Source organism: Drosophila subpulchrella, chromosome X (genome assembly GCF_014743375.2).
Source record: "Drosophila subpulchrella strain 33 F10 #4 breed RU33 chromosome X, RU_Dsub_v1.1 Primary Assembly, whole genome shotgun sequence".
In the NCBI taxonomy this organism is placed as follows: Eukaryota; Metazoa; Arthropoda; class Insecta; order Diptera; family Drosophilidae; genus Drosophila; species Drosophila subpulchrella.
This window is the reverse complement of record NC_050613.1, coordinates 8307831-8367500: the sequence shown is the minus strand read 5'-3', so window position 1 is coordinate 8367500 and position 59670 is coordinate 8307831. Positions and strand designations below refer to the sequence as shown.

General features: G+C 37.4%; 2 protein-coding genes across 2 annotated transcripts; both read right to left on the bottom strand.

Annotated features, from left to right (window-relative positions):
- Nucleotides 1-17397: 17397 nt before the first annotated feature.
- Nucleotides 17398-18235, bottom strand: LOC119557312 (proteasome inhibitor PI31 subunit). Its single transcript, XM_037870024.1, has one exon. It carries the CDS (start codon nt 18143-18145, stop codon nt 17489-17491), a length of 657 nt encoding a protein of 218 aa, XP_037725952.1. The 5' UTR covers nt 18146-18235; the 3' UTR covers nt 17398-17488.
- Nucleotides 18236-26548: 8313 nt separating this feature from the next.
- On the bottom strand, nt 26549-57422 carry LOC119556636 (proteoglycan 4). The gene is made up of 7 exons (XM_037868964.1): nt 57316-57422; nt 56751-56926; nt 34798-34927; nt 32772-32886; nt 31697-31857; nt 31490-31629; nt 26549-30323 (listed from the first exon to the last, which is right to left on the bottom strand). Exons 2-7 carry the CDS (start codon nt 56829-56831, stop codon nt 28311-28313), a joined length of 2640 nt encoding a protein of 879 aa, XP_037724892.1. The 5' UTR covers nt 56832-56926; nt 57316-57422; the 3' UTR covers nt 26549-28310.
- Between the last annotated feature and the right edge of the window lie 2248 nt (nt 57423-59670).

Here is a 59670-nt window from a genome sequence, read left to right as displayed (position 1 = left end):
GCCATTAGTTCTGGGATCTGAATTCTGGGCTCTCGGCTCTGGGCTCTGGGTTCTGGGCTCTGGGTTCTGGGTTCAGTGTTCAGGAAAAGCGAGGAACCTGTCGCGTTGCATATCACAACTGATGGCGATGATCATGTGGTTCATGGTGATGATGATGGTGCGGTTGACAAGCGAGTTTGACTCAATCCGGAGCAGCCACTGCTGCGACAAGTGTACAGTGATTGCCATGAATATAACTCACTTGCTACAAATATATTTATAAGTTATAACTCAGCCTATTATACATACATTGTATTGTAAAGCTAAATTAAATATACTTATTACTTGCACTGATAAAAAGATGTAATATTCCATTAAAAACATTTTTCGCAACGTTTTTTATTCACTACGGTTTTTGGTAATCTCAAGTTTAGAAGTATTATATTTTACATTTACAGTTTACTTATATAATTAAAACTTTGAATTTAATATTAAAATATTTTTCTATGACGTTAAATATATGTTTATATAACTCATATCGTTTCTAATAATTTGTATTTTGTTTTGAATTTAGTTCAAATATTTTAAAATAAAATTTTAATCGGATATGCAGATTTTTTTAACTATTCCATTATTTTATGAGTACCTACTTTATTGTCACATAGTTCGAATTTTACAATGGCTATCAAAATGGAGTCTTATAATATTTTTTCCATAATATCTTTTTTAAAAAATCAAAATAAAATATTTGTGTCTTTTTTTTTAAATTATAAAATATTAATTTATAAAATATTATAAATCTAGCTTTTGATGATCTCAATGAGAAGAGTTGCAGAAGGTATATCTCTGCATGATGAGAATTTATTGGGCCAAATTAAGATGAGTTAAGCACAGCGTTTGGTGACCCTATGACATATGTTTGATTTTCGAATAACTTACTAGATTTATTATAAAAATTCACAGCAACTTAAGGGAGAAAAGGTCTAAAGCATAACAAGGCTGCCATGGCTCTTTATAATAAACCCAGTACAAAGGGTTTTTCTAGCAACTTATAAGTGCGTCGCGCACCGTACGAAACGGCTTCCCACTTAATGTGTGTGTGCCCGAGGAACTGGAGGCTTTCCGCTACGAGACCGCAACCATAAAAGACATAATAATAATCGTAATAAGCCGAGACCCAAGAAAGTAACCCCAAGGACTGGCGAGTGGGAAAAGCCCGGGGGTGGGGAAAACTGGCAAATATGGCAAACGGCAAATGACGACAATGCGGTAAACTTTGCTTAAGCATTTCCGAGGCTCCATTGCAGCCGTTTTAAGCCAATTTCAGCCAGTGGGTGGTGGGAAAAAGCAGGTGTTGCGGTGGTCAAAATGGCAGAAAACGGTTCGAGAGACATGAACTTCACACAAATGCATCAACCAAGCTCTGAACTGAAAGCAATCTGAAATCCGTAACTCGAAATGCCCAATCCAGAGATGGGTTTCCATTTTTGGGCATCTTTTGCGGCACGAACGAGCAGTGGAATGCCCGGAGTCCCAAAGGGGAGATTTGCAATTCACGTACATAAACAATGACAGCTCGGCCGCTGTAACTGCAGAAGTGGAATCAACAGCTTCGGGAGGAGGACGACTGCACTGCCCAAAATTGGGCAGCCATTGCTAAATTACAGATTGGTTTGGGTCGTGTTTGTGTTCTCCTTTTATCGTTAAATTGTAGGTTACTGAAAATATTTAAAACATTTGTAATATTATATTTTTTTTAATTTATATTCAAATTTCTTAAAGCTGCATTTCATTATAAAGAAAATTTTAGATATATTTTTTTTAGTAATTATTTATTTATATTTATATTTACGTTTTTTTTAATTGCTTTAAACTTAAGGATATCTTTTGATCTTTCACTCGATTTGTATCATTTAAAAATGTGCTAGTTATTTCAATGCTTAAGTGTTTTATTTTATTGTTTATGCATCAAGGATTTGTATACTCTTGCAGAGAATATAATATTTTCAGTCAGAAGTTTGCAACGCAAACGATCAGCATCACTAGACGAGTCGATCTAGCTTCCAAAAGTCTCATTTTTATTTCAAGTACCTAGTATATAAGTCGGATCGGACAACTATATCCTAGCTCCCATAGGAATGACAACCAAATTTTGTTTAAATGTAAAAAAATTATAACTTTGGTGTTTCTTGACATGTTAACTTCTACTCCTAGGAATATCATTCTTAGAATATTTCAAAATTTTGAATACAATACAAAAAAATCGGTTAATTAATCTTAAAATATCAAAAGGAACGTTATATTTCGATTTCGGTTAACATATACAGTAGTAAATTAAAACGGAACATTATCTTAATATTTCTAAAACCGAAAAGCTCTGTACATACAATGCTCCCAAGGGAACGACCTGAATAAATATGGCCATAACTTAAACAATTTTCTTTCCGTTTTTATGGTTTTATTTTTTGTCAGTGCACTGAGAGAATCGGAGTTAGTAGCGATCTGAATGAGAATGAGCAGAAATGGCGGGCCAGTGGAAAATCGGAAGGCGAAGCCAACATTGCAGGTTGCATTGCAAATGCAGATTATTTATGGAACGTGTGTGTGCACACTCGTGCGTTTGCATCAGCCTGGGCCTCATTTTGCAGTGGCGGAAAATTCACGAAACTTTGCCTCGCCCACGCTTTATGCACTGGGAAAAAATATGGAAAATAGTTAAACAAGGCCCGCATATTTGTTTGCTATAAATAAATATTAGGTGTAACAAATTAACTGGTTAAAAAAATAAATAAATGTAACATAATGTTTTTGAAAATTATAAACCATTTATCCTGCTAATTTTAGTAATACTTTTTAGTTCTTCAAACTCAAAAAGAGAGTGAAATAAATTAATAAATGCTGTTATACATTTTTTACGCATGCATTTAAACTTTAAAATTTGATGTAAATTTTTTTTATTTACGTCCCATTGATATTCAATTAATAATGGCTTAACTTTCAACCAATTACTGACATTATTGAAAAAGTCATGGCAACCTAGACAAAAACGGATCAACATTTCAAAAAAAATGCAAGGACCTTTTTTAACAAGTCATTCAGTCCAAACTTAAGCAAGTGTCATATGGGCTTAACCGATTTCAAAATAAGTAAGTCTCCAGATGCTGCTGGTCGAAAGGAATAAATAACCTAAATGGAATAATTTTTATAAATACCAAGAGGGGATCTAAATTTTTTTCCAGTGTGGCTGTTGCATTTGCAATGGGGATTGCAAGTGCACGGTCGACAGCGACAGCATCAGCGGCACTGCAACGACAACTCATAGCGGCACTTTGCGGCTTTATGAGCTGCCAGGGTCCACGATCCTCGGGGTATCCGGGTCCGGGTTCCAGGTCTCCGGTTCTCCGGATTTACGGGTCCGTGGTCCTTCATTATTTTCCGTTAAAAATGCCGGGCGTCAGTGGGCTACGGGTCACACTTTGAGGCCGTCGAGCAATGCCGTCGAGTAAGCAAACTTGCCAAAGAGACCGCAGACAGTGGGGTATGGAAAACCGTGGCAAATGTTTGCCGAGTTAACATCAAACACCCAACGAGATGGTATGGTATAAATTATGCAACTGTTGCTGTGAAAATGCAATCAATGAAAGGCAGCTTAAGGCCTATAAAGATAGCTCAAAAGATTCTAACTTTTCAAATAAATTACGTTAAATGGGTATGCATTATATTATAAAAAATATTTCTTTTAATACCTAATAAAAATAGATTGCAAAAAAGAGTGTGCTATTTTTGAAAATTTCATCTATAATCCATTTTATTTATTTCCTAGATAAACTGCGAAATTGGTATAAATATACATTTCAATGGGCGCCGGGACAATCTGCCGCAAATCGGGGGCGTAACCACGCCCCTTTTCCCCTCATAAGGTCTGAGAATTCACCGCTCCATTCGCAGGCATTAGAAGGACAATAAATTGCGGCTTTGCCGGCGACATGAAGATGCTTTCTCGAGTGGCAAAAACAATCAGCGAGGGGTGAAAGTAGAAAGTGGAATGGCGAAAGGCAGTACTCACTCGAGTACAATCTCACAATATATTGTTCATTTATTCGCATTTAGAATACATACATACTTACAATATTGAACGACTCAACGAGCGTGCCACGCCCCCTGGCCATGCCGCCGCCCCTTTTCCACTGATTGCTATAAATCTCAAATAGATTTTTGCATGGCGCTGATTGCATTGGCCTGCCCACCTCCTGTTTCAGGACCTCGTCCCTGGCCTCCTGACCAGTCATTCGTAATTTCCCGAAACCGAATGGAAAATGAAATCGCGGCTGGCTCCCTGATTCCCCATTTCCCACCACTTACCATCCAACAATCATCATCCAAAACAATGTGTACTTAATTTCCTTTCAAGGCTGCTACCACTGCACTGCGATAAAATGTAGGTATATTAATTAATCTATATTAATTATTGTTAATAGTATATTAAAATATAAATACAACGAAAACACAACATTTTTTGTTGATATTTGATGATATATTTTTATACTTTGATAGCGATGAATGATATAAGTTTTTTTCTTAATAGTTACTCTGCGATAATCCACTTTGCTAAGAAATAATTTGGGCTTAATGCATGTAATAAAAATCTATACGTAATGTCTTGCTAAAAAAATAAAAAAGCAGCCAATTGCGAATCAGGGCATTTCTATTTGTTTTGTCAATACATTATCAAATATATCGATATTTTGAAGAGATATATTAAATGTACTATGTTTATATCATTTTATTTTGACAAAGCTAATAAAACAAAATTTCAAATTAAATTTAACTATAAAGGAACTTATAGTTACGTAAAGATTTAAAAATATGTCTTTTGTTTTTTTAATAAAATAATTTAATATTTATTTTAAATTGTAGAAAAGGACTCTCAAAGTACATAAAGCAAAGTTCGTTTGCGTAATATTATCAAGACAAATGAAAAAGGTAAAAATGCTAGTCCCTCACTTTGTGGGTTCAACTTTGGCTAACTCGTTTAATTAATAGTGCAGCAATTTTTTTTAATGTATTCTTTATTACTTTTAGTTCATCTTGTTTCGTTCCATTTCATTTGAATATCTTAGTGCTCCAGCGGAAACTCGGCGCGTGTTGATTATGAATCATGCTTTTCAGGTGCTTTTCATATTGATTGGATCCCCAACTCCGTTTTCATTTTTCAGCTGTCCCCCTTTTGGCCATTATTTTTCCGTGCTATTTGAATGCAGTCAGGAGCAGCTGCCAGGAGCGACCTCCGCCAGGAAGGACCTCGACCAGCAGGAGCATCAAATATTTTCCAATTTGAATTCCGCCCCATAATCCCCCGCCTTATTTTCCCCCCAGAGCTCTGGAGTACATCAATTTTCCGGCGATGGACGGGGATGGCGGAATTTTTGAGAGCCACGCTCGCTTAATTAACATTTGCATGCAGCGGAGCCAATGGGGCATGCAACAAGTGGACCCAATGGGGGCCAACCTTCGACCCCGACCCCCGAGGCTGTTTAGCCCCACCCCTCTGAAAACCCTTTTACCATGTTTTATTCGTTTAAAGCATGTCCAATTTGTTCGGGACCCAACAGAAATGTGAAAGCCTTGGCGATTAAAAATGGTTTTTTTATGTATTTCATTTAAATGTTAAACGAGTGGATTACAAATGAATTGATACTGATGAATTGAGCCAGAGATATTATTTTTCTTAAACGCGCAGTCCTTTCATAAATATATTTATACCCTTGCAGAGGGTATTATGATTTTAGTCAGAAGTTTGCAACGCAGTGAACAACATTTTTTAATCAGTTTTGAATTTCGAATTAAATTTTATCAAAATCGGACGACTATATCATATAGCTGCCATAGGAACGATCGGAAAATTGGTGGGAAAATAATATGAAACAAATTATAGCTTCGGTGTGTTTCGACATATTATCTTATATTATTGGGAATATGATTTTGTGTATTTTTAAGAATTTCGGATTCAATTTAACAATTATAACTGCAAGGGTATACAAATTTCGGCTTGTCGAAGTTAACTTCCTTTCTTGTTTTTTATTCACAATTAGCTCTACAAATATAAACTGGCCCTTTAAAAATAAAATTATTTTTTTTTAGCTAAAAAGCTTTTTCATAATGCTATTTGCATACATTGAAATGATATTTAGTTATTAAATATCTGTTGGTTCTAATTCTAATTTCTGTTTAACTTTCATATGAGGGCATCTTACAGTTCTGTATTATTGCGATTAAAATGCTTCTTTATTTAATTAAAATTTTATATTTTTATTTAATTTTTATTTTATATATAAAAAATTGAATTCTGTCAAAAGTTAAATATTTTCTTTAGTTCTTTAATATAAACTGCTCCTTAAAATTGTTATATATGTTATATAAGCTAAAATAATTTTTTATAAAGCGATGTGCATACATTGAAGTGGTATAAAATGTCTATTGATTCTATCTATTATCTCTGTTTTGTTCCAGATGAGGGTATCTTACAGATCTGTATGTTTTGCCTCAATTTTGGTGTGTGCCTGGCATTCTAATTACATTCAACACAAGGGCCAGATTTGCAATTTTTACGCGGCAAGCACATTTGAACCCTCGCATAAACAGCCCCCTTTTCCCAAGCTCTTTTTTTCGTATCTAGCATTCATTTAATTTGTGAGGTTCATATTTTCACAGCGTTCCTTAGCTATGGTAAGCCTGAGTAGATTTCAACTCGAAAAAATGGAGTGTATCCATATCAGAGGTAAAATTCATGGGGTGAGCGTTCTAGAAAAGTGGGCGGGACACTCGCCCCCCCCCCCCCCCCCATTCTGCGACTCGCTTGTGTTTATGCAAATATTTGTATTCCATTTGCATTTAAATAATTGAAATTTTTATTTCTTCTGCTTCCTCGGTCTTTTCCCACCCACCACCTCTGTTCCAAATTTATTATGCGATTTTCTGGGCAAAATAGGAAAAACAAGAGAGAATGCTATAGTCGATGCCATCGAATATGAGATACCCGTTACTCAGCTAAGTGTTTTCACAATCATTTAGTATTTAATATGAAAAGGAAATTTCAACACACATTTTCTTTTATTTCCAGCCAAAAAAAATAGTTATAAGTACGTATATATACCATAATGCCATAGTAATTATTAGCCTGTAAATAATCAAACATTAAATATCTATCACATCATATAAATATTCCAATTTGATAAAAACATTAAACTATTATAAACTGAATAATCTTATTTTGCCTTTTTTCAGAAGGGCATTCAATTTGATCTAATTTTTCCTTTTTAAATAAGTTCAATATTATCCCAAATTCAGATAATATCAATCACAAAATATTATCATATTAAGATCAAAATTTTCTGTAAAACCGAACAAAGGAACTTGTTTTTATGCCATTTAATCCAAATATGTTCTTATATTAAGACCAAAATCAACTGGAAAATGAATCGAATTCAACTTATTTCACTTTTTTAGTTCCTACCAGCTTGTTCTTGAATTTAGAGCATTAAGCTTAAAATAGGAACACGGTTCTTTAAGAACGAATGTACTTAGTTCATGTACAATGTAATTGGTCTTTCTTTGAAAATTTTTTTAGATGTAGTTCGACATTGATAATCAAAACAAAATCTCGTTTACATTTTTATAAAATATTATAAAATGTGGGTGGTATGAGGGTTTTAGCGATATGGCTGTTTGTGGGTGTTAGAGTGGGCGTGGCACCCAGCTGCTCAAGAATATTTTCAAGAATAGTTTCCGAGATCTCAGCGTTAATACGGACGGACAGGCGGAGCTGGCTAGATCGACTCGGCTCGGCTAGTGATCCAGATCAAGAATATACATATATAATTTACAGGGTCGGAGACGCTGCCTTCCACCTGTTACATACTTTCCGCCGAATCTAGTATACCCATCTACTCTACGAGTAACGGGTATAAAAATAATATTGCGAACTTGATTAAACATTGCGCTGGGGCCATAATCCGCCGTTTGTTTGCCAAACTCTTGACACAGATGCGAGGCCATCGAAAGTGCTGGATAACTCCTGTTCCGCGCTCGTTTTTCCCATTTTTCACTCACAATTCAATTGCGTTTTCATAACTCAAAGGCAGAACTTTCCTTTTAACAAATGATTTTTGTGATCGATGGGTCAAGAATTTGGGCAAAGGGAAAATAATTGTATTTATTGAACTAGATTAAATGTAATAAATATGTAATGTAATGTAAAGTAAACGATTTTAATCGTAAGATATATCTTTTAATTTGTATCACAACCCAGTTGGAACTTTTTATGGAACTAATTATGCATTCTCATAAATAATCACTCTTTCTAAAACATAGTTATTAGATATTTACATAGTAGAATATAAAAAAAGGAGCTAAAAAACATTTGGCAATCATTTTCAAACAATTTCTTAGACAAACTATTCGCAACAAATTTAGAACGCAGTTCCCATTCGAAGATGACCAAGTTTATCAGAAACCCAGAAACTTGAAACAAAAAAGCATGAATGGAAAATAAAAGAAACGGTCTGAAACACATAAAAAGATCCAAAACTAAAAGAGGTCTGACACTCATAATGAATGCGCGAAATTCCAAAAGAAGATCTGAATCTATAGAAAAATCAGACATATTGAAATATTTTATAGTATTAATCTAAGAGTTTTTAAGTTTTTAACAAAATTCAAATAAAACATTTAAAAAGTGTTCTTTTCTTAACAAAAAGATTTACGTTTAGGGTCATAACAAGTACAATGGCCTTGGCGATGTGCATGATAGGCATGCCAAAAGCAAAGTGGAGGGCAATGGTTATGCAAATCGAACCGGGAAATTCCGCTGAAGGGGTGGTAATGTGATCCCTCCATCCAGCCATCCAGCCATCCGTCCATTTATCAATTTATCCATCATTACCAGGGCACGCACCTCCAGTGCAAAGCTTCTGTCTGTTCGTCCTTGTCTCCGCGGACCTCGTAATTGACAGCCAACGCAGCTTGATTAGTGTCAGCCGAAGGGCGGTAAATGCGGGCGGAAAATGTGGGTGGTTGGGTAAATCCAAAGGGGTGGCTGGGCGGAGGGATGGCTGTTCCAGTGGCCATGTCGCGCTGAAAGTTTTACGCTTTTCGCTGCCATTTTTGGAAAACCACATGCAAAATGCAACGCTTAATTAAGCGACCATTAAAATGCGTACCGAAAATTACACAGCTGCAAAAATGCAGCTCAAGCAGTCGGGGGGCACTCGAAAAAATAAGATGATATTATTTTTGTATATAACATATTATATATTGATAAGTACTGACTATTATTGATTTCATTAATATTGTTAAAGACTTAAGTTGATATATTTATCTTTTTGTATTTTTGATTACTAAAACTTCATTATTAAGAATTTTTAAAAGACGTTCTTAAAGAAAAAAAAAGTTTAGCTCTATTACCATTATATATAATATAATTAATCAATAATAAGTAATAATGTATTATATTCTTGTTCAGTCTGTCTGTCCGTCTTTCTGTCCGTTCGTCTGTCCGTCCGATTGTCCGTTTCTACGCAAGCTGGTCTCTTAGTTTTAGGGCTTTCGGGGTGAAACCTTCCCAAAAATTGTATTTATATTGCAGGTAGCTTATAAGTCGGATCGAGCCGGATCGGGCATCTATGTCCTAAAGGTCCCATGGGAATCAAAAATATTTTTAAGAAAATGTAAAAAAATTATAGCTTCGGTGTTTTTTTAATCTTGTGGAAATATCATTTTTTGAATATTTCAAAATTTCGAATAAAATCTAAAAAAAATAGGAAGGATTGATAATTAATGTTAAATTCATCAAAGACCGCTACATTTCGTTTTCGGTAAGCACATATGGCAGTAATTTGAAATGGAACATTATCTTAAAATTTCTGTAATTAGTTTTTAGCTTTCTAAAAACGACATGCAAACGACATGTACAGAAACTTCGGCATGTCGAGACAGGCTTCCTTTCTTGTTATTGTAAAAATTTAAGTTACAACATATAAAACACTCTTAAGGAATGTTACCTCTTATACTAATTCTTATTTACTTAATCAACCTAGGTTCTCATATTTTAGTTTCGGTAACTGTTGTTTTTATACCATATATCATAATAATATTTAATATATCTCTGTGTATCTGTTTGTTGGATAGATAGTGACAATGTTGTCTAACGCCACTTTGGGGGAGGCTGGTATATCCCACAAGTGCATTGCAGGCAGTGCACGCATATATTGATGAGATTCATGTTGCATTATTCATTTTTAGCCAGCTTATCAAGTGCGGTGCGTCGTCATTTTTGGAATATAACCGACTAAAAAGGGATGGTCTACATATGTATAAGTGAAGGCTCGACTTTCACACTGGTATCATCTGTCAAAATATAATCGAAAAACAAGTGTGGGTACCGTACCTCCACCCAACGTCTCATACTTTTTTCTATTCCAGACTCGAATCAGAAGTCGGTAAATGCTGTGTGGAATATTTTTTGAGAGCATGTTATTTGAGGAGCTTTTACCGAGATTACTTTCTGCTCACAAGAAGAATGATGGGCGAGTGACGTTGCATATTTTCAGAAGTAAATAGAGACTCAAAGGCGTTTCATTTTGATGTTTAAGGAAAAAGGTATGGGCTGTTGCTTTATAATTTTAAGCCCCGCTCTATTTGTGGGTGTGTCGTTAAAAGGGAAAGGCCCTTTGTATCAAGTACACCAAAGCAGCATTGAAATCCTGTTTACTAAGTCTACATTTTATTTATCAATATATTTGTATTTTAAAACTGAATTGATTTGAAAAAAATTAATTGGGGTTCGATATCGGGGCTCCCAATATTTGTATTGAATTCTGCAAAAAAATAATGATTCCAGTTTTTTCTTTAGATTTTTGATAGAAAGAGGCATCATAATTGTATCTTCCTTTCATAAAATTCTGCAGAAAAATATATTTTCCAATAGCCGCACATATACAACTAAGGGAAAAATGTTGCTTATTTTTATATCTTTTTTTCTAATTTGCAGCTTTTGGCAAGTGGTCGTCCTTTGTTGCTGTTACCGTCGCTTTTCGCAGTTACCAGTTACCAAAATGGCCAAAAACCGCTGCCGGCATTTCATAATGCCGCTGCTTTTGAAATGAGTGAAAGACACACAAAACAAATTCGAACTATCTCTTTAAATTTATATATATTAAAAGTAGTTGGGGGTGTAATAAAAATTTGTATTTATTTGAATAACAATAATTGTTCACAATATTTTTTATAAATTGTATAAATTAATCTTGTTGTACAAAGAACTTAACTATTTATAGTTTTTATTTACTCGAATATATTCAAATAAATAAAACAAAATATTTTTTAAATCTAATATTCATGAATATAAGTGTGAAAGTAATAAGAATTAATACTTTAAAAAATTCCATATATAACTATAATAGTATATAACTATAAATAAAATATTTTTTAAATCTAATATTCATTAACATAATTGTGAAAGTAATAAGAATTAATACTTAAAAAAATTCCATACATAACTTAAAAATCCTATATCTTCTGTTAAATAAAAGTACATATACTTTTGCATTTTTCCATTACACTTATATAGCATATTTTTTTCTGTGTAAAAGCGAGGGGAGTGAGAAAAGAAGGTGCTATTCTGCGCGGCGGCTTGTGGTCGCCACTTTAGAAATTAAGGAGCCGGGGCAACAAGAAGGTCCTTCGCCGCCATGTCGAGTTACACAATAAAGGCCAATTTCTGTGGCGGCGGTGCAGCTGGGCCGTTTTGTCTGAGCCAACGAGCAAAATTTGCTCGAGCTTTGCCATTAACAAACAGCCGGCGGGAGAAACCCAAAGCCGAAGCCAAATGCTTGGGACAACAGCCATCTCACCCCTAACTTTCTTCCCCGCATTCTGCAGCCGATAATACAATGTAAAATTTTAGCTTTTCTTCAGTTTCCTTTACGTGCTTTGCCATATTCCCTAATTTAGTAGAGTGAATTTGTATTGCTCTTTTCTTCTTTGGATTCATAATATCATATACAAAAATAAAACATTTTTTAAGTGTTATTAAATTGCTCTTTGCTATTCCAGAAGTTTTTACATTAATAATCTTAAGGGGATGCATAGGGACTTTGGTTCAAAAACAAACGCCTTTTCATGATTCTGCTTTAAAAATATCGAACAATATTTTAAACATGTTTGTTTAGTAAATTAAAAATAAAACAAGAGAAAACGCTAACGCTAAAACGACGGTCTCGACTATCAGATACCCGTTATTCGGCTAAAAAAAAAGCGCCACCTATCGCCGTAAGCTGGCAATTTTCAGCATAAATATATATCTCCATTAATCTCGCACTCTATTGGTTGTAACTTTTTAATGAATCGCCCGATTTAAATAATTTTTGGCATGTAGATGGGTATTGATAATAACAACAAAAACTCATTTAAATTTTTAGAAAATATGAAAAAAAAAATTAAGAAATAAAATGTATGCGCCAGATGGGTTTGATTGCGGACGTTAGAGGGGGCGTGGCACCCTGATGAAACAAATTTGCCCTGAGCAGAAAGCCCAAGAATCTACATGTGAAATCCCAACATTTATATCTTATAGTTTCCGAGATTTCAGCGTTCAAATGGACAGACGGACATGGCTAGATCGACTCGGCTAGTGATGCTGATTTATAATATATTTACTTTAAGTTCTGGCAAGGCTTTTGTAAAGACAAATAAAGATTTTTCGAAATATTTTTTTTTCAGTTTTACAATTATTTAAAATGAAAACAATTGCTAGAAAAAAATTATTAGATTAAAAATTTTTTACATCTTTCGTTTAAGCATGTGTTGAGATACTGAATATGTGTAAAGAATTTGACGGTTTCCAAGAATAGTTCTAATCGAGTTCAAGAATGTTTTATTCGTCCATTTGAATTTAAGTTTTGAAATGAAGCAAATTAAGCTTATAAATTTATTTAATATGCAACTCTTTAAGAATTGAATTCTACCTATAGCTAGGGTTCCTTTCAATGAATCTATTAAAATCTCTCGAAATATATATATAAGCAAAGGTACTTTTTAAGTCGATGATGGAAACCTGAAAATGCCTGCTTGTTTTTCTGGTCTGTTTTCCCTGGGTTTTTTTTCACTTTACGCCGAGGGCATTCAATTAAGCGGCTCGTTGGGCCCGTGCCCCGTGCCCCGTGCCCCATTACCCTTAACCCCCTCCACTATGGCCGGATAAAAGTCGCCCCGAGCGGTCAGCTATTAGTTTGGTACATTGTACAGCGACTGTAACAAATGCTGATGCCTGATGGCCGATTGCTGCCGTACCTAATTAAATGCAGCGCCCAAAACTTTGTAATTGCCCGCACGCAAGATGGCGCCATTGGGGCACTCAGGGGTTAAGGATCGAATGGGTTGGTTCTCTGGGTGGCTCTATAAAGTAGAAATCCGTGTCATCACCCCGGCATGCCATCCAGTATCCAGAAATGGCCAGATAATGGACACTGAATTGTGGTCAGCCATTTCTCGCCTGATTGGCGGTGATGGATGGATTGCATTTGTCGGACAACATATTGATTAAACGCACGGAAAGAATGGAAATTGATTGCCAGCCGCATGGTATTTAAATTGTACTTCATTGTTGACCATTATGAATTCAATTAAAAATTAAAAGACCATGTAAGTGCGTCTTTTTTTGATGTAACCATTTTTACCTTTAATATTAATGGAAAAGAAAGGACTGATAATTGTTTATAGGAACTATGCAGAACATTACTTTAGTTTCTATTTAAGGTTTGGTTTTCTCAATCTTAGTTGTAATATAACAGCCTTTCTGTGGGGTTTTCAGTCTGCTGCTAATGTCCATTGTGACATGTGGATTTTAGTATCGCTTTACTGTATCTCCTTTGTGGTTGACTTGGTTTATTATCATCCTTATGCCCCCATTGCCATGTTTTCGGTTTCCTCCTGTTATTCTCGACAGTCTCATCCCTCGCATTTGTTAATATCGCTGGCTTAACTAAGTCCCAATGACTTTTATATGATTTTCGGTGTACCCCCCGCCTCATTTTTGCCCATTTAGCCTTGTATGTGGTTGTGTGGAAGCTTTTCGATTGCCATTACGAAACTGAAATGGTCGTAAAAATACCGCAGCAACTTGTCCTTGTTCTTGTTCTTGCTCATGTCCTTCCACGTCTGTGTGGCCACCTCCTTTGATGTTCCTTTGGCAGCCATTCAGCCTCCTTCATGCCGCGCCAAGATGTTGAGCAGCGCGTTAAACCGCAATGCGTGCCGTTGTCTATGCCACACGCTATCTATATGTGTGTGTAGGTACACAGAGAGAAATACTTCAAGAGGAGTTATTCCTGATTCGGGAAATATTTTAAAACCTTTGACATATTAGGCACCCCTTATACCTTCATAATATCTATATTATATCAATAATATTTAATTTTTGGAATTATAAGGCTTATAAAATGAACCCTCAATGCTAACTTGATATTGAAAAATGTAATTTTAGTTTACCGGGTTAACTTTTCCCTCTCTTTGGATATATATATACCTTCATAATATTTATATTATATCAATAATATTTAATTTTGGGAATTATAAGGCTTATAAAATGTACCCTCAATGCTAAATTGATATTGAAAAATGTAATTTTAGTTTTCCGGGTAAACTTTTCCCTCTCTTCGGATATATATATACCTTCATAATATTTATATTATATCAATAATATTTAATTTTGGGAATTATAAGGCTTATAAAATGTACCCTCAATGCTAACTTGATATTGAAAAATTTAATTTCAGTTTTCCGGGTTAACTTTTCCCTCTCTTCGGATATATGTATATACCTTCATAATATCTATATTATATCAATAATATTTAATTTTGGGAATTATAAGGCTTATAAAATGTACCCTCAATGCTAACTTGATATTGAAAAATGTAATTTTAGTTTACCAGGTTGACTTTTCCCTCTCTTCGGATATTTTCTGAAATCGCAAACAGACTAAAAGATTTAGTTTGAGAGTTTGGTACAAAACTTATTCTAAATCTTATTTTTTTTTCTGTGTATAGGCACCCATATAAATCCACACACACATATCTTCTTCTGAGGGCTTGCAGACACGCCCTCTTACATCAGCGGATTAAATTGCTAGCCGGCATTTAATTTGATCTTTTGTTTGATTGTGTGCGTTTCGCTTTAATTGAATTTTATGATGATGCTGCAACACTCGCACACCCTCACAATGGGATGAGCCTTATAAACGAAATAAATAAGAGGGGTTAATCATTGAATACGTATTTAAGAAATAGTCAAGCAAAGCGAAATTATAGTAAGCATATTATTTAAAGTGATATTATATAAAGTTATACAACACATATGTAATAGTAATTAGCTAAAAAAAGGGAACAAGATATATTGCTTTCTATGCTTATTTATTTAATAAGCACTTTATTATTAAGAGGTCAACCCTATATCTGTATTACACTGTATAACAAGATCTAAGACAAAAGTTGAGCTAGGTTTATACAACTTATTGCCACTGACATTTAATACCATATTCATGTTCCGTTAAGCAGTGGTTTTAATTTAACTGAATCAAATCAGAGGTGGTTTGGCTTTGCTATTCGCGGTTCCGCTGGTTCCGGCCAACCAAAACCGACCAAAACCAACCAGAACCAACATAAACCAATCGAAACCAAACCAAACCAGCCATCAACATCCACATCAACGTCAACTTTGCCGCAACCACAGCTGCATCAACAACAAAAGTGTCAACATCCTATAATATATCCGCAGATGTGCAACAAAAAATTAAAACACAACACAAAAATAAAGTAGGAGAACCGAATGCGGAACAACTGCTGACTGCAACTGCCTCAATGACATGGCCGGACATTATAAAATTTTCAACGCGACTGCATTATTAATACCATAAATAATAAATGCAGGACAAAGCGCGAGGGGGGCAACAATAATAATGACAACCATTTGTGACAGCCAGGGAACGGCGAAAAAACCGAAAGCCGATCGACCGCAGTTATGAAATACAGCATGTCGACTACATTACCCGAGAACGAAATGTAAAACAGTTCTTTTATTTTACGACCACACGGCGTATGAGTTATGAAAACGTTATATATACATTATACATCTTTTTATGTTATTTTAATAGTTAAATGAAAAGTTGTACACTGTATAACATATTTTTATTTCAATAAAAATAATAATTTATTTAGTTTATTTAAAAAATTTTTTTTTTTTTTATTAGTTTTGTGTCTCATATCCCACTGTGTATCCAATTTATACTTAATTCTAATGTGTAGATTTTGTTTTCCTCTGGTCAATGTTTATAATATGTTTGATTGCCCCTTCCTCAGCCCACCGATCCATGCTTCTTACCTACCGGGATTCGAACCCGGACCAGCGGTACACTGGGGAGTCGGAACTCAACCCTCTTACTTTTTATGTTATTTTAATTTTTAAATAAAAAGTTGTACACTATATAACATATTTTTATTTCAATAAAAATGATTAATTTATTTAATTTATTTAAAAAAAAATTTTTTTTTTATTAGTTTTGAGTCTCATATCCCACTGAGTATTCACTTTATACTTAATTCTAATGTGTAGGTTTTGTTTTCCTCTGGTCAATGTTGATAATATGTTTGATTGCCTCTTCCTCAGCCCACCGATCCATGCTTCTTACTTACCGGGATTCGAACCCGGACCAGCGGCATACTGGGGAGTCGGAACTCAACCCCCTAGACTGCCGCCGGCGGCGATGTGACAGGTTCCTGGGGACAAACTTAAGCCTCACCTGCTCTGACCTTTACGAAATTAAAATCCTCGCCTACTTTGATTTGTAAAAAAGGGCTACGTTACTTGATTAAAATGTAAGTAAACCAATAGATGTCGGAGCCACACTCCCCTTAGTCGAGCAGTTGCTAAAGCACTAGACTCGTAAACTCTTAGGTGTGAGTTCGATTCCAGGTTGAAAATTTCTTTTTCTGCTTTTGTTTACTTATATTTATGTATTTCTGTTAAACCATGGTGCTAAAGAACTATATTTTATTTATCCTTTTAAAATGAATTTTATAGGAAAAATTACTTAAAAGTTAAATTCTGAGTGGAGATGGGAAATTCCTTGTTTTTTTTTCTTTTTGAATACTTATATTTTTTTTATTTACTGAAATTTATGCATTTATGGTAGACCATTGTGCTTTAATATAATAATTATAATATTTATAATAAAATTATCTTCCTTTTTTCAGGAAAAGTCATTTGATTCAAAAAAGAATTTTAGTTTGATTTTCTTTGTAAATACTTGTTTATTATATTATTTTAATTATTCATTTTAATTTATTAATTAGTTATTCTGGTAAGCCATTGTGCTTTAACAACTATATTTTATTATCCTTTTGATAAAATGAACTTCCTTTACAGGAAAAGTTATCAAAACTTAAAACAGAATCCACTTCTAAGTGGACTCTTCTGGGCCCAGAGCATGGGTGCTTCTGACGAGGTCGAAGGTCACTTTGGAGGAGGCCGGGGATTGCCGGATGAGGAGACCTTTTTTGCGAATGCCCCGCACTGCCGGATCCACCAGATCGAAGCGCAGCTGACTCATTATCTTCTCCGCCCTGGGAATGCACTTATCCACGGAAGATTTACTGGTGGAGACCACCAGATTCTCGGGCTGCAGACAGGCGATGGACATTCGCTTGCTGGTCGAGTTCTGCAGGCTGATCACCAGATCCCGACGACTCAGCTTGGCCAAGAGGACATACTGACCGCCCAGCTCATCGACGTAGTGCAGCGAGTATCGGTGGGCATCTCGGTTCCAGTGATAGGGTAGCAATTCACTGGAACTGCCTCCAGCCACCTGCCTTTCACCGGATTTTCCGGTGTCTTTGGTGGTGCATCGCAGGCGGTACTCCTTGGTGACCAGAAAGTGGGTTAGGGCTATCAACAGATCGGATTTCTTGCGAATGCCCGGCCGGATGGAGTGGAACAGTAGTGGCCAGTCGTTGGACCCGATTCCGGTTTCGCTCTTCCCGAGGACTCCAATCCCCAGAGATTGCAGCGACTTTTGGCTAAGATGGGATAATGATGATGTGGTGACTGGCGTTTCCATAACGCTCAAGTTTAGGGCATCTTTTTGAAGCTCGGCTTTGGTTCACTGGTAATTTTGAACTTACTGACAACCCAAGAAAACTCTAAAGGGAGACTAGATAAAGGTTCTAGATTTGTAAAAGTGTATTAGATCGTAAAACCCTCTGCAGGTATTAAAAAATAAGAACAATCTAAAAAAAATTATCATGGGTATTTTTAAAAGAAAATAACTGATATTGGAACTGTCTAATATAAAAGTAATTACATTTTTGATATAAGAGGTATCAGCCGTTTTCATATCCAATCGAGTTGAGGGCATCTTTATAAGGCTCGGTTTTTTTATCGGTCATTTTAAAATAATCAGCTACCAAATATAAATCCAAAAAGGCCCTAGCTTGAGGTGTAAAAAGGATTATTAAAAATTTGCTCATATTAAAAAATACTTTGTAGGATTCCTTCAAGAAATATGAACAATCTTAAATAATTTTAGGGGGAATTCCCATAAGAAAAGAACTTACATTAAACAAGAAGCCGAAGTTTCTTTACCCTTGCAGTAAAGAGGTGTTCGATTCTTAGAAAACAAAAAACAAATTACATAAATTTTAAGGTATTGTTCCATTTCAATTTACTACAGTATATTTTTACCGAAAACGAAATATAACAGTCTTTGTATTATTATGACATTAATTATTCGATCGTTCCTATGGCAGCTAAATTCTAAAAAATTTCTAGAATGATATTCCTAAGAGAAGAAGTTTGTATGTCAAACAACACCAAAGTTATAATTTTTTTTTAAATTTTTAAAAGAATATTTTTTGTTGATCATTCCTTTGGGAGCTATAGGACATAGTTGTCCGATCCGGTTCTTTCCGACTTATGTACTACCAGCAATAGAAATATTATGTATTATTATATTTGTGGGTTGCAGCATTCTGACTGAAATCATTATACCCTCTGCAAGGGTATAAAAAGTCAACATAAAAGTCAATAAGCTTTGAGATAATTGCTAAATGTTACATTTTAAAACAGCATTACTATAGTAAATACACTTATAAAGACTTAAAGCTTTTATGTATGACCTTTTTTTGTTTGGATGTGTTTATTGGTATTTACTTATTTTATTTCACTAATGTACTCTGTGTTAAATTTTATCAACACCCTTGTCAATGCTTCGTTACTATTTTCAGGTAAATTAGAATGCGGATTGGCATCGCATCACCTGATACTTGTTTGTAGATGTTGGTAAAATGTTTTATTTACGCTGCCTGGCAAATTGCAATTGGCCGTTGATTTTTGTGGGACAGGAGTCTGTGTTCATGTCCATGTCGCTGTCAGTTATAAACCATTTTCCTGACTCTTTTTTGTGTGTTCCAGGTTTGCAGTTTCTTTTTGCCATGCCACTTTTTTGTTTGTTTTTATTCAAATTTGCATGCTTAACATAATTCATTTCATTTCTGCTTTTCCGCTTTTCCACTTTTCCGCCGCCCGCCTTTGTTTGGGATGTCATCGCCGGGCCATCTGAATTGATGCGGGATTCAATTGGATGCCAGCAGCTTGCCAAGGTCCTTTGTTATGGGAACTCCCCCATCTCCCCTATATATATTTCTATACATATATATATATATATATATATCTATATCGAAATGTATATACATGGATGTGTGTGGCATGTGGCATGTGGCAGTTACTGGCAATGTTCTTTGGCGGCAATTTGGGGGATTGCCCTCGGTTTGCTTGCGGCTGGCTCAAAACGGCTTAAACGATTGCGGCCAAGTCAAGTCGGTGGCTGATATCGGGCGAAAGCGAGTAATAAATGCGCATCGCATCCACAAGCGGAAATAGACAGCGCTGCGGTCGGGCCCCAGGAAATCAGGAAATGGGGATCCTGATGGGGTTTCAAACTTAATTCACTGGGTACGACCTGCAAATGCGCAAAGAAAGTTATTTATGGCTGGCAAAGAAGACATCGTGTGGCAGTAGAACACCATTTTTGGAAACTGTCGTCATTTCTGGTAGTAAGAAATTGTATTTAAAGGACAATTTAGTAAGTACCATTGTTAATTGCAAAGAAAACTTGTTACTTTGGCAAACAGAAATACATAAAAATATAGCTAAAGTAGGTAAAAAGCAGAAAAAATATAAATTTAATGTTTCGGGATTTATCTCAAAGATACCATTAATATTTAAAATTGGATATATGATTTTTATTCAAGGGACAATTTGGTAGATACAATTGTTAATTGCAAAGAAAAAATGTTACTTTAGTAGACAGTAGAAAAAATAGGATTTATATTTCGGGATTAATCTTAAAGATGCCATTAATACTCAAAACTATAACATATTTTTGTATATTTTAAACAAATTTATTTAAGTGACAATATAATCTTGAATTGTATGCAAGTTCTATAGCCGTTCAGCCCATACAAAAAGAATTCCAAAGAAAACAAGGAAGAACGCTATAGTCGAGTACCTCGACTATCAGATACCCGTTACTCAGCTAAAGGGACCAAAGGAAAATGGAGATATGCAAGCAGCAAATGCGCCACCTACCGGCGGTAGACAGATTTAAGCGTTGTGGGCGTTAGAGTGGGCGTGGCAAAGTTTTTTTTAAATCAATCGATAGGTATTGACGAGACCAATACATTTCAGTTTAAATTTTTTATCTACCATGAAAATTGTGGGCGCCACAGACTTGGGCGGTTTGTGGGCGTTGGAGTGGGCGTGGCATATTCGCGTAATAAACTTGCGCTGCGCTCAAGCCTACGGAATCTAAATCTGAAATCTCGTTTCTCTATCTTTGATATTTTCCGAGATATTCGCGTTCATAATTACGATTTTTTGAAGTTTGTGGGCGGTTTGTGGGCGTTAAAGTGGGCGTGGCAAACTTTTTTTAGGTCAGTCGGTAGGTATTGATGAGAACAATACATTTCAGTTAAAATTTTTGTTCTAGCATCAAAACTGTAGGAGCCACAGTTTTGGGCGGTTTGTGGGCGTTAGAGTGGGCGTGGCACTCTTTTGAAACAAACTTGCGCTGCGCAGGAATCTCAGGAATCTGCATGCCTAATCCCAGTATTGTAACTCTTATAGTTTCCAAGATCTCAGCGTTCATACGGACAGACGGACAGACGGACAGACGGACATGGCTAGATCGACTCGGCTAGTGATCCTGATCAAGAATATATATACTTTATGGGGTCGGAAACGCTTCCTTCTGCCTGTTACATACTTTCCGACGAATCTAGTATACCCATTTACTCTACGAGTAACGGGTATAATTAAATTCAAACAGACACATTTATTATTCAAAGTAAATAGGACAGGAAATTGAAAGCCCCACAGGGTTTCCATTTTAATTCAGTACATTCTGCAAATGGGCTGAGTATGATTTTGTTCTGGAAAAAAACAAAAGTTCAAGGCTCGCAATCCGCGCAAATAAAAACCACAGAATGTCACAAATGTTATTTTATAAATTAAGATAGACATTTTTAATTTGCATGCTGACAGCAAAACTAAAAGGTTGCAAGCGACAAAAATACCACAAGAATCAAAGAGACTTTAAGCCTAATTTAATTTATGGCCTGTTTCGCTGTAATTCGATTATTTAGTAAAAATTTTGACGGCTGGCAAACTGGTCGATATTTCCAATTGATATTGGCACAGAGGGAAAAAGTAAATCAGGAAATTCCATAAACAAATTTCATATTATTAAATTCTTTGTAGAATCATAGTTTTTATGTAATTCAAAGTAAAAGCTCGTAATTATTATTAATTTGATGTATTTTCATTTCATTTTATTTATTTAAATGTCAAATTGGTGTGACTAAACTGTGGAAAAATGATGCACGTCCAAAAGAAAAGCTTTTGCATAATAAAACTCAACTTTGTCAATTTTAATTTTCAAAGGAATGAGCGCAATTTAATTTGCTCTTTTTGCATACATTGAGTGATTGCATAATACAATTTTAAAACCAAAATGCAGAAAAATGATTCTTTGAGCATAATTGAATTTGTTATGTTTTAAAACATCCATTTTGGGCTGTTAAAAGTGTGGGTAGTGGCAGAAAAAGCTTACTTTGGGAATCAATAATGGCAACCAAAAATAGCAGTCGCGTGTAGACAACATCACAAACTTTGAGGACGAAGAGTCTGCAATTTTGGGGACAGACAGGAGGAAGAGGAAGGAGGTCCTGGCACATCCATGATGCCAATGGTCGCCGCAGAGATTCTGCAGTTGCCTGGCTGACGTTTGGTCGCCTGTGCGCGGAAATGGCGTCGTTAAATTGGTTCCGCATCCGGTTGCCATTGCCGTTGCCCTCGCCAAAATAACCCGCAGATGGAGAGGGTGAAAGCGGTGAAAGGGGGCTGGGGCATACACGACAAGGACAACAAGGACAACCAGGACAACTAGGACAGTTGAAGTTTACTGCTATTTGACTGCAGCTCGATGACGCGATGCAACCCCCGAGGCTGCCGTCAAGGAATCCACTTTGCACTTACATTTCCTCCATGGCCCTCGCAATGCGAATCGCAATGGTTACTTGAAATTCGAATGCGAATGGAAATGGGATTGCCGGCAGGATTGCCAGCAGGACTGCTGCCGAAAGGAGGTTGGGATTAGGATAATTGTGTCCCCAAAGTGTTGCCTCTGGCTGCCGATTGAGAAGTGATTAACCAAAACGGTAAGCGATTCGTGGCTTATCGTTGCAAGAGATCCAGACACACAGCAGTGTTCACAAAAATAGAACTTGGTTAAGTAGTGATGGTCTTTTTGTAGTACCAACTTCTAAAATGGGCAAGATAAATCTTTTTGCATTCTTTCATTCAATACATTAATCTGAATTCTAAAGATGCAGGCACAGCGAAGCGTTCACAAAAATGCTATATTATTGAGTAGTCAACTTTTATTTATGATGGTCTTCTTATAATACAAACCTAAAAAAAAAGAAATCTTAATGTTCTACATATTTTTTATTTACTTTAATTTTTACAAACTTTTCTACATCATTTTTGCTGGAATTCCATTGAGAATGTAACATTAATCTGCAGAGGAATATTAGATATATAGCATTTGTATTCTATAAAGGGACTTAAACGAATCAATAAGATTTTAAAGAGTCTAAGAGTATGCTGTGAAAAAATATCCAGTATGGCCAATTTGCAACACATTGTTGCATGCTTCTAGACACCTTTGCAAGAAATATAAAAATATAACTGTGTTCTTCGTTGTTTCAACGTTCATCACTTTAATTTTTTAAAGAAACTAATTTGGGTTCTTAAATTTCAATGAATTACTCAGTTTTTATTTACCTTCTTCTTACAGATTTAATTTTTATTTACCCAACATCCTTTAATAATTGAGACATTCCACTAGTTTTTTGATCTTCGCTGCGATTGATTGAGTTCGATGGCCGGATCAAGTTCCCTTGCAGCTTCTGTGGCAAGTGCATAATTAATGGCCCGTGTAGTGGCACACCTGCTCAACCACCTCACCTGTGGAAATTCAATTAACTTTGACTCGTTTGCCTAAGAGGCGGCGGTGGAAGTACAGCCGTTGAGGCGTCAATGAGCAACCGCAATTGATATAAATTTGAAATTTTGCAGCCTCCTTGCGGATGGCGGCACACAGATCCCTTTACGGTCGGTTTGTGCCTTTTTTACCCCCCCCCCCCCCCCCCCCCATAAAAATTTAATTTCCAGCCTAATGGTTGTCATGCGTGTGTGTCTGTGTGCGCCTCCTTTTCGCAGGACGAACATCCTGTCTGCGCCGGCTGCACTTAATTCGCTCTTCGAGTCGGCCGTAAAAGGCGTCCATCGACCGAAATGGAATAAAAGTGCGCTTGCAGTGTGTGCAATAAATTTCCCGAGTGCTATCCGGTTATTCGCTGCACCAAAAGAAAACACATTGCAAGTGCTTCGAGACCTAAGCCAATAAAAGTTGTACTTAAATCGGAACTCACTTAAATTAATTAAAAGCCCATAGTCCTCCTTAGCTGGGTGGATAAGCTGGGGTGATGAAAGAAAAGACCTTGCTCGCATCGTTTTGTATTTATAAAATTATTTATTATTTTTAACAATTGTCATTATCATGGTAGATATACAGACAAAGCAGCTGAAGGATTCTTTGGATTTTTTTTATAGAACATGTATCTTTCGCTCCAAAGGATATGAGTTCAAATCGCAGTGGAAACTATTGGAATTAAATTATTATTTATGCTTAAAATAAAACATTTCTTTTTAAAAGAAAAATAAATTTAAATCCTATCAAAATGTTTGCTTTATTTGAATCAGATAAACTCCCCAGTTCTTTTGTTCCAAAAACTAATTTTTTTTCCTATATTTTATGTAATAGATTTTGGGGTGCAGTGAAAATAATTTAAAGGTTAATAAATTTTGCTTAAATAGTTTATGCAGTATGCCAATTACAAACGGTCAAATTTTTGACAGAATAACAAACAAATCAGCTGAAGCCTTTTTTCGGATTTTGTACACTCCTGAGTAGCCTAGAGGTTAGAACATCTATCTCCTGCTCCAAAGTTAAGGAGTTCAAATCCCCTTCAAAAATGTTGTATTCCATTTGGAATTTAATTGTTTTTTTTTTGTTTTAAAGTGTATATTGTTCACTTTAAAATCTGTGCCTTAAAAATAAAATATTTCTTCTAAGAGAAATATATCCTTGGACATATCTGAGCTGAAATTGTAGCTGTTAAATTTGTATAAATAGTACGGTGTTTTCTTGCATATTAGAAAGTTTTGTGGCGTGTGGGCGTTTGGCGTGTTCGGCCACGCCCCCTGGTGTTCAGCTATTTTCAGTTCAGTGGCCACAGTTTTCCAGACTGCCCTTCGCATGCCTCACGCAAATATGGCTACGATGGAAAAAACAAAAAAAAAACAGCAAAAAGCGAGTGGCCAAGAGGAGCTTACACCCAATGCTGAAAGGGACGCTTCGCTGGTCAGGACTCCAGTTGTGGCCAGGACGAAAAGCAGTGACCAGTGACCAGAACCAGGACCTGGAGCTCCGGAATGCCCGAGCTTGGCCAGCAGAATGCACGCACACCATATCCTCCGTCTGAGCGAATTAAACGAACATCGTGCCACCATTCTGACCAACAGTCCACTTAAGCTCAGGCGAAACCGGGCTAGGACAACGGGCTTATGACTTGAGAAGTACGGGGCATTTCTGGCAAGTTGTCAAAAATATAAAAAAACATTATATATTATACATTAACAAAAATAAAATTTTAAGATATTAACACTTACTTGAACTTAATAACTAAAGAGGGGTCATATTCATGTTTTTAAATTTTACGGATTTTTTCGAATAGATAAAATACTATTAATGACTTGATTTACATAAATTATATATATTTCACATATTTTAAAAATCGTAATTACTCAAAAAAACAAAAACTGGTTGCTTTAAATATTAATTAACTTGATTTAAATGACTACAATAATTCAAGTATTCAAAATGCTTTGAATAAAGCATTTACACAAATATACAAACAGTAGATTGCTTGAATTCCGAATTAATTTGATTTATTTGAGTAAAATTTTTCCAATATTTATATATTTAATAATTAATAAACATGATTTATGTGAATAAAACTGTTCAAGTATTCAAAATGCCTTGAATAAATGTATACTTTATACAAATAACCATTTACTGATTGTTTGAATTCCAAGTAAACTTAATTTATTTGAGAAAAATTTATCAAATATTAATTTTTACAAATTAAATTCAACTTAAAAATGTAAGTACAATTATAAGTAATTTTTTATTTTTATTTTTAATTTACCTGCTTTTGAAGGGGAGTTTTTATTTACTTATTATTGTAAATTACGTATACGACAGGGTGGCCATTGTTGTGGTATTTTGCATACTCCCCGGGCATTTAGTCGCCTAGGGTATTCCAAAGGCAGCTGCTGAGTTAGGGACCCTTGGGGGACCCTGTCCTCGTGCTTTTCAATTTACAAAATACGCCTCCAGCGGCTTTTCACGCCTCGCGCACTCAAAAACAACCAAAGAAAGAGAAAAATGGAAAATTAACAAAAAAAAAGTAACCACGAGGCGGAAACAGGATACAAAAAAAAGATGAAAACAGACAGGAAGGGAAAGTGGATGTGAGTGGTATACTTATCACTCTGGAATCGAACTTCGATGGGTTAGAAATAATGGCTTGGACTCATCGAACTTTAAGAGGACTCATAACTCGAATAAAAGTAGCTAGTTCACTGAATAAGTTCTCGGATGAAACTTAAAAATGTTACTTTTTTAAATCCAACCTTCAAAAGAAAATAAATAGGGAAACTTTAACGTAAAACCTTTAGATAACTCCATTCTTTGTTTATAAAGACAGCGCCATTTGTCCCCATTTCCACTGCATGTTCCACCCCATTACCGAGTAAATCACCTTTTGTATTTTTAATTTCTTGAAAGGGTTTTATTTTATTCATAATTCATTATTTGGTTTACATTTATACTATTTTACTGCATGTTTTTTGGTTTTTTTTTAGAGCGACCCAACGGGACCGTATTAATCTGCCCGCTGCTCTCAAATACTCAAGTACCTACAAATAATTCTCTACATCAAGTGCTTCCTTTTTTTTCGGCCTTTTTTCCGTGTCATTTGGGGGCCCGTTTCCACCTTTTTTCGGTTTTATTTTCCTCTTTGGGTTTTCTCTTTGATTCGTTAAATTTTAGCTTAATCTTAAGTGTGCTCGTTCCTTGCAACACATTTTTCATTTTATATTCGCTTACGCTTCTCCGCTCCGCCAATTTGCCGCAATCATTCGAAGTAATTTTCTCAACATTTAGAAATGACGAAAACCAGCTCTGTTTTTCCTTTCTTCACTTACACATTATGTATTTGACTATTTTAGTACACCAAAAAAAAAAACAACATCTATTTCATACGTTCATAATTTATAGGTAAATATGTAATTTGCATGGCGGTTGCCGTTTTGGATTTTCATTCGCTTTTGAAAGTCACTTGCAATGCTTAAAGATTAAAAAAAAAAAAAAAAAGAGTGTGGCAAGTGAAACCTTTTATGGATTTAAATGAAGTTCCAAGTTCTTACTAGGGAAAATTTATTTAAAATAATGTTTAGTTTAGCCAAAATTGGTTTCATTCTATGGAAGCTCTAATTTTGTTAAAAATGTTAGAAAACCAAGACATTTCGGAAGGCTTTTAGACATTTAAATTGAATAAGAATTGGATTTTATTTAATTATATTCTAGAAATCCAATTAAAGTAAAAAGGTAAATTAATGTTTAGTTAAGTCAAAATTTGTTTCATCTTATGAAAGCTCTAATTTTGGTTAAAATGTTGGTAAAAACAAAGACATTTAGGAAGGCTTTTAGAAATTTCAATTTAAATTTAATTCTAGAATATCAAACAAAGTAGAAGGCTAATAGCGAAACATGTGCTTTAAAGTGTTTTATTTAATTTTCGCATTTTGCCTGCACTTTGCACACATCGTTTTGTAGTTTTTCCCCTTTTAGACCAGTGTGACCACAAGTCGCTTGTAGGCAAAGCAAATGGAAATCCAAAACAGACGCCTTATGTATACGTTTGTAAACACTTTTCTTTTAGTATTTATCGTACTTTAGATTTGGCCTTTGCATCGCACACACTCCCTGCTTTTCCAGTTGAATCTCCAACATTTTCAGTTTGCTTTCTCCCCACCTGACAGATTCGCACTTTCTCTGGCTTTCAGTGTATCTGTATCTGCTTTTGAGTGTGCGTTCTTTATTTGTTTGCATTTTCTTTCGTTTTCCTTTTTATTTCTGCCGTTGAAAAATTGACATATCTCGGTACTTGCAACTGGAGTCGAGACGACTTGTGTTGAGTTGAGTTTTCTTTTGGGTTTCCGGTTGGATTTCCTGCATTTCTGCCGGGGACACAAAATTTTTGGGCAGCTGTAGCTTCCACAAACTTTTGGCCGGAATGTGGATATGGGGTCTTGGGAAGGGGATTTCCAAAGGAGGAAATGGCCAGCGGCTCAGCTGTTTCAATTTACTCTGATTTTCGGAGACCAATTACCTTTCTGCAGGGAGTGTACCATTTACTTTTCTTCTTTTTTTTTCTTTTTCTTATTTATGGATTAACAGTTTAGTTACTGTTACGATTACGTTTACGGTTTACGGTTTACGGTGTTGCAAGTGCGGATTGCGGCTCTAGGGGTTTTTAGCCCAAGATCTTCTTGAAATAGCTAACCGTTTCCGGTTTGGTAAGCGAGCGTCGTCGATTTGGCTTGAATGGCGCCTCGGTTTCCTCCAGGAAGTTGTGTCGCTTTGTGGCCGCCTCGGCGTCCAAATGGCCAAACTCGTCCTGGTCGTCCTCCTCCTCGGGGCTGCCCATGCCGTTGTTATCCACCTTGAAGGAGCCAACGTTCTGCGGATATATGGTGAATCTCACTGGCTTGGGAATGGGTCTTTTTGTTGTTGTTGTAGTTGCTCTTGCTCTTGCTGTTGCTGCTGTTGCTGTTGCTGCTGGTGTTGCTGCTGTGGCATTCGACTTGATTTCATTACCAATAGTTGTTGCTGCTGGCGCTTCACTGGCAATTACTGCTGCTGCCGTTGTTGCTGATGTTGCTGCGGTGTCTTCAGCTACTTTCACGCTTGTTGTCATCTCCACTGCTGCACCTGTTGTCGCTGTCACGGTTGATGTTGCCAGTGTGTCTGCTGCTGCTGCTGCTCTTGGTGTTGTTGCTGCTGCTGCTGCTGCTGTTGTTGCTGGTGTTGCTGCTGTCGGCTTCTTCGATGACGTGACTGTTGATGGCTGCGAGTCCGCCTTGGCTGATGTTGTTGTTGCTACTGCTGCTGCTGCTGCTGCTGTTGTCATTGCTTGTGTTGTTGTGGTTGCATGCTCGCTGGCATGTTTCGTCGGTGGCACATAGTGCGACTTCACCAGCAGCATTGGCGGTATAAAGCGCGTATTGTCGGCGGACTCATTGACGTGCGTTGCATGTTGCTGCTGCAGCGTGGAACCTTCGTGCAATATCTGTTGCTGGTGGTGTTGCTGCTGCTGCTGCTGCGAGGGATGAATGGGGTGGGCCATGTTGTTGCTGTTGTCGGTAGGCGTGGCATGACTGGCTGTTGTTGTTGTTGTGGGTGTGGCAGCTGATGATGCTGTTGTTGTTGGTGTGGTGGCCATCGAAGAAGTTGCTGCTACTGTTGCTGCTGCTTTTGTTGTTCGTGGTGCAAGCATTGTTGTTGGTTCCGGTTTCCGGGTTGTTGATGTTGTTGTCTCCTCTGGCCGGGGCGTTGTTGTTGTTGTTGTTGTTGTTGTTGTCGTGGTGGTGGTTCTAATCGTTGTTGTTGGCCCTCTGGCTGTTGTTGTTGCTGCTGTTGGCGCCTGTGAACTTGTGGCATCGACCGCCTTTGGTGTGGTTGCCACTTCAGCTGTTGTTGTTGCTCTTGCCGTTGTTGTTGTCTTCTGTGTTGGTGCTGTGGTTGTTGCCGTTGCTGTTGCTGTTGCTGTTGCCGGTGGCGCCAAGGTGGTGGTCTTCAGTGTTGTTGTTGCTGCTGCCGTTAAAGGCACATCCGCCTCAACAATCGGCGACATGGTGCGCAAGTCCTGCGGCAGGATCTTCTTCTTGTGCGGCAAATGCTCGAATATCTCGTTGGAGGCATCGCTATTGCTGTCATCCTCGTTAAGTGGAATGTGCATACCCATATCCATGCCCGGAGGCAGTTGCTCCTCGCTGAGTGCCGGTTGGTCGCCCATCATCAACTCCTCCTCGTGCTGATGCACCAGCGATTTGCGCGACTTCTGTTGCTGCTGCTGCTGTTGGCTGTGTTGCTGCTGCTGCTGCTGGCTGCCCTGCAACTTCTTGGCAAAGTCCGGCGTGATCACCTTCTTGGCCGCCTTCTTTACCGGCTTGGGCACCAAATCGGGAATGCGATACAGTCCCGATAGCGACACCGCACCCGGTGCATCCGCCTGCATCAGCTCGCCCAGCCCGGGAACGGAAACGGAAACGGGTGGCACTGGTGGCGCCACCTCGATATTAAGGGGCATTCCGGATCGCCGTCCGTAGTTGGGCAGCAGATCGATGTCGTTGTTCTCCTTGTTGTCGGTGCGAATGTTGTTAATGATCTGCAGCGACTTGAAGTGCGAGCTGGTGATGTCGTTGATGCGCTGCGCCTCCAGACGCTCCTTGGGGCAGATCAGTTGGCGGATGGCAGGCTCACGATCCTGCAGAAGGTTGGAAAAATAAGTTATAAAAATAGTTATAGTATCTATTTCATTTGTAGCCGATATCCCTAAAAAAATCATCATTACTTTAAGTCACTTGTGATTATTTAAGACTTAAAAAAAACTAGTATACCCTTTTACTAGGGTAGAATAATTATACCCAATTTACACCTGGGGTATTCAGCTGTCCTGGTAAGTTGGGGAATTTACAGCTGTGGCAAGGGACATTTCAAAGTTCCAACAACGAAATACATTAAACAAAATGCTAGAGCTTTAAGTTTGCTTTAATTGATTGTTTCAAACGTGGCAAACTTAATGTTTCTCAAAAATTATGATAGACTAGCAACACTATAATATTAGAATTTTTCTATTACTTAAAGTGGAAAAGAAATCTGTATTTTGATTTATAAAACATGGAAGCTTCAACTCTGTTTTAATATGGAAACGTTGTCATTAGTGATGCTGCCAGGGATCAGATCCAAGATCAGATTCAATGCTTATAACTTAAAGTGATTTTAAGGAACTCTTCCTTGCGAAACGTAAAAGGCTCACCATTGCAACAACATAATGGCATACAAAATCATAATTTAACACCTTATTTGATGTTGTATTTCATCAAATTAAAAGAAACAACTTTGCTTAAATGAAAAAAAAAAATTCTAAATGGATTGGGCGAGGGCTTGAACCCAGCATAATATTAGTCTTAAACGAGCATACTAACAGCTGAGCTAAGTACGTCAGTTGTAACACATTGCTTTTTTCATAAGTATTTTTGAGCTCCGAATTTTGTCACACCTCTAACCATACCTGCCGTTTTCCACACCTGCTGAATAATAAATCTTTGAAATATTTCATTAAACATTTCAATTGAATAAAATTCGAAAACTGATTGCAATTGTATAATATACATTTTTTAAGAATCGGGGTTCAATAGGCATTTCATTAAAATTTAAATGAGCTAACATGAAACATTACCACAACTCAGTTTAAAATGCTATTACATATGTATATGGTTATTTTTAAGATTGGTTAAGATTTTGTGGGCATGAAATATGAGTGTTACAGCTGAATTTTTTATAATTTAATCAGTGGAATAATTTATTAATTTAGTTTAAATATCTTTTTTAATATTTACATTAATAAGTATAATTCCCCTGCCCACTCACCTCCTTGCCCTTGCAGGTGTGTCGCAAAAGACCCTCCTCCTGGCAGTTGCGGATGAGCTCGATGCTGGCCGTGTCGGCCATGTACTGCATGGTCAGGTTGGGCATGTCCTTCAGAATACAGGCGTCTGCCCAGCTGGGAACTAGTGGTAATGGTGGTGATGGGGCGGTTAGCCTTGGCTGGAATCCCGCCCGGAAATCTTGACTTACCTGGCATTTCGCAGAGAAAGGAGGCCGTTTCGGGTCCACCGCATCGGAGGGCGTGCCAGCGGTAATCACGGATGGGATCAATGACCGCGCAGAGGGGAGCATCCATCAGGGGCAGGGATTCGGCCCAGTATCCGGTATCGGCCACCAAGGGCCGGGAGTTCCTGGCCAACCCAAAGGAAAAGTTATCTTAAGTTGGCGAAAGGGTTTTCTTCTAGCTGTGGTTGTGTTTTTCCTAATCTTTTGGAACTAATTTATCAGTAAAATGATTTAATTCAAAATTGGATTATCATTTTAAAGCTATTTCCTTCTATCTTTTATTAGAACACACCCTATTTAATGGCAATCATATCAAAGAATTGTATGGGAATTTTAATAAATTTAATTTTTCCAATTGAGAGAATGAGCTGTTATTTGATTTAAATTTCATCCAAAAATCCGTATATTCCACACTATTTCCTGCGCTCATTAGTTGCATTTTTAAAAATATTATATCAAAGTGATGAAAACTAATACATTACAGCTTTTGTTATACCATTTTGCTTGCCATTCCCCTTGATTTTACTCAGTTTATTTGATATGCTTGTCTAAAAATCGATGTTTTTGTATAACAACGAGAATGCGTTGTTATTTTGTCTAATTATTTAATGAAAGACGATCCACTATATCCACAATATCCTACGTTATTTTGTGTTATTTTTCGAGCTTAATTGGCTGAAAGATGAAAAGAATGAAAGTTATGAAAACCGGTATCCGACAGCGCTTCCATTTTCATTTTATTTGCCATCCCTTCTTGATTTCACTTAGTGTATCATGCATGCTTTGTGCCACTTGGGGATTCCCCCGACTCTTAGCTCCGATCTGTTCCTAAATGGAGGACCACTATACACATGTCGGCCCCAACAGGACAATTGTCAGACAATCCCTTTCGGCCGCATCCCTATATCCTGTTTCGGCATCCGTGTGTGTGTGCCCGTATCCATGTGCCCCATCCTGCGTATCCAACGGATACCCTACCATGGTGTGCCATTGTTGCTGGTGTTGATGTTGATGTTCCCGTTGCTATTGTTGTACTTACGACCACATGAAACGATCCGAGTTCTGCGGTCGCATGAGACCAATCCAAACGATGTCGTTCACATCCAATTCCCTCAGCAGGTCGCGCGTTGCATCGAATTGAAAACTGTTGTCGACTGTAAGGACACATCACACAGGACATTTGGAAAAACAAAACGAGAGAATCAAATGGGATGAGCGGGGAGAATAGTTCAAATGAAAACTAGACGACAAATGGTTTTTATTTGTTCTACACAGGGTATTTCTATTAAACTCGCCCCGTCTATTGTTGTTTTTTTTTTTTTTTTGCTTTTCGCCCCGGGTTTTTTGCCTTTATTTGTTTTGTTTTTTTTTTTAGCTGTTCTTTTCTATAGAGTTTTTTTTGGCTGTGGGAAGCCATCAGCTCGATGTTACCCTTCAGTGACAACACAAATTGTTAACAAAACGCTGTTGAAAATTATTTTTGTTTCCATTTTTCCCGGCTCTCGTGTCTGTTTTTCTGTTTTCGTGCCTGTTTGCGATTCTTATTTAGCTATTGTTTGTGTTACCCGTTCTGACACACACGTCCTAAAATTTGCATATGTTGCCAAAAAAAATAGAAGTGAATATGTGTGCCATGTCAACGAATCGACCCTTGACCCGAAAAGCCTTACCTGCTCGCTGAATTTTAATCAACAAATCCGGAAGCTTTGTCCTTTATCAGGAATTTTAGTCGAATTATTTGTTTTATGGAAAATGATTAATTGGCAATTATGGGGTATTTTAAATGATTATATGGAACCTTCTGGAATTTCAACTAACTTACTGAAATGTCAGGATTTCTTTGATAGTTTATTGATATATTTTAATTTTAAAAAAATTACCCTATCACCTAAAGCATAATTTTAGAAAAACTCTTAAATATTCCTTAACTCTCCTTTTTAATCAGCGGTTGTTCTAAAAAATTCAGTACTCTTAGCCGCACACTAAAATACTTGGTTATAAAATATATAAATATTTTTTAATTTTGTAAAATATCCTTAAAAACATAATAGTTGAAAAATGTTATTAGAGCCCGATTTTTTTTTTAATGCCAAAATTGCAGCTTTAACTCTCTATTTAAATCAGCGGTTGTTCCAGAAAATGCAGTGATTCTTAGCCGCACACAAAAATTCTTTATTATACAAATGAATAAATTTCCCCAGTCTGACTTTTATTCGGCTTCCCCCAGTAAAGATCGCAGGACCAACGTCCGATGGAACTTTTGTTGAACGCAGATATATTGGCAACTTTCTGGCACACCATTGAGTCGGTTGTTTTGGGTCATTTGAGCGACCGGGTGATTGTGATTTAGATGCACTGAACTGTTTGGCCATCTTTATCTGGCCAACGTTGACCCCAATCTCGACCTGCCCCCGAAACCCCCTGCCCCTGCCCCCCTTTTAGAACCCCTCTGGCCTCGCCGCCACTGCAGCGACAGCATTTGTCAGGAGGATTTATTGTATTATGAGGTTGGTTGGCTGGATGGTTTGTTTAGTTTGCTTGGTTGAAGGGATGGAAATGGAAACTCCGCACTGAATGAAAGTGGAAAGCAAAGGCAATGCGGTAAACGAGGGGGGGGGGGGGGGGGGGGGGGGTGGGTTGGAAAATGCATGGCCAGGGGGTTGGGATTCTACGGCAAAGCTTTGGGGGTCTGGCCATATAAAAGACTCGACTGTGGCTGCGACACTTTGCTGTCATTTCATTCATTTGCGAACCACAATGGCAACGTCCCTTTGGCATCTGTCGTTTGCACCCTTATCCCCTTACTCACACCCACCCCATTTCGCAGTCCTAGATGCATTTGGTTGCTAGGTGACACTCTCGTTGGCCGGACATTTGTACCAATGTGCCATTCGCCAGTCTGTTTCTGTTTCTTTTTTTTTCGCCCTGTAGAACCTTTCTACTTCTACTCTAGGCTTATTTGCATTTCTCACTTTCAATTCTTTCTGACATTTAGCCGAGAGCTCTGCTTGCATTTTATTCCACCATTTGCCGTGGTTTTCCTTCGGGATTTTCGTTTAACTTACCCGTCACAAGATTGGCATGATGAAATTGGCACACGGCATCGGCCTCAAACCAGGATATGCGATCGCGGAAGAAGCGATAGAAGACATTGAGACCCTCCTGCGGCATTGTCCAGGTGTTGCTCACGTTTACCTGTAAAAGAGCCAAGAAGAAAAACAGAAATGAAAAAAAATGAAAAACGGCAAAGAGTTCATTTCGGTTTATTTTGTATGCGAGCGGCGCACAGTGCGTATACGTTATGCATTAAGCATACGCCGCGTGGCCCGTAAAGCGTTTACATTTTTAATGCCCAAAGGCGTAGGAGAGGGGTGGATGTTTGCTGGGTGGATAGGACTCTGCGACATTAAAAATACATACAACACACGCGCACATTTGCTTAGTGGGTTGCCTGGCTGGATGTAAAATCTGCTTTGAAGCCTGTCCCCATATATTTCATTAGGGCCAAACTGTGCTATATGAGGCGGATGGCGGGATGGGGGGTGGTCGCAACAGCTGCCACAAAGCAGAATGCTCACCCCACTCCACCCCCTACGCTCCTCCAGAGATTCCAAAAATGTTCTTTGTAGCATGCCGCGTGCTGAGACCGAGGAACCAAACGCCAGGGGAACCAACTTGGGCACTCCGGCCTCATCCGCATCCGCATCTCCATCTCCATCTCCATCTCGCCAAGTGGAGTGAAGTGACAGGCCTCGCTTTTCTACATTAACTAATTAGGAGCAGCGGCCCGGGGACGACGGTGCATAAATACCCGGCGCACTCTCGACTACAAAAATATATATATATGAATATATACATATTTAGTATCCGCATAAAGACGGGCTGCGCAAAGCTGATGACAAAGTGCGGCCAAAAGAAGGTGGCACTACGGTGGGCTCAACAAAACACTCTTGTCAAACGGAAATTTAAATAGCTGATTTCCAGGAGAGTGCGCCATATAATAAGGTGTGTTTGGGATGACTTTATGGAACAAAACACTTTCAATGGGCTTAGGGAAGAATATTAAAAATACAACGAGCGTTGCTTTGATTTTTAGAAACTGTTTGCGAATGTTTCATACAAAACAATATTTTTGCTTTTAATTAAATGGCTAAAAGGGTTTTTTTTTTATTATTTTGGAACTTTAAGTTTACAGGCAGATTTTCAGGAGAGTTTTATATATATATTTAAGCGTGTTTTGGTTGACTTAATTGAACGAAACACTTTACATAGGCTTAAGAAGAATATAGAGAATATATAGAACGTTGCTTTAATTTTTGAAAATTATTAGCAAAAATTTTAGACAGCACAATATTTTTGAAAAAAAAATGGTAAAGGTTCTTAATTATTTTTGTATTTTAAGTGTAAGGGCTGATTTCCAGGAGAGTGTGCGATTGATAAAAAGTGGATGAATTTATGAAACGAATCATTTTTAATAAGTTGATGCCATCGACTATCAAAACAAAATCTCAAAAATGTTCATTTGCTCTACGAGTAAGGTGTATACAAATAAATCAAATGTTTTTAAATTTTATAAATGATCTGCTAATTATTTTATTAAAACAATAATATAATAATATAAAAAATAAACCAAGTGTTTTTTCAGTTTTAAAGAGTTATCAGTATATAATTTAAACAAAATAATAATGGTTAACAAATTGTAAGGGCTTTAACTATTTTAAAAGTCTGGTATTTTTTTAATGAGTTTATAAAACGAAACATTTTTAAAAGGCTTAGGAAGAATTGAAAATAGTTCTTACTTTATTATTATTGGTTTTAAAACGAGCGTTGCTTACATATCAAAAACTATCTGCAAATAATTTAAGGTTATTTGAAATAGATGGTTAAAAAAGCAACAGATTTTTAATTATTTCAAAAGATGAAGTCTAAGGTCCTTTTTGAAGTTCAAATAAACTGTGACAAGAATAATTGCCGTACGAAAATGGAAATGAATAATAAAGTGGGTTATAAGGATTTTCCCGCCCCAAGTTTGAATCGATTCCTGCCAGGGCAGCAATCGCAGTAGGCTGCTGCTTTTTCAAAGTCAAAGCCAAATCGAAGTAGGTGAGGCTTATGTTTACCCCTGGGCAGCTGTCACCTCGCCGCCGGCGGCAGCCTAGGGAGTTACTTTCCGACTCCCAATTTAAGACCTATGCCGCCGGTCCGGGTTCGAATCCCGGTAAGTTGTAAGAAGCATGGTACAGTAACAGACTTTACTGTTGAGCTGAGCTGAGCTGAGCAAACTACAAGTCATGCATGGAGCACATGAAACCATCAAACCTGAGATACAACACTAAATAGGATTAAGCATAAAGTTGAAATCATACAAAAATACACTTAATAAAAATGAAACACAAATAAACTTTTTATATTTCTATTTTTTTTAGATAAAAATAAAAGCCATCATATATTTCCTCCTTGTTTATAACTTATTTTTGTTTTGATTAATTACTTATATATTATTTTATTTCATTCAAAAATAAAAGCAATTACTTCTCATTTATTACCTATATAATTTAATTTAATGCAAGCCTCTCTGTACTCTTCATTTTAATGTACTGTATATTTATTTATCTCAATTAAATATAAGAGCAACCCTCTTTGAAATGTAAAAAGTTCGAACTTTGATGCATTAAAAAGGGATAAATCAACATTTGCATAATTAAAGCGTTTCTCGTAGCTGCTTTTAGCCATAAAAAATTCAGTTAATTGCGATTCCATTTCAATTAAAGCTGCATCCGGCCTCTGAATTTAGCTTCTACCTTTTTTTTCTGTTCATCAAATGTTCATCGTAAACGTATCAAGGTACGTCTCTTTTTTATGGAACTAATTAAATTTGTTTTGTTAATATTTTCTAGCAACTTTTTGGATGGAAAATTCTTGTGGCAGAGCTTATTGGCTAAGAATTTAGTGAAATTAAGAAGAGTGAAAAGTCATAAATTTGAAATTTTATTTCCACTTTTCCCCCGCCCGATGAGTTTTCACTGCTTTTCCGAACTGGGGCTAAAAAGAAACGCACCGCATAGGCGGGGTGCGGCGGGCATTTCATTAACTTAATTAACATTTAATTGAAAAATGTAAAAAAGCCAACTCCTTGGCCATTGTGATGCGGGCGGAATGCGAAGGGAGGCACTTTCATCTCTTCGGCGCGGAAATTCCATCGACCAGGAAATGAGATAAAAAACGCTATAGAGACTGGCGAAAAGAAATTCAGGGAGTACTTTGTATCCAGTATACATACATACTGGATAAGACACTCATCAGTCGATTAACTTTGCTTTTATATCCACCAGAGTGATTCATTTGCTTTATTCTGCCGCTTTTATCGCCCAACAAATTTGCTCGATAACAAAATATGAATTTAATTCACCCACAGCAATTGCAGTTATTATGCACAAATAAATACTTTTATGGCCATATATGCACATTTATGACTGTTAAAACCTTGATGGCCGATTATTACAGCCATTCGAGTTCGGCAACAAAATATTTAATATCAATTTGAAGTGTTAACTTACAATTTAACACACGCGCATATGTTCGTGTGAGCATTTTTGATGGAAAATGTAGTTATGCAATGAACGTTGCTGGGGCTGTAATTATTCAATTATTAGCATGGCAAATGTTTTTGAACATTTTTATAATCAAATATGTGCATGTTACATTACAAGAGGTGATCAACAAATGTGCTCTATTGAAGGAACTGCTAAATCAGCGATATAAAGACAGTGCTACCCATAACCCATAATATCCGTTACTAAACAGAGATAATGAGTTAAGAAAGTGTTATTTCCCTTTTCATAGCTGATTTAAATCGATTGTTTTAAAATACAGTATGCAAAAAAGACAAAAAAAACAATATCTGTATGTTTTCCTTTGGGATTTGAACCTCCTTACTTTAGATTTAGGGACGAGTGCTCTAACCTCTATGCCACTCAAGGATGTAAAAAACTCGAAAAAATGCTTTGACTGTTTCGTCTGTTTTACCATCATCCTTTCGTTCAAAGCTTTATGATTTCTGACATTCAACTCGGAGCAAAACAGATGTACCCAATTAGTAAATGCAACAGAGTTCAAGTATCTGCGACACAAAATGGTGCAGCAATAAGCTGCTGAAGTGCAGCAATGTTTGCAATAAGAGTCGCAATTTAGCAACAAAATCAATTGATGCACGGGTAATGGGGGCAATAAGTGCGGCGCAATCATCTTAAGGTATTACAGAATTAATGTCGTTAGCATGGGAAGATCAGGAGATACTCGTATCTATGAAAAATATTTACATAAGAAGCCTTAAAAAATGTAATTGGGCTCTTTTGCAAATGTTTATGCAACACTTGAAAACATGAGCGAAGAAGCTGAAAAACATTTGTGGATGGACAAAGAAAATAAGTACATATATTATTATACTAAATAAATTGCATTTTGCCTGAAAACATTTAAAAACAAGCCCAGTTCTTGAAATATTAGCGAGAATCAAAGCAAAATAATATTTATAGATGGACCGAGTAAATAAGTACCTACGCATATATATTATTGTACAGAATATTATACAATTTACTTTGCCAGAAAACTTTTGAAGAGAAGCCCAATTTTTGTGCAACTCTTAGGAATGGCATCGAGGAATAAAGCTGAACAAGTGCAACTGAAAATGCAGCAGATGTTCTGTTGCCGCCGTTTGCTGACTTTTAAACATATATTTTTTATATATTTTGTATATATCTTTTTTCCCCTTTCCTTGCCATATTTGTGCGCTTTTCTTGTGCTTCTTGGAGACGCCACTGCAAGTTGCTGAGCAAACAATTGCACGATTGCTACTTCTTTTGCGGCGCCTCCCGCTGATGTTGCTGTTGTCCGTGGCAATGTTGCTGCTGTCGGCGCTGATGTTGCTGCTGTACTGCTGCTGATGTTGCTGCTGTTGCCGGCGATGTTGCTGCCGCTGCTTGTCCGCTGTTTTCCCCCTAGTTATGCTTTGTTTGTAATTATGATGAAGACATCCTGTGGATGCGCGGGCGGTTCGGGCACAAATTAAACAAAAGAATAAGTGAAATCACAAAGCGCTGCAAAAGACTTCTTTGGGCTTGTATAACTTTTGTGTTTGCATTTTGCGAACTAGTTTGCACAATGCACCCCCTTCGCTTTTTTTCCCCTGACAACGCAATTTGCCGTGTGGATTTCCCTTCGTAGTGCTTTGCTTGCACCTTTTAATCATGGGTTTTTATTTTACCTTTCGCGCAGAAATGGAAATTAAGTAAGTACTAAGTATTTGAATGGAAACATTTAGCCAAACGGCTATAATGAGATTACCAAGTTTAAAAGGACTTAAAAGGAATGGTATTTTGTTTTAACTTAAAACTTTTAAGAAGAAAATTACAATACAAATCTTCTGATATTAATAAAATATAAAATACTCATCTTTAGGCACCTTTAAGGCCCTGGTTCCATTTTTAAATATTTCTTCTTAATCTCTTGCTACTTAAAAATAAAAATAGTAAATCATATGATATTAATGATGTGCTGAAATAATATTCTAATAATATATTTGACGTAAATTAAGCTTTGTTATGAATAACAAAATAAAAAATGATAATATTGAACCATCTTGACCTTTTTAATATTTCTTCCTTAACCTCTTAAGGAAATGTTAGAATAATATTCCAATAAATAAATATGAGGAATTTTAAGCTTCGCTTAAACAAAACGAAATAAAAATATTAATTTTTAAGCACCTTTATATATTTTATATAATATATATTTTATATATATTTTCTTTAACCCCTTGCTATTTAAAAATAAAAATTATATGTTATTAATGATAAGTTGCAATTATATTCCAATGAAAAACATGAGGTCTTTAAAGGTTTGTTAAAAAAAGAAATAAATCTTTTTAAGTATTATGTCTTTAAACTCTAGCACCTTTACAATAAAAAATCATCTGATATTATCAATATGTTTGAATAATATTCCAATAAATAAATAAGCACAGCTTAAGCAAAAGGAAATAAAAGTAATCACCTTTAAGCACCTTTAAGATTTTGTTTCTCTTTTTAAATATTTCCTCTGCAACCTCTTGCTGCTTTTATTCGTCGGATTATTACATACATTTTCCTCAGTTACCATGCGCTCTTGGCCATCAGCTAAAACTGTATTATTTGCATACTTCCCCAGCTCGGGATCCAAAACAAATTGTGAATGCATAATGCGAGATGACTCATCCCCTTTTGACAACGTTAACATGCCCCATTCTCCGTTCTCGGCTCACCTGCGTTGTCAGTCAGCTCAAAGGGAAATATTTTCATTTTCCTCTCCTTTATTGGCTTTTCACCGAGTACTCGAGCGATTATAATGGAGCTGGATGGGAAAATGGGGCTGGCTTTGGCCCGGGGTGTCAACACAATCAGTGCCCGCGGCACCTTCAAGTGGCTCCAATCTTGGCCCGAGTCGTGCGTGAATCATAAGTATCTTGTCCCGGTACAAGCGACTATATCCATTTACATATATATATATGTATACCCATACCCAGCCAGCCAGTTTTCGCGCCACACATATATGCAGATGGTATGCTAATGGGGCTGCCGCAAAATGGGGCGCGTTTAAAAATCAAATACGCCCCATGGTTTTGCATTAGCAATCCTTTTGATATATTGGCATATTTTATGCCACCTGACTTTTCTTTCTTTTCTTCTGTGGCCAAAATATTGTGTCACAAAAGCTGACAAGTCAAGCGGCTTATTTATGAATTAGCAATGTGAATTTTGAGTTTTATTTTTTTCGGAATATTTACGCTCACCTGCCTTGGAAGCTTATGTTTCAGATGATTTACACCCCATAAGGTTGGCCATTATGCTAATGAAGCGTCTGGGGAGACGGAGTGGAACTACATGGCTTTATGTATTTTTATGGAAATAATTTCTGCCCACGGTGCGTATGAGCGATGGGGGAAATTTAAGTAATAACCTCAGAAATTCAAGACGGAAGTTAAGGGGAATTTGTTTCGAAGTTTAATAATTTTTGTAATATATTAGCTTGAAAGATTAGTTTGTTGTTTAATTGCTAAGCAATTTTGTATTGATTTTTCAGTAACTAAAATAGTTTTAAATTAATCTAAAACTTTTAGTAGAATCAAAAATTATTATATTGTCAGATATTAAATAAATGTACTTGTTCAAAACCTTTATAAAATGTTTTACCAATTTTTAAATCATTGTTAGCAAGAATTTTTATATATTATCTTAAAATATTTGTTCTTCATTTGTTTCTAAGAAACTTTGTATTTATGTCTCAGTACTTAAAAAAATGTATTTTAAAAATTCCCATATTTGGGAAATAATAATAATTTTGGCAGGTATTAAATAAATGTATTTCTTTAAAACCTTTTTTCTATGCTTGAAATAAATTCTAAAATGCTATACTTATTTTAAAATCACTATCAACTTGATGAAACATGTATATTATGTGCTATTGGAAGTTGAAGTAGCTTCTCCGTTAGCTGCTCAATTTGTCGATGCTGCGTTCAAGAGTCCTCGCTGTGCTTCAAGTGGCAATTGTGCAGCCAAACACCCGACACCCGACCCACACTACCACCCACCGCCACCTGCAATTTCAACCCACCGACAGGTGGTTTAGAAAGTGGGAGGGGGGTGTGGGATATATAAATAACGATGACGCTGGGTGGAAGAAAAATATGCACAGAACAGAAATAAATGAAACGAGAGCGTGACCCGTCGCCTCGTATAAAATATATCGTGATGTCACATTTCCACTGCAATGTCCTTGGCAGGTCACCACCCCCTTTGCCCACCCACTCTGCCACGCCCCCTAAGACTGAAAGGCAGACAGTGGGACATGTAATTGTAACAGACTGTGCCAAAAACAGCGGCAACAAAGCCGTTTTCCTTACACACCACCCCCTTTTGGCCAACAATGGACAAGGACAAAGACTAACACACCACCCACAAACACCCACCACCCACCACCACCCACTATTGCAAAGGAAAATGGGAAAACGAAGCTGCAGCTGTCAACTGTCGCGCTTGCTTACATGCACGGGAAATTTATTAAAATTGAAGACAACCTGCACTGCAAGTCAGTTTGCCAGTTTGTCAGTTTGTCACCGTGCCAGCCAGTCAATCCATCAGTCAGTCATTCAGTCAGTGAGTCAGTCAGTCAGTCTGCAGATGAGTGTCTGAAACGGGGACTCAGGGGGATTAAGTGGAGGCGAGATATCCCGGGAAATTGCAATCTGGCCAGTCAATCAGCGAGGTGAGACAAATGGAGAAAATGGGGGGAAAATGCTACAATGAGGACATCTCGATAAAGGAATGAAAGAATGTGTGGAACAAGTAAATTCTTGTTGAGCCAAGAGCTGTGGGTCTTGCAAACAAAAATATTCTTAGATTATCATTACAAAAAATGATCATCACAAATCAGCGTTTTACTTTTTTATTTAAAATACAATTTATTATTGTTTTGCATTCCAAAATTCTCTTTTTAAAGTAAGAATCTAATTTTTCTTAAAGTTTTATATATAAAAAACATTCAACCACATTTAGAATAAGAACATTTTTGATTATCAAGAAATGTTTTAAGTTTTCAGTAAGAGCATGAAAAATAATTTTCAGATATTTGGTAATCTTTTTGAATATTTTGAATAATATCGCTTGTTATATTTAACTTAAAGCTTAAATAATTTTCTGTTTTATAAACATGACAATATTAACAATCTAAATTTAACTTGCTGATAGTTTTAAAAACACGGGAAAACAAAAGAACAATCAATTAACAATGAAAAAATATTTTTAAAAATCTTTTAAGTTGCCAAATAGTTCCAGAAAAAGACATTTAAAAAATATTGTAATCTTTTTTTAAATTCTCCATAAAAATGAGTGATATATTCTTTTTCTGCAAACCAAATTTTCAGTTTTTAAAGCACAACAAAGATGACAGTGCTTTAAACTTTTTGAGGCAACTTTTTGGCAGCACCAAAAGGAATAAAAGGAAATGCTTTCCCCTGTGAGAGAATATGATGTTTGGGTTAATGGGGCCGCCAAGCAGATAGCGAGAAGGACACGGACAACAACATGTGTTACGGGTGCGGCCCCAAGGATAACATCGTAATTTGTTGTGCATCGCCTAATCCTTGCGCTACTTTCGAGCCAATGTGAATTATGCGCACTTAAGTCAACTCTTTGCCGCGCCCCAGGACACCAACACATCCAAGAATATCCTGCCCCACACGGACCCTGTGTGTGTGTGCGAGTTTTCCACCGCTTGTATTTTTGCAACCAGCTTAAAAGATTTCATCCTGCAAAAAAAACATAGAAGAAGAAAAGTGACGGGATGTGCTGCAATTCTCATTGCCAAGACGTTCCGAATGGCAGCTGAGAAGAAATTAAATTTCTCTCGGCGAAAAAAGGAGTATGAGAAAGAATTCCGTGGAATGCGTTGACAGGTGTCCTAACTGTTATTCCTATAAAAAATGCTTGGGAAAATAAGAAGGTAAGACCCAAATCAAATAAAACCAGTTTTGGCTTATGTTAATCCCGACACAATGACTCAAACAACCACTAAATTGTCCCGCAGTGCACTTGAGTGGTTAAAGAAATAAATCAAAATGTATCACAAACAATTATTCAGTTAACCATAGGAACGTTGAGAGCACTCAACTTGGCTAAAAAGGGTTTTTTTATAAGTCCCCAAAAATGCTTGAGTGAAATAAGGGCAATATCAAAGTGCATTTTAATAATCAAAAACCCTTTGGTGCGTGCCTAACCTCAACTAACTGAAATAAGGCCATACTGCTAACTGCTTTATAATTGATTTAAATATTATGATAAAAATACTAATTTCAACTAAATAACTAACGGGAATTGAATTCAGAAAATAAACACTCTCAGCTTTCTGTGAAACAAAACATTTAATTTCATAAAAATAGCCGAACCTCTAGTGTAAACGCCTTGCAACCTTTTTGAATATTCGATATTAATAGTACACACAAAAAAATTGGTTGGTAAAATTTACCAATGCAGATAGTTTAGTAACTAAATAAAATTTTACTGTCCTATTATATAGTTATCCTAACGTAAAATCTTCCACAGAAAGGTATGCAACAATAACTTTACAAGTTTTCTCCAATGTGTTGTTTATAATTCCCAACTGGGTCTAGCGTCTGAATAGTAATGACTACTTAAAACATACCTTCTATAAATTTATTTATAGATCTACTATCAAAAAATTCCATTCACTTATGTTTTGAATATCCGTAACAAATAATTATTTAACTACTAACCATGGGTTGGGTCCTTTCTATCCTTTTTGTAGTTACATAAGAGTTAAGAGTAACTATTTTATGGGTAAAATTGACAACTCGATGGTTGGGGACCGCTTTAATATTACATTGGTCAATTTAACCAATCGATTTTTTGTGTGTAGTTTATATTTCAACTACACACCATTAAATCAATTACCATTACTGTCATTAAGAAGTATAAATCATATTTTAAAAACTTTTCCTATTTAACAAATTTAGTTTCTAGTTCAGTTTTTTTTCAATTTAATAGCCTTTGAAATTTCAAATTTGTTTTCCAGTGCGCCAACTGGCCTGCAGTGGACTAAACTAAGCTGAAGGGAATCCACTGGGGCAGCCAAGCTGAAGCAGTTAAAGTTTCTAATTAAAATTGAAACAGAGCGACGGACAACGGCCAACGCTTAACGGACAAGAAGCTGCTAGTTTCTGGGATCTGCTGGGTTGAGGAAAGGACGCTGAGTTAAAGATGATTGCCAGGAGGAAGGACCCTTTCGCCAGCTCCTCCTGCAGCTATGCAAATTGATTAGCGAAAATGAAATCCCAGGCAGACCAGAGGGGCGGAGATAAATGCAAATGCGAATTGGAGGTAGTGCAGCAGGCAAGGACTTTCTGGGTGGCTTTACGCAGCATTATCCTTTTTCTTCGACCCCCCTTCAAGTTTTCCCCGTTTTCTCCACTGTCATTGGAAACACTGAACCCGACTCTATGCTTGTACTCCCTGACTCCTCAATTGGCAGCTGTTCAATTTATTAAATGTGCTGGCAGCAAGGAGCTTAAATTAAAGGCAGCATAAACAAACATCAAGCATCAGCGCTGACTTAAATAAATTTGTGAATTATTAACAGAAATTTTAAACTACAAACAGCTTATGAACTGTATTTAATTAAAATATTTTCTGTCTTTTTATTGCCTTGGCCAATCTCCATTCTGTTATTTGGTTTTTATTCGTATGTTGATCTTATATGCATTTCAGCCAATAAATGAAACCAAACCAGTTGCATTTAATATGTATAGTACATGGGGAGAAACCTGGCCAAAAGCGGGTGAGAAGTAATCTCTGGCTAAGTTACTGCTGTTGGCGACTACGGACCATCGATATCATAAAGTTTCCGATGGAAAGTTGATTGCGGGAGATTTAAGTTTGCAAAAAGAGTGCTGATAATCCCACGCTCCCCCGTCGACCACCACCTTCGAATTGGCAAATCGTTGCATAAACTTTTGCCTGCTCCAAGGAAACTAAGTCCTTCCGCATCGACTCCCAAAGCCCAAATCCCTGCAGGGACTTCCTGCTGCAGCTCCCCCCCCCCCCCCCACCTCTACTTTTTCCCAGGAATCCAATATCATGGCCTAGATAAAACTTGGACAGCTTACGGATTCGCTTCGATTTCTAATTAAAAGCGCAGAAACTTTTGGTCCGCAACATTTGGGCCAGATGATCGCAATCGAAGTTGTCGCACATTATGCAGTGGGCATGGTACGGGGTGGATTGGCTATAAAGCAACCGCAACATGGCCAAAATGAAAATGTGCAGCGGAGGACAAAAGCGAAGGCCGAAAGGCAGAAAGTCGCCTGGGAAAAGTTTCTCAACTTTTGTCACATTTAATTAACATGACTCATCGGCTCATCCTGTCGAGGTTGAGGGTATTATTTAGAGGCTGGTACGCAGGGGCGTACACAGGATTTTGTGGCGGGGGCGTTTCAGTTCCCGTCTTAGGATTGCATATTTTTAGAAAATTGGATTTGTCAGAAATTCTCTTTACTTTGAAAACTAAAAAAAATAAATGGATAACAAAAAAACATTTTTATTTATTTAAAATTTAATAAAAAAAAATTTCTCCCAAATGTTAAATATTTTACTAAAGAAAAGTTATCTTGTAATTAACATAGCTCAAAAAATAATATTAAATTAGTTTTCCGTTAAACTATTGTTGAAATTGTGCCTTAATTTGTGTACCCCCCTGATATACGCCCCTGGAATAATCTGGGGTACCGAGTTCGATGCTCAGGCACGCAAGCCGAAATTTATTGGGCACCCCAGCTCGTCTGCAATAAACTTGAAATTTTCATGCCAACGACTCATTTAACTTGAGCACTGAATTAACAATTTATGCGAGTGTTTGTATGGGTCTTGTATGCATATATGCATGGCTACATCTGTATGTGTGTGTGGCTGGGCGGATGTGGGGGTGTGTGAGTTTTATGACTTAACCGACACAAATTACTTAATGCCCTTCGTTCTTTATTGTTCAATTATTAAGCAAGACCTCAAGGCATAAAAAAGTTTAGCACACACATTAGATGGCCATGTGTGCGATGTATTTTCCCCTTTTTTTGGCTTAATCAGGCCGCTTGCCAATGTAAAAATGGGGAAAGCTCCCGATTAATGGGCAGCATTTGTTATCAATGATGCCCAAGTGAACGATAACTTTTCAACAGCAGGGATGCTGCCCAGATGGGCCGATAAATGGGAGGGGGGGTTGGGAGTTCTGAGAGTGGCATCCCCACCGCCCAACTGCAGACTCATCATCATTATCGTCCTCATTATCGTCCTTGTCAATTGCGATTATGTTGATGTTGATGCGAACACTGGGGATAATGCTGGGAATGTTCCCATTGATTGGGATCTTAGCCTAGTTGGAATATTTAAAATTCTTGGTGTTTATTTTGTTTTATATTTAAATAGGGAAATATTATTTGTCCATTTTAGGTTCCACCTTTAAGGTTTTCATATTACAAATTTGTTTATAGGATCAAATATTATTTTATATATTTGAGGAATATATAATTTTGTATATTTACCTAGGGAAATATCATTTGTTAATTATGGTATACACCATTTATGTTTTCTTTTAAATTAACAATGTATTTAAGGCCCAAATATTATAATATATTTTATGTGTGTTTAATTTTAAAACATATAACTATTATTTGTTTATTTCATATATGTTTTGTCTTATCTTATTTTTTTTCATTATCATTTTTATTGTTTTTTAAACGTTTCAATAGAGAATATCATTTGCCAATTAAGTTTGTACCCCAAATATTTTATGATATATGAATTTATTAAGTGCAAATCAAAAATATTTAAAAAAATTCTTGTACCCCTTCATTGAGATGTTTTCCCCGACTTTTTTCAGTGCAGCTCACTATGCGGGGATAATGTCCGACACATTAATATATGTTTGAGTCAAACTTTGGGCCAAGACCCAATTCCCAGAAATTAGTCCGCCTCATAACGGCGAAAGCTGCTCCCGATGGGGATGTACATATATTACGTCCTGCATCCTTTCAAGGACTTTCTGCCTGCGTTTTAGTGATTAAGACACACACACACACACACTCGCACGGGCGAGCACTTTAATTAACTGTTAATTAATTCGTAATGTAACCTTTTTTGTTGCAGTTTTTCTGCTCCTCATGCTTTTTTATTTGATTCATTTTTTTTATTTGCATGGCCCTGCAAGTGTGCACGTGTCACAAAAGCCCACCTGTCCCAGCTGCTCCTCCGTTTTAGTCCTGTTTTTTTTTATACCGAGATGTGGCAGGACCTCAAAGCGCCAGCTTCTAATTTGCTGCTAAATGGAAGCGAAAACGCTTTGTTTGTGCATACCGAGGCGTGCAGTGGCCCAAACAAAGGGGGCGCATGGAAGGCGGTCGTTGGGGGCAGAGGGGGTCGCTTTTGTCCCCTCGTCAGCGAGGATGAAGACTGCACTTTGCCCGCATCCAGCGAAGGACAAGTCACTCCCAACACACACACCCCCACCACCCTCCTGAGTCGCCCCCCTGAAACGGGTCAAAGGGCGTAGAGGAGGGGCTTAAGTGGGGAGGGGGGCTTGGTTCGAGGCTTTGAGCGTGGTGGCAATTGAGTTGATTACCACGCGAATACCGAAGACAATGGGCCGCAACGAAAAAAGGAGGAAAAATGGGGGTTTTTGCAAAAAATGCGGGGCGTTTCCAAAGGTCCACGTGCCAATTGCTTTATTACTTGCACATTTTCAACTCAATAACATACCTCCCTTAAACAATGGAAAAATCCCAGGCAAAGGAACTATAAAAGTGGTGTAACCAAGCTACAGGAATGTCACAGCTACAAAAAGTAGAAATTGCTGAGAAGCTTTATTAACTTTTAACCTAACTAGAAAATATACAAAATAAGAATCACCACAGTTATGAAATCACTCACAAAGGTGCCTAAAAGTATGCAATAATTTCTTGCCCTTCTAAATATGTGGTTCTACACTTAAGACAACTTTATAAGTTATTTCAAGATCTAGTTTTTTTGTGGAATAACTTCATTAACTTTTGTTCTAAATTTGCAAGTTACAAAATTAAAATCAATAGAATTTTGAAATCACTTATAAATGTGTCTGAAAGTATGCAATGAAAAAGTATCCTCTATTAGAATCAAATTTAAAATGTATTGTTGCACACTTTTAGACACCTTTAACCATAATATGAAAATAATACAAATGTTTTATAAAACCAAATCTACTGATATTCCAATTAAAATCCTTTGTGGCATATGGCATATACCGCCCACTTCCCAGAAACAATCTGTGTAATGGATAATGCCGCGTATTCCACGCTTATCTGATTGGATACCAAAGTGCATATGTGTGCATTGTTTATCCTCGTTAACCTGTGTCCTGGTCACACACACACACACAAACACACATCGGAATCTGATAGCTATAGGGGATCCATTGCGGCGGACAAACATTAGCGTAACCCCCGACTATCACCGAGCTATCGCGCGCCTCCCCAACTTCCCCATCGCCGGTGACCTCCCTTTTGACCTGGCCTAACAATTTCTTAATTACGTTTGTCAACATTCGAGGATTGCACAACCGACCACAGAGCAGCGCAAACATTGCCGCACCAACGATATCGATGCATTCCGACTGCCAATGTGCAATTCCCAATGCCATTTGCCATTTTGCAATCCGCAATGGTCTGTATTTCTAATCGGGTTAATCACTCGGCGGCCGAGAGACCCACAAAATGCCACGGACCAAGAAATAATTAATTTATATCAAGTCGATTGGCATTCGATCGGAAATGCAACTGACTAGGCTTATTTATTTATTTAGTGGTAAAAGATTTAAGATCAACATATTCAAGAGATATATAGATCTGTACTAAAAATGTAGTCTCTTTTTAAATATTTGTAATTGTCTTATAGGTGATTTTTGAACTGCCGAAAAATAGTTAGTCAGAAAGGTGACCCAAATAAGAAACTTTATCTTTATAAATCATATCTTATAGTGGTTTTTATTCACTATGCATTTTGTTTATCCATATTTCAGAAATATGTACTATCAATTTTCAATATTTTTAAGCTTCAGATGGGTAGGTGACCCAATACTATACACTTAAGTTACTTTTAATGCTCTTATATGTGATATTCGAATGTCCGAAAAATATATAGTCAGAAAAAGGACCCAAAATCATTACGTTATCTTTGTAAATCCGATCTTATGGTGGTTTTATTCTCTAGATAACAGTGTTAAAATATAAAATTCTTAATTTGTGCCAACTGCTTGATAAGATTTAATTTTTTTATCCAAATTTTATAAATATTTATTACTAACTATCAATATATTTCATCTTTATGGTATTGTGATATATTAGTCATACTAAGATGGGTTGGTGACCCAAAACTATCACTCTTAATTGGCCTTGGCATATACTCGAATGTGTTTACGCACTTTAAAAAATCAAGTAAGAGATTCGCAGGAACACAGCTCGCAGATTGGCCTAAACGATGTGTCAACATATCTCGACTATCCGACGCATTTCACCATTTCGCATTCCGTCGGAAAGTTTGTCTTCACTTTGAAGCTCCGAAGCTGCCGGCAATCAGCTGATGAAGCTGAATGCCAAACACTTTTCAACTTTTCAATAGTCGGGGGTGGGGCGAAGATAACGCAATTATTCCAAAGTTCCCAAGCCAAAGAACCAGAGGAAATGCCAGCACACACACACACATTGAGCATCGCGTTGAAAACTCTGTCCCAGAACGTTGCTAATTTCATAAATTAAGCAAAATTAACACGTCATCGCCAGGCATTTTTTTGTTTTTCATGCATACATATTCGGTGAATATTAAAATTCAACGAGGCCAGAGTGCTCTTTTCATACATTCACTCAGGCCGTGCGGGAAAAACACTGCCATGGCAATCAAGTTTAACCATAATTTCCCACTTAATCCTTCGGCTTCAGGGAAAATGGTTTTTTTTTTTCGGGCTGGCAGGTGCCTCCCCCTCTGTTCTCCGTAGTTCGTTACTTTTACCTCTGTGCCTCGGTTGACCTGGTTGTCCATTGTCCTTGCTCGGGGGATATATACACGTATATGTCAACTATTTGATGGTCCATCTGTTTATCCGACTGTCTATCTGTCATTCTGTTTGTCTGTTTGTCTCTTGTCCTTTGGATGCCAACTTTGTTAATGTCCTGCTGGATTGTCTACAAGGCTTAGTGGATCCATTTCATTTCTCTGGTTCTGGACTGTGAAATTAAAGCAGCGTTAGTCGGCAAAAAGGCCAACTAAATGGTACACTTTGAAATAAGAAAATTTAAATTTAAAAGCATTTACTTAGGGAAAGAAACAGTAGATTATGTTTGGACATATGGTACATATATTCGAAAAGTCCTTAAATATATTACTGACCTGGGAACCTTCTCTTGTTTTATAGTTCTTTCTAGAAAGACTTCTTGCAATTCATGAAATTATGGCTTTCCTTATATTATACTATTTCCGATTCAATAAATTCTTTCTCAATAGAAATTTTGTGAAAAACATCTTGCAACTCATGTAATGATGGCTTTCACTGCATTTCTGATTGACTTCAAGGCTGGCCAATTGGAGATCCCAATCAGCGAGGTTCTCGGTGGATTGTTACCAAGGTTTTGGAATGGCTGAGTGCTCAAGGTTCGACATGCAAGGCTGTGCGGTCACTCAGTGGCTCATTCTTACCGCATTCCAATGCCGATATCCGCTTCCGGTTCCGCTTTCCCCATTTCCCATTTCCCCCCCACATTTTGTTTTTTTCTGCGTTTTTTTCCAGCGGGTGCGAAGTAATTGGCTGCGAAAATGCTGCTATAAATCAAACCGATAATTATGTGGGCGACTGCGCAATTTTTTCGCACCAAGTCGAACCATCATCAAAAATAACCGAGGAGTAAAATGAAAAAAAAAGGGAAGCCAGACTCATTTTGATTGCCGTTCATAAATTATAATTTGATGTGCGAAATAGTTGGGCGCCAAAAAGGCCGGACCTTCAGTGGGTGGTTGGTGGGTAAATGCAGCTCAAGGTCGTGGGGTTTTCTTTTTTTTTTGTGGATTTACCCCTCCCTTTTTTTTGCCATCTCTCTTTGGCGCTTCTTTTTGTGTCTGCTGGGCGGCCTTCGCTGGTCGTCCTTGATTGGGTGGTGCTTTGGGTGGCTTCCGATTCGAGTGCGGATGCGGAGAAAGTGAAACTGGAACAGGGGGGAAGGGGGGAGGGGAGCTGAGGGGTTCACAGGAACTCCATGCCCCATTTTGTGGCCGTGGCATGATTAATTGCTCATTGTTGCGGCGGCCACATCGTAAATTGCTTTCACGTCTCGTGAATCTCGTGTTGGGTGCACGTGAACGCCATGAATAAATGCGGAATGAAACGGAATGGAATCGGCCTAAAACGCTGTCAAATGGTTGGGGATACACTAGTAAAAAAAATTATCTAGAAACCATACCTCCTACAACCAGAAAAGGCCGTTCTTCCAATCACAAAACTGAGGCAAAATCGATTCGATCTCACACTCTCAAAATCGTTATAAAGTGTTCTCGATTCTAGAGACTTCTTAGATATACAATATTGAGAATACTTTCCTCTCTATTTTAAGATTGCACCATCTCTAAAGTCCGAGTTGAGAGTACTTTAATAAGAATAAAAGATAGCTTTATCTCAAAAAGATTTCTTTCTTCTCTATTTCTGGAATGCTTAATCTCGAAAAGCAACCTAGAGAATAGTTTCATTTTAATTTCAAGAACGTTTCAGCTTAAAAAAGTGAGATGAAGATTTTTCGAATGTAGATAATTTGATCTTAGCTTTAATCCATTCTTAATTTCCTAAGTGTTTAAGCTGGACTGTGACTGGAATGATCATTTGAATCTGATAAAGCTTTTAGGTGATCAAAATATTTTGTTCATTTCATTTAGTCTAAAAATTATCAAGTATTTGTATTTCATCTATGGTTTTTTACTTAAAACTATTAAACAAAGCTACTTATTACATATTAATGAAAGTGCTTTTGTTGCCCATATTTATAAGTTTAATAGTCTAGTCAAGTCTATTTTTAAAATCTTTCTAACAGCTGCCTTCAAAGCCAAGAGCGCCCCCATTTTTTCACCAGTGTGCTAAGCCCGAATTTCTCAGCTCATCTCATGTCATCCTGGCTAACGTTTAAGGCGTTCCGCATTGTTTATCTTCCTGCCCCGAACCTTTTTCCTCCGTCCGGCTAATGTTACATTATTAATGCATCTGCATGAAGCTTTCTCAAGCCTTCGTATGTAAATTAGGACCCAGGCCAGGGCTTTCCCCTTGCGTCTTCCACTTTTCTTCCGCATTTTCCGGTGCCAAGACGTGCACCCAAAATAAAGAAAAAAACAGGCCCAACAAGATGGGAAAACCAAAGCAAGAGCATTTCGTGTCTGTTACTCTTAAAGTGATAAATGATTGAGGGAATATTCGGATATATCGCAAATCCAGACCATGGCCCAAGTGAGCTGCCAAAGTGGATTTTCCTCAGTCCAATTTTCAGAACGAAGTGGGTTGCATTTAGTATGTGCAAAATGTATTGTTGGCCGTGCCAAATCATCATTTTACAACTACTTTGCTTTTTTCACTGGCCCAATTACTACAAAGCAACCATTTTTTTTTTGTTTCACATTATATCATATGATTTAATCTCTCGGCAGACTCGTTAAAAATTCCCCTTTGCCTTTGAGCAGATTAACGGGGATAATCCCCAAACGTGTTCAGTTGCCAACATCATTAGTTCTTGAAAATAAATGTGAAATGCAGGGCAAAGTGTTGCCATAGCCATTTCACTTGCTCTTGCACTTGTAACCTCCTCTTTTTGCCCCCGAAAGGAATTTAAATTGAGTCAAAAATTCTTTGTGGGCAAAAATGACCTCATAAAGTGGGATTATGGTAGTTTCTTAAAGAGTAGCTTTTAATATGCAACTCAGGGTATTTTTAAAATGTACATAATAAAATAGAGTTGATAGATTGCCATAATAATCATAATACTGGATCAAGTGATTGATCCTATATCATGCCCATTTTATGTTGTTGAAAACTTTATTTTAATACGAGTACTATCAAAGTTAATCCCTTCGAGTTTGTTGCAAATCGGATTATACGTAAGCCGTAGGACCGGTCGCTCTGCAAGGGTATTCGAGGCTAAACTTTCTTTCTTATAGAGTTTGGCGCCGCTGTAACTGCGGTTGCCTTTGCTGTGGGTATTTCACTCGCCGTTTTTTTTTCCAACCTAGCAATAGCAATCACGATAATAAGCATAAATAAAAAGGCCAACAAAAAAATTACACAGCCATAAAAAAGGGCAAATGGCACAAAGGCGGGTGAGAGAGCGGGGGGAAAAGCCTCGAACCCCAACCACTTCATTACCATCCGTCTTTGCTGGCCAAGTAAAAAGGGCCAAATAACCCGGACCAGACCAGACCAGACCGAACCCATCCCAAGCCCAGCGAACAAACAAACAAACAAACGTCGAGAACGAGAACACAAACAAGTTTTGTAGTGGGTTCCAACCGCTGAACAACCTCGTAAAAACTTATTTAATTTGTGATTTATATGAATAAAATTGTGTAGTAAATTCCCTGAAATTATTCATTTCGCAGCGCTTATGGGCGGGTGGACAGTTCGAAACAGGACAACCCAGCCAAAGGAAAAAGAAGAGTGCACTAAAAAAAATGGGTATTTTTCAAGAAAAATTACTGTATTTTATTTAAAAATCGAAGATGTGTGAACAGCTCTCAATTCAGTAAATACTGATATATGGATGGTGTGTATAAGCCTATTCTTTTGGTAGTGTTACCTGATATTTCAGTTAGTCTAGGCCAAAAATATTTTTCAATGTGTGCCTATGCAACTCAGTTATGCTAAATAAACCTACATATACCACGCGAAGAGCTACCCTTCATAGAAGTATTGGGAGCCACGTAAATTTTTGGAGATCTATAAAATCAAAGCATATAAGAAAATATTAGAAAAGGAAGCAAAATTTGTACCAAAATTATAAACCAAATTTGGTATTTGATTTGTGATTTTGCCAAAATTATTTGGGATGTTAATAATGCGTTCGTCACTAGTTTTTTCCCTCTTTAAGAGGTGTTTTCCTTGATTAACAAAATCAGGGAAGTGTAAATATTCTTTGTTAAATAAATCTTAAGCTCGTTTTTAAATCTTGTGTAAAGAAAAAATTTTTTATAAAGCTTAAGGGTAATACTCATTTTAAAGCATATAAAATTTAAATTCTATCTTGTTTAAAAATCGTATGTGGTATATTTTCTCAGTTTTTATTTCCGTGTGCAGTTGGCAAGCTAAGATGAGGTCGAAAGGATAAACTGAGTTGTGCTGAGACCAAAACAAGAATGCTGCCAAAATCAACTGCTGTGGAGACGGCGACAACAGCAACATCAAGTGTAGCAGCAACAGCAACAGCAACAGCAGCAACATCAACGACAACGACAACAGCAACATGCAGCATTAAAAGAAAAGTTTTTGCTGGCTAACCAAAGAGTTTCACATTTTTGATTTACTCTCGAGGAGCGGAATAGCGAATTTTGCGCATATAAATTTGGGCCAAGCGATGGTCAGACAGCCTCCTTATTTTCCTCAACTCCCAAAAAGCAGGTCCTAAATTATTTCAGCCACACTCCCCAAAAACTTTGTGAGTTTCGTTTTGTTCAAATGATTTTCGATTTCCATCTAACCGCAATTTAGTCTGGAAGTATCTGAGCTGACCCCAATTGGAGTGGTGAATTGCGGGGGCTTCGTCTCATGAATTAAGCAGTTCGAGATCTCCGGATGGGAAGTTCCGAGGCAGACATTGGAAATTGCTTTTGACATTTATAACCATCGATTGCCTTGCAATATTCTCGCAATTTACTAGCATTTCTGAAATAATTTTGGGGGGTTTGGGGGGTAGTCAGGTATCACTTACAGTAGTTTGTGGCATAATTTAATATACATTAAGTTGCTGTGTTACCAAGTCTATGGCTGCAGGCATTTTAGTTGGCTGGTTTTCGGTTTAAGATTTAAATGCCCTGGCCTCGAGGATGAGCAATTTAATTCAAGATGAATACCATGAATTTAAGGGAAACTAAACACGGCAAGTAGAGATTAAATGTAATAAACAGAGCAATCTATACCATTTCCCCTGGTGTATTATAATTTGAAATGCAAATTTAAGTTTTGAATTGAAGTTATGATTTATGTATGTTTTAATTACAAATGTAAGACTGATAAGTTAATTACTTTTGCAAAGAGGCAGATGAATTCAAAAAGATATTAGCTATGTTTTAAAGATATACAATATTTTTGGGAAATTCTATTGTTGATATGTGATTCTTTGAATTCGGGACTTTTATGGGGAGTATCCTGTACTTACGGCTCTAGCATCGCAGCGCATTCCTAGGCTTATAACCAGGCAGAGTCCCAAAAAGGACACCAGGCAGCGGGGTCGCATCATTTTCAATCTCTTTGGATTTCCGTTGAGAAGGATAACCACCTTTTTTATGTCTTGATTACTGTTTTTTTTTGAGTGTTCTCAATTTTTGGCGCTCACTATAAAAAAAAGGGAGCAATAAGTTGTCGGTAGTTCATTAACGCATCGGCACGAAGTTGGCGAAAGGATTTTTGTTATTTATTTGGTTGAGGTCCTTTAAACCCCTCTCTCTCCCCCTCGATCTCCCAACCCCTCTCTTCTTGTGGCCCCCACTTTTAATATTTTTGGTCTGTCCACGCAACAATAACAAGGAATAAAAAACACATTTTGCCGGCGCCGCGGCGACTTGTTTACTTTCACTACCACAAGGACTCTCACACGCACACACAGACGCACACACACACACACTTGCTGGCAGGATATGAAAGAAAGAGAGAGGGAGAGAGAGGGAGAGAGATAGACCGGGGGAAAAAGGACCCCTTCTAGGAGCCCCAAAATCACAACGAACCGAACGCGCGCGCGGCACGAATTGTTCTGGCGCCTCGACGGCGAAACAGGTCCTTTTCAATGTCCTGCCACGGCGAAGGCGGTGGCGAAAGCTCTGCGGCGAATTCGGCTCCCTGCCGAGCGAGTCCGAGATCCGAGATGGGGCGAAGCGAATGAAGTTTATAAAGTGTACGTGACTGTGGCTCGCTTCGAGCATGAAGTGTGTGCTAAGCTTTGCTTCTAGTACGAACCCACCCAGCCCACTTTCTCCACTCTCCTTTCTCCTCTCTCTTTTTTCTTCCTTTGCTTCCGTACTTGCACCCCCGCCCCCTTCCGCTGCCCCTGCCTCTATCGCCCGTGCATTTGGCACAAAATGCTCAAGGACACTTGCCTAAAACTCGCACCAGACCCAAAACCAACTTGTACACCTGCAAAAATCGGGTATTCTAATAAAATTCGCATTATTTTAAACAACTTTCTGAAATCAAACGAAATATTTTTATATTGGATCCTAAGTTAAAATCTAGCTAACTTTTCTCGTCACTTTTAGTCTGATACCATACAATTATTATGTGGGACCTAAATTTTTTTGAAATTTTTTTTTTAATTGGCCAAAAATCAAATAGGATTGGGACCAAACCACCAGTTTGCAATTTTAACTTGGTTTTAGTTAAACTAAAATAACTATCCACAAGTTTTAGATAAAATGATTATTTAAGAAATTTTTAAAGTTTGAACTTACATTTTCTGAAAATTAAGAAAATTAATACAAATGTAACCCACCAAATTGATATTTACAAAAATTAATAAAAAATACACAGAAGACCAAAGAAATACCTATACATATCAACACAGCCTTCCCTTTGTAATTTATATTTTTTCAAGCTAATAACATAGGGTAAGCCAAATACATTGCACACCTTAGATAAACACATACCATTTTTCTCACCGTGTAGACCCCCTCAGCCTGTGTCACCATCTAAAAATGACGATTGGGGGCAGGACAAGGACTCTCCAGCTTAATGCTTTCATTGTGCAGCATTTCTTTATTTTTAGTTGATTTGCTTGGACATTTTCGGTTAGTTCTCTCTTCTTGTTTGACCTTGCCACCCACGCCAGGCCACCCAACATCCACTGGCCAATACCCACCACCCACATCCTTCCACCGCCCACCGCCCACCTGCACTCCAATTAGAATTGTGTGTGTTTTCCGAGGTGGACAATGGCTGCCACTTGAACTTCGCGCGCTCGATTTCACTTCCATAAGTTTCCGAGGCATAATCCCTGGCCAAACCCATTTCCGTCCTACTTCCACATCCTCGTCCACATCCTCGTCCTAGAGAAGCTCCCTGTGATGTCCCTGTCGATGTCGTTTGTGTAGTTTCCTTAGTTTACGGATTACACTTGTCCGGCCACACCCCACCAGCTCAGTACCCTTTCGGGGGAGGGGATATCCATGTCCATATGGCCGAGCCCCTCATCGATGGCCATGCAAATCGGGGCAGGGCATCCGGCATTCGTGGTGGCCGCACCTCCTCCTCCTCCTCTTCCTCATCCACGGACACTACACATTTATTTGCTTAGCCCGGAGTCCTGTGTCCTTGCTGCTCCTCCTGCTGCGGCTGTTGCGGTGCCACCGCCACCGTAGATGTTGTGTTGTATTCGGATCCAAGGTTCTTAAGCCGCCCTAATACCTTTCCTAATGGCTACGATGCTCTCCATTAGCGCCACTGGACGCCACTTAATGCCACACGTAGTCCGAATGGAAATGCGAACCGCTCGACGGGATTGGAGTGGGGTAGTCCTAAGGACGAGGTAGTCCTCCCCGCGGGTCACAGCTGTTCTGTTCGGCTTTCCGGGCTGAATGGTTAATCAATGCAAAACATCGCCTTCTACGGACATCATCAACACAATGGACCCGTTAAGCATAGCACAATGCTGACCATTATGCGTGGGCACAAGGAAATACTGCGACTCAAAATGACGAAACTAATCGCGGATACACTCAAAAAAAATATATACAACCCTACACTTTTCTTAGCTTATTCTTGTTCTCACTTTTAACTTTTTATGGAGGGTGGTATAGGGGAAAGATCCCCCCACTCGGGCTTAAAAGTATATGTAATATGTATTTTATTTCAAATTTTTTTGATTTCTACTCAACCAAATTCTTAATTCCCCACTGATTTGGAACAATCGAAATAATATTTAACTTATTAATAATTAAACACACTGTTAAATATATGATTACAATTATTAACACTGTTTATCCTTTCTAACACAGCTTTTAGTTTTTGTTTTTTAAAGTATCTATCTATTGAAATGTGTTTATGATACACCAAATTTTAAGGAAATGTCTTTAGAATCCTTTGTTTTA

Coding starts and splice junctions, on each gene's coding strand:
- LOC119557312 (XM_037870024.1), bottom strand. CDS start 18,145: ATGGAAACGCCAGTCACCACATCATCATTATCCCATCTTAGCCAAAAG.
- LOC119556636 (XM_037868964.1), bottom strand. CDS start 56,831: ATGATGCGACCCCGCTGCCTGGTGTCCTTTTTGGGACTCTGCCTGGTT. Junction 31,630..31,696: donor CTTTCTCTGCGAAATGCCAG/GTAAGTCAAGAT, acceptor CATTACCACTAG/TTCCCAGCTGGGCAGACGCC. Junction 30,324..31,489: donor ACACCTGCAAGGGCAAGGAG/GTGAGTGGGCAG, acceptor AACCTTCTGCAG/GATCGTGAGCCTGCCATCCG.